We start from the raw sequence: 72,089 nt of genomic DNA on the forward strand, positions 1-72,089 counted from the left end.
GCACAAAGTGGTAAGCAAAAGCTCTTGTGTACCGCCCATCAAGGGTAATGTACTCCATGAGCACTTTCAAAACATCACTCCAGATAGTCTTTATCTTTTTTGTGTTGTAGCTTGTGGTCTTGTTTCTCACCAAGTCTTTCTTCTCATTCTCCTCTTTCGGAAAAAGTTTGATCGCCTTATTAGAGAATTTTCGGTCTTTATAAAACTTCGCCCCATCAGTTGAAAGAGCAATAACCTCTGCAATAAGGTCTTTATTAACAACAATTTCCCTTCCAAAAAGGGTGATTGTCCCCTTGTAATTTTTGGCAAACCCTCTCGGCACCTTGGCTTCGACACCATGCAATTTTTCAATATAGGCGGTAAAACCACCCTTCTCCAAAATACGCCATATGGTTTTGTTATTTTTCAACTCAGTGTAGTCCATTGGCTCCTCCCGTTTCAAATCCCCACCTATATTGTGATAACCAATGTGCACATGAAGAGGGAATATTTTGTATTTGACAGAAGCTTTGTAATTCTTCGAACAAGAAATGGCCCCAAACTGAAGGTGAACACAAAATAACCCCAATTGCACCCAGAAAACATGTGAGGAGAAGCCTCTAGAATGGAAATTAATGGGAGGAGCCCATGTCGTGTTCCTTGCACAATAAGCTCAACATACACTCATGGCAAAATTAATCATGCCAAGTTAAGTTCTATGTTGGTTAGGCTATCCAACCTTAATAATCCCCTCACTTCATCATCCAATTGGTCCCCTTTTCGCCATATTCTTTTATCATAAACTTGAACTCCAAAATTGACAAAATAATCTACAACTTTATTGCTTTCCCTAAATTTGTGGGAAATGTGACAATTTTCAAAAGAATCAATAATTTTATGGGATGTTCCGTTTTTGGGAGTCATTGCTATAGTTTTGAATTATGTGGGAGGGTCATACCTATGTGAGTTTGGGAGGTTAGCGCAGGCGTTTGAGGGGTATTTCACCATAGCGAAGGGTGTCTAGACCACTTGTGATCATTTGCAATTGTTAGGATGTGATTTCGGTTGATTAGGAGTTAGTGAATTCAACCCTGCCTTTACCGCTCCTCTTTGGGGTCTGATTTAGGTCTAAGTTTCATATTCAATTCATTTTTTTGCACTTCTCTCAGTTGATGAGTGAGTGTAAGGTGTTGGGAGGTTGTTCGGGGTGGCTATTTGGAAGGGGTTTGACGTCTAGAAAGTGGTTGATCAATCTGAGGCGTGATCAAAATTTGCTTGACAAACCTGATTACTTCTTTCCTTGTGGGTTTTAGGTAGTTGGTGATAGTTGGATGGTTGTGGAGTGGCTAAGAATTTTGGAGGTAACACGTATCTAAGGGAGAAAGAGTTTAGAGGTCGCTTTAAAATGTTGTCAAACCTGCTAACAAGAACAAAAAAACAGTAATTACTACTTCATGCAAGCTACAATTTATCCACTGTTATTCAAGGTATATTTTAATATTCATGTAATACTGTTCTTATGAATGATTGCCAATCACTGATATCTAGCAACAGCAGTTTGTGCACTATGAAATATATATCAACCATTCAATTACTAGTAAATATCATTGCAATGTTATTTTGTTAATGATCATTTAGAAAAAAAAATTATAAATTCATATTAGGGGTTGTCATTACATATTTTATGTCTTCAAATCTTGTTTACGAACAAGTTTTGCTTGATGTTTATAACTGCAATAAGATTTGGTTGTACCTACAACTTCAATATGAAATCTTGACAGTTTTCATGAACACTATAAGAGTTTGCTATACAAGGAAAATTTTATGCCTTCAAACCTTGTGTACCTAGGAACAAGTTTTGTTTGATGTTTATAACTGCAATAAGACTTGGTTGTACCTACACCTTCAATATGAAATCTTCGTGGTTTTCCACTATAAGAGTTTGCTATACAAGGAAAAGTTTGTGCCTTCAAACCTTGCGTACCTACAAACAAGTTTCACTTGATGTTTATAACTGCACTAAGACTTGGTTGTACCTACACCTTCAATATGAAATCTTGGTGGTTTTCATGAACACTATAAGAGTTTGCTATACAAGGATCTTCATTTTAGACAATTGGTTGATTCAATGATTCGATGATTTTTATAAAATGTTTGATTTTCGTATATGCTATGATGGTGATGATGACTTGTAAGTTGAATAAAGTGTTAAAATGGTGATCCACTTACCAAGTGTAAGAACCATGGTTTGGGAACTCGTTAACAAAAAGGCAATGCAAATTGGAATAAATAATGTACAATGGTGTGAACAAGACTAATTTGTCATGTCTCCTCCTTGATCGTTATTTATATATATCAATTATTATTATTAATTAATATAATAAAGTACCATTTGTTCCGGAGTAAATATGAGCATCATACACCAACATGTTGGGTATATGAAGCCCAATGGTCACATGACCATTCGACTTCTCCAGACTGTTCAATTCATACCTGAATATGAATGTATAAATATATGTGTGCAGTCTATGTACTGGATGTATTGGGATATCAGTTAATATAAGATTTTCCTGCTTGAAAGTGGACATAGGCAATTGCCAAACCACTGCAAATCGCGTCTCTTGTTATATGCTTTTATTATGTTTTTGTTTTCATTTTCTTTGCTCGTTTTAATCTTTATAATTGGTATCAGAGCCATGGTTGGCTTGAGCAAAGATGGAAAGTGGATAGATAGAGGATTGAAAATTCTCGAGAAGATGCAGAAGTTCGAAGTTAGAGAAACCGGTTGCTGGTATTGTGGCAAGCGAGGCCACGTCAAAAGAAATTGTTGGTCTTTCAAGAAGGCTGAAAGGCAACTAAAAGATGAAGACATCAATTCAGACATCGAGGAATTTCTTGCAAATTTAGACTCGATGGAGAGTCAAATTGTGCAAGTGAAGGCTAAAGCAAAGCGCCATGTACATTGGTGGATGGCTGGAAAGATGGTGAAAAAGAGGTCGTTGTTGAAGAGAAGGAGCTCTAGAGATTGCAAGAGGAAGAGTGTGTGCCATCGGAGACCCAAGTTGAATCTGTTGTTGACTCCCAAGATGAGGAGGGTGCAGATTGGAGTAAGGTAGCAAGGAAAAGGAGCATGGGATTATTTGTGGCTTCAGAGAGCTCTGCAGATGACATGACCTTGGCAAAAATGGAAAGGCACTCCCATGACGATGAGGATGACTCTCATGACAATGACAATGACAACGACAATAGACTTGGACATTCTTCTTTCAGTGAGGCCCAACGGGATATGTTTGCAGCGAAGCATGGTTTGACAAAGGAGGATTTAGGGTGCCTATCAGACGTGGTAGACAAGAACGGCTTGTGTATCGGCCAAGGAAAGGGTCAGGAAGACCAATTTGTTGCCCGACTTGGAGACATTGAGGCACTGAAACTTTGTCACTGTGAGGTGATGCCCGTAGATAAGCCAAAGCAAGCAGAACTTATTGTAGACGCCACTAATGACAAGGGGTTGATTGAAGTGATTCCTTGGTTGAAGGAGGAACAAGAGGGGAATCGAATCGACAACGTCGTGGAGTCTGTGCTAGACGAGGTGAGGTCCTTCCAGATTATCAACAAAGAAGGAATACAAAATGGAGAAAGCATTGCCTCGATTGCTCTTTCAAAAGTTGAAGGGAAAGGAAAATCCTTCGGAACCCACCACAATCTCACTTTGCTTGAGGTCCGACGATGCCATCTTAGACCAAATTTTGAATAACAGCGTGACTATTCAAGGAAGCCTTGATGAGGAAGCTCTTCTCTACAAGCGCGCAATCGAGATGAGCTTCTTGCGTGACTGTGACAGGTGTGATGGCAAGACAGTTCGAGCACTGCTCTCCATGCAACGGTAACCAGACTCTCGATATCACCAGCTTAGACCTAATGTCAGTTAATGTGTGGAAGGAGCAAGAAGAGGAGATGGTAGTCAAAATGGCTTTGGATGGGCCTATTGATGATTACGTCAATGCAACAGTAGGAGGATATGCACAGAATGGGTATGTGAGAGCTAACGAGGCGATGTTGTAGATGTGCGTAGTTCTTCAAGCCACAGTGGCATCCATCCTATACTCTCTGCAGCCATGTGGCAGCCCGTCTGATCATGGACCCCCTATGATAGGTGATATTCTAGCAGTGATGTGCCAGATGATTGCAAAGGAAGATCAGAAGACCATGTTTATGGTGATTAGACCAACGGAGAGCGAGGGTAGCACGTCAAGGGTTATTGTTCGTGGTGTCCGTCTGGTGGAAGAGCAGACCATTGCAGACTTTATTTACGGCCTGGAACAAGAGAACCTTTCCATGCTGCCAAAAGTGTGCGAGATTAGGAAGACGACAACCCTATCCTGGCACAAAGACCACCTGAGAAGCATGCAAAGCTGTCAGGACCCTGTAATGGAAAATTTAGGTGAAAGAATACCGTCTGAGATGGTTGATTTGGAGAATGTAATGCTTATGCGCATTGAGGGGAGAACGTGGATGATTGCAGGGTATGATCAGAATAGGTTTAGTTATAAGGTTTTAGAATTGTTCGAGGTCACAGAGAAGAGCATAGGGGCAAGTGACCATAAGGGTTCTTCTGTGGATGAAGGATTGGTTTTTGAACCTCCAAAAAGTGGATTTGTGCCCGAGTCTTTAGTAGGGAGGAGATGATATATTTGACTCCAATTTAACCTGGAGAAGGCTTGTTCGCAGTGTTCGTGAACAGTCTTTGGCGAAGTTAAAATCTTCTATGGGCCTGGTTTTGTAAGGATCAAAACGGAGAGCAAGGGATGCTACAGTGCATGGATGTCCCTGTTGATCTTCACGAGGGAGATTGTTGGGTATATGAAGCCCAACGGTCACATGACCATTCGACTTCTGCAGACTGTTCGATTCATACCTGAATATGAATGTATAAATATATGTGTGCAGTCTATGTACTGGATGTATTCAGATATCAGTTAATATAAGGCATCCCTGCTTGAAAGTGGACGTAGGCAATCCCTGCTTGAAAGTGGACGTAGGCAATTGCCGAACCACTGTAAATCGTGTCTCTTGTTATATGCTTTTATTCTGTTTTTGTTTTTGTTATATGCTTTTATTCTGTTTTTGTTTTCATTTTCTTTGCTCGTTTTATAAGTGTTGATCACTACGAAAGAATCGTGAGCAAGACTTAAAGCTAAAACAAAGAGTGATACAGAGCGATTAAGTAAAGACTACCGTATGGCTAGCAATTCATCTCAAAGTATTAATAATGCTGATAGTAAGCATGGGAGACAGCGACCAATACAAGCAATTAATCGCTAAATAATCCATTTATAATAATCATATTGAAGAGATGTGATCTATTATGGAGAGACATGGAAGACATGACTTAAGATATCCAAGAGGTACAACCGTTGAATCACAAGATATATAAAACCAGATCGAATCCCATTCTCAAGGGGGGGGAAATAGGAAGAAAGGGAATGCCACGATAGGAAAGAAGAAACGCAAGAGGAAGTTCGATTGCCTTGGGAAGGCATTCACACAGGCATGAGAGATAACTCCCTACCCGTAAGGGAGACAGCAGGTATGAACCATTACACTGTAGGTTCACAGTATAAAAATAATAACTTTAGTTAAATTCATAGTATTACTATGTGTTCACAGCATGACAATGATAACTTTAATCACTGTATGTTTACAGCATTAAAATAATAACTCTAATCAGATTTACAAAATCACAGCAAATTAATATAAATATAACATGGTAAGATATGGGACTGAGATATGGGACTGAGCATACTCTAAACATTGGGAACAATTAATCAGAATATAGATAAAAATTAATTCTAATTCATTGAAATTTTATTCATTATAAATTTCTGCACTCTCAATTTTATTTGAATAAACGGAATCGACATCAGATTCTTGGTTCTTGGTGTTTCCAGATCAGAATTATTATTAAGTCACAGGCAGTAACATTTTGGTTCTTGGTGGTTCCAGACCAAGCTTTAGTTGACATTAGTGTCCCTCTATTGTAATCACTATGCACTAATATTGTGATTCAAGGCCAGAATATAAGAGGGTCCCATTAGGGGGCATTACAGAGGTTATAAATCAGATTGAATTATCAATTTAATATCAGAAAGAAGATTATGTTATCATCATTTGGATTCATGTTAAGATAGTTTTGTCCCCTAATCAATTTAATTTAAGTCATGATTAATTTAAGTCATAAGTGTGTTGAGGTAGAGTAATTATGGTTAAATGAGGCCTAAACTTAGTGGGGGACATTACATAATTATGAATATTACAATGCTAAAAGTGAGTAATTTTAAATGAAGGATAATTTTGGCCCTATATTGATTATTTAAATGACCTATAACTGATGTTTTTTATATTTGTCCGAGGTGCACAATTTGGAAATTTTGTGCAAAAGTTGACACATAAACAGCTAATTGGAAGTGGGTTGGCTTCGGCTTAGGTTAGAATTTGGAGTTTGAAATGTTGAGCCAATCCTACAACTAGGCAAATGACCTGGGGTCAAAACCACAGTCGTAGTTTGACCGTTGCGGAAAAAACTACAAATTTAGAATTTCAAATTTCGTAACTGTCTAACCAGAAGTTATGTTTCTGATAGAAAAATTAAGTCTCGGGTTAATGAGTGCCATATCAGTCAAAAGTTTGTGGTAAGGCTAAGTATTTAGAACACCCGTGCAGAGTGGTATAAAACACTGGGTAAAAGTACAAAGGCATGCACTTTTCACCCTTGCAATATTGTATGTAAGCCCGTCACCCGTACAATGTTTTATGTAAGCCCCTATATATTGTACTCAAATTATATATTGCACAAAATTACATATAGTTGCGAAATCTAATGATACAACATTTAGATTAATAAAGAACAGGAAATGGTTCAAAATAGTTGGTCATGTATGCTAAATACACAATTGGAACTGGCAAGACTACCTATGAACTCATCAGATCCCAATAATATGGTCTATAGTAAATCATTAACAAGGGTTAGATGCCTATGGATTGCATCTTAATGAGTTGCGTAGCCAACATTTATTAATCTTGCTTCTAAAATCCACAAAAAGTCCACCTTGCTCTGGCCTATTCATCTTCTGTCTCGTGAATTCTTTTTAATGATTTGCTAATGAAGATTTAAATGCATTTTTCATATCACTCAAACATTGTCATTGGACCTTAACCATTATGTCTATACCAGCCACATGCATCATGACAAGAAAACTACCAAATTTTTCAAACCAAAATAAGATAAAACTATAAACAATTTGTGTGCCTCTGAACTGTTTCACATTTAGTTCACGTGTATATGCATGTAACAGGCACATCTATTGGACTCTTCAAATGTTTTGCTTCAGAAGGTTACTCATGAGGATTGATATCACCTCCATATGTAAGGGAGGGCTTCTAAAGTCCCAGTTAATGTGTACAAAAATTAGTAAAAATTGAAAATAAATTATGTGCTTGAAAAATACAATTCATGGCGTTCTCAGCCTCTTAAGCTCAGATTCAGGTAGGTCTAATTCAGCCTCATTCGGAGAAAAGATGTTTTAGCCGATCTCATTTGTAGCATCCAGTGTGCTCTATGGATTAGATGTTCATCAACCCTCTTTAACTAGTCTCAGAATTTACACCTCAAAAAAATACCGATATTGAAGTCTGAATTATAAATAGATTTGCATGATTTTACATTTTTCAAATCTCATTAGAATGAATTTTCAAACTTCCCTTCTACATCACGACGCTAGATTTTACACCTGGAAAGTACCGATATTGAGAGTTTGAGTTGTAAAAAAGATATCGCACAATTTTACAAATTTTCAAATAGCAGTAAACAAGAATTTGGAGCTTCCCTTCTCAATTATATTTCACACTAAAATCCCAAATAAACTTGAGATGCCACACCTTGTCACATGCAAGTGAAAAAGGTCTTCACCAAAAAAAACAGAAACTTGCAGCTTATGTAATCTGATTCGAATAACATAAATGACAAATTGAAAGGCAATATAGATGTAAATGTTGTAATTACCATGAACCATATTATTAATTATGATATTATTGATTTTCTTCGATCAACACTCGATGAAAGCATGTTAATGTTTTGGAGAATGTCTTATGAACATTGAACAGATGAACAAGACTACCATGCTCTGCACCATACAAGCAATAAATTTTCTGCCTCAAAACACCTCACTTAAACATGTAAATACATAAATTAATCCACATCCCTCCCTTGAATGAGAGTGAATGGGAAACCTTTTCCAACAAACCTGACTATAAGATGGGCAAATAATCCACCCATTTACAAGTATTGGAGTGACTTAAATGACCATCTATATACAAAATATCCATTACACCTCTATTTTGATTGAGGTGAAGTTTCTGTATCCATGGTAATAGATGAAATTTGATGGTCTACTGCCTTCAGTCAAATAGATAAGATAAATGTCGAATTTGACCTCTATATCTAGCATGGCAATGGCAACATATCCCACCAAATAAGCAACTTGGACCTCTCACTTCTATACACTTTTTCAGGCTGGATTCAACAAAAGAATCAAACTTCCTTGCAAATCCTTCAAGCTGCTATGATATACCACCAAAACTTGCCCATACAATAATTACACAATTGACAAGACCAAAGACATAAATCAGGACCACAGAAGCTCAGATCTGGAGCATCTTCTGCTACAAAATATGGCCACTATGGTAGTAGACAAAAAATGGTTTGAACGTACAGCCTGCAACATGTTTTACTTAAGAGGCACTCTTCTTGTATACATTTGTATACGAAAAGATAAGAAATGACAGATTTTGGCATTCCTGCCTTATTTTATATATAACTTAATTGACGGTAAAGGTATCAATATTTGTCTTCCCCTGTATTGGAAGTAGTCTCTTCAACATTTGCGGGTGTCAATACATCATCACAGCTGTTCCCACTTTTTGTTGGACTTGCAGGGTGGCCTGCATTGGTAGAGCTCTCATTTGGACTAACTTTGAGGTTAGCAGTCAATGGGAATGGCTCCTGAACATAAACCATACAAACAATCTTCAGCTTCTTCAGCTTTCCTGTTAAGGTTTATGCTCAAAGAAATAGTTGGATGTCAAGCAATTCAATTTGATCAGATGACCAAAGATTACCTGATCCCCAGCCTCTGGTCCCTCAGAGTGAAAAAGAATGGGACGGCATCGCTTATCCTCATTCATCAGGCTGGAATTTTGAAAATGTGTTACAAGAGCAGCTTTTCCTTGTATCCGAGCATATGCTAGAGAAGCAACCTTTTCACTATTGAACTTTTCCCACTTCTTTCCATTGAATGCCTGCTAGCAATGAAATAATGTTGTTGAAAGCTCTTCCACAAGTGCATTAGCACCACCCCACATTGATGGATGCATTCATAGGATTTAAAAAATAAACTAACTTAAATTCAAATGAATAATCTAGAGGGAAAAAGCTGATATTTGAACAGACCAACTGGACTAAAATTAACTCTCAAAAGTTAGGCCCATGTAATGTTGCAAGTAGCAGATGCAATCAAATTCAAACCAATGTTCTGAGATGGATAGACACTATTAAATGTAACCAAAATTTGTAAAACTAGAAAATCCAGAAACATAATGCATACCGTTGAATAGCTATGACCACTGTAGGGATGGAACTAGATTTTGATTTAGGATTTAAAAGACTAAAGTGCACATTTGTAAAAAATCTGAAACTCCAAAGAATGAAGAAATATTGTTCTGATGTCATCTAATAATCAGCCAATTTGAAAATTGATGGGATAAAACAAACCTCATAGAAAGGAACGATATTAGCTGGAGAAATCATATTTATAAATGCATAACCAACATTGCATTTATTCTGCACAGAGACGTAAAATGTTAGCTATGGAGTATCATTATATCAACATAAAACCAGGTCATCCTTAAGCTTCTGACTAAATATTGAGAGAGATAAAGTAAAACTTACACACAACTTCAATTGCTTAAATGTTTTTACCTTAAAATCAATTGGCAAGTAGAGAAAATCATATGTCCCACGATGGTTTTCATCAATAGCTGCTAAAAGCATCTTAGAAGTATACCTTGCAATCAAGAGTGAAATATGTCAGTTGAAGAGCACAATAAATCTCTGTAGACAGAATTTGAAAATTGCTTTGTGGAGGTCCTACTTCAAGTATATCATTCTAATCAGTAATACTCATCACATGGAATATCAAAGGAGTCCAAGGTCCCCCTAACCAGTACAAATAAACCATGAAAGAATTTTGTACAGCACAAAATGTTTTTTATTCTCAATTGAATACTAGTCCAGTACAAATTGCCCAGAGAAACCAAAATTAATAATATTCCAAGATGTTCAATGGGTAGAGTTTTGAAACACAACTTACTTATTTGGGATGTTTTTTATCATGAGTGTTGTGCGGTTATCTTCACGTCGCATGATTTTATCCAAGTCAAGTTGATATTGCTTCTTATTATCTATTTGACTTGTACTGTTATCTGCACGCCTATTTCTTCCTCGGTCATTCAGCCCATCTCCAGCAGCATTTATTGGTCCTAGAAACCCACCTCTGAAAAACATGTGACCCATATGATGCTGGGGGGACAGCATCCCCAAACTTGGGGACCCATTTTCTGTCATGGTGTTTGTAATTCCAATTCCAGCATTTGCAGCACTGTGCCCACCCATACTTAACATAGGACTCCCATTTGCACCACTGATACCCATGCCTCCAAGTGATCTGGGATTCATAAAGGATGCATCAGGTGAATCTGTGAAATAACCAAGGTGTGAAGGATCCCCTGAGGGAGCGGATCCAACATGATGATGGTGTGATGATACGACAGAATTTATATAGGATCCCTGCCTCCCGCTATAGGAATAAACTTGTTGCTGAGGAAGAGAACCTGCATTAAATGAATGCCCTATAGATGGTGTGGACCATGGTGAATTTTGCATCTGATGAGAATAAGGGGTTGGACTACCCCATAAAAATTGTGTGCCTGACAAAGTACTGATTCCCCCAGAACTTGAAGTTGGGTGACCAAATGATCCAGCGTTGGAAATACCTATTCCTGCAGATGGTCTCAAAGAAGAAAGGTTATATTGTGTAGAAGTTGTAAGCCTCCACGATTTGCATAATAACACAAGATTTAGACCAAAATTATTTAAACTTAAAACAAATGAATATGACAAATGTATTAATTTATTAAACTTTAAATCTAGATAATTATGCTAAACAAGTCCCTTCAGCCTTTTTATATTAACTTATTTAGGAAAGGAAATATGATTACTCATTACATTGCATCACTCCCTTCTTAAATGGAGGCCATGAAAATGGTTGCAGAACTCATTTATGATACAGGATATATGGTCAGTGTAATGCAGAGTATCTTCTAGGCTCGTGAACACAAGAAATTATTACCTTCAAGAGGCCCAAAAGAAGTGGAGTTTCCCAGTACTGTTCCAGTTCCAGAGGAATTATAGTGAATGACCTGCATCATAGAACCATTTTTCTCTGGAAAAGAATGTGGGTGGTGGAATTGGCTTCCCTTTCCCAGATTGTTTACTGATGAGATTGGATCTATCTGATTAGATCTTCTCAGCTCATTGCCAATAGCTCCAACTTTGGCTGAAGGGGACACCAAAGGTGGCAAGATTGCAGCCAATCCTGGCAGGGGTTTGTTTATCGCAGAATTCATTCCAATACCTGGTGAGTGATTTATGTTGTGGAAAGAGCCAGTGTCACTGGGACTGCTGAAATGTGCCCAGCTGCCTGTTTGTATAAAAGTAACAATTTATAGTCACAAGTTACAACAGATTAGCAGTTTATATTTTAATGAAAATACTGAGTTTAGCTATTTGGTCATTTATATTGTCAGCCATCTATAAATGATCATATCAAATATGCGTACAGAAAAACAGATGGCATGCAAAATATACCAAATAATGATTAAACTTCAAACCAGTTATGAGAAACAGATTTAAGCAAAAGATCCACCTGGACATGGATTCTTTTAATTTCTTAAAACTAGAATTTACAAAAAATAATGTTTTCAATCTAGTCCAGTTGCCCTGAAAACTACATCTTGAGATCCCCAATCTCACGTCAAGCTACTTTGCAATTCGAAAAAAAATTAAATCTCTATGCATTAGGCTAAAGAATATCATAACATTTGTTCACACATAACTTATGTACTTACTAATGGTATGAACACTAAAAAGAAGAGAGTCGTTTCCAATATTTTCCCAGTAAACAACCCATCTAAATAGAAACTAACCTGGAGGTGAACTGGTCAATGGAGAACCAACTTGCTGCCGGAAATTTCGAGTTTCGTCTTGTTCCAGTTCTTGGCTTAGTTGTTGCATCAAGCTGGAAAATTCACAGATTTACAAGCATACTTAAAACACGTGAAGCATGGACCAAGGATAAAGCAAAATCAAAGTGCATTACCACCGTGTTTTTTACTCTGATAGTACATACAATACATACAAATAAAAGAAGCGTGAACTGATGCAAATATATGCTAACATCAACATCCCATTAAAATATGAACCAGAATCTACCAATGCATTATTAACCCTTGTCTTCTAAACTTGCATTGTCAAGATAAAAAAGTTTGTTCATTCCTTCAATTTTATATTTTTCCTTAGACTTGGTAGTTGTGCAACCATGCTAATCATCTACATCTAAACTATCTTCTATTTCAATTTCTTCTTGTATAGTAACCATGGGCTTTTTTGAGTCCTCTTTATCCTAATATTATTCTTTGGATGTGGTTTTTAAGGTAATTCATCTAGTTTGAAATGACTATACTAATTCTTTGTGTTCTTTTCTTTTCGCACCACAATGTTTTTAACCTTCCAATTACCTTTTAAAAAAAAAAAACTCTTTTTGGAAGACTCTCCTTCACTTCTCTTCCTTTCCTCCTCTACATAATACGCTTCAACACACACTTAATCCAAGTCCTTTGGATTGGTAGTAACTAGCCTCCTTTGAATGTGAGTGCTGAGCCCTCTAAAGATATTTTGTGTGCATGTCCTCCTCATCCAAGTCCATGTCGTTCAACATGGCTTACCTTATAAACTCTGTAGTATAATCATATGTAATTTTGCCACTTGTTTGTCTGTAATAGATTCATGCAATCCTTTGATATATTTTGTGCCCAATGGAATATACATTCCTATGAATTAAATGAAAATATGTAAGTTCGTCCTAATTACTTACAAAAAGCTGCTTCTTTTTTTTCATATTAACTATGTAATATTTAACCATACGAGAGCGTGTCCTATTTTGAGGCATGCATAAAAAATTCTTTGTGCCCCATTAACTTTAAGTCTTTATATATAGTAAAATCTACTTTAATTTTTTAATCCACAAATCCAACATTTCTACATTAATTTCTCCATCAAAGCTTTTTATATATTATTATATAGTAAAATATACTTTAATTGTTTAATCCACAAATCCAACATTTCTACATTTATTTATCCATCAAAGGTTTTATTTTGTAGTCTGCTTCAAAAGAAGTCTCCTTCCCCTTTTAACTCCAAAAGCTTCTTTCAAGAAATGCTCCTTTGTCATACCTCCTGCTTCCCCTATGCCATTTTTTTTAGTAAAAACAAATACCAAATTACCAACAAAAGATTGTTCTTGTGCCATGTCCATTTCTTGCCTTGGAATGTGCTCTTGTCATTGGCCCAACCATTGTTGATTTTTCATTACTCCTTCCATGCAGCTTCCAATGGGATCACTTGTACGTTTAATTCCTCCATGTAGACTTTTTGTGCTCTTGTCACTATCATTCAAGCACACACTTCCTCAATCCACAAAGATCAAACTCCCCCAATACCAAAATGATCCATAAACTCTCAACTTAGTAGAATGGAAGAACCACATAATTATTTCTATTGTTCTACTTGATCCGATAAATGACAATATTTTAAAGATGCATTAATGTTGTACAAAAATTAGAAATAAACATTCTGGAAATTAAATGAGTCAACACAAATAACTCAACAATTTAACCTATAAACCCAACGAAGGGAAGGACCAGCTTTGGCTGTGGCAAATAGTTTGCCTACCTTAGATGGAATTAATGAAAGAACAAGTAAAGCAATTGCATACAACAATGGTTGTTCCCTACTACTCTGTATAGCCTCAACAAACTGAGAACAACTGAGTTCTCCAATTTCTCACAATTACAATGCTCAAATCTATCCTGCTATATCAAAATGCATACTCTCCACCTTTGTATATAGATGTTGGAGATGCTGGAGCATTCCCTTGTGCCCAAGGAGAATCCCCTGGAAGCTGTACTTGGAAAGGATGTTTCATTTCATTTCTAAGTTTTCAACAGACAGGTCATTTTGGAAGTGCAGATTCGACTTATGTGCAAGACTGCCTCTGTGGACACACAGATTCAACCTTGAGGAAAAGAAACAACCCTATTTGCTTCGCAACCTCAGTTTTCTAGCAACCTGCTTCTTTTCCCATCTAATTCTCAAATCCACCGTATTGTCCAAGCTTTATTTTCCTGATCCTCATAGATTATAAACTGATATTAAACAACCATATTAACATTAGAAAATTACAGGTTCCTCCTTTATGAATTGCCTAGAATTGTACAATATTTTCTAATCTTTAGATTCTTAGAAGGAAGCAAACTGCTAGGTTTCAATCCAAAAGATAAAGCAAAAGAAGCTGGCTAGGCTTCTTTTCAGCCAAATCTTAGATACCATTCTGAAACAATTAGGCCTTTAGCTTGGATTTAAGTAAGAAGTACTCTACGTATTATTTTAATTTATGGCCTGCTAAGCTTTTAGTGTGAGAGTTGATACATCTCATTTTCAAGAAACATCCTCAAAATAGGAATCACACGGATTGAGTTGGAATAAATGCATGGACTAGAAATAAATTACTTTTTGGCTGGAACTGAACAAATATTTTATCAGTCACCATATAAGCTTGTTGTGAATGCATTGTTACTTGAATTCTTTTACTATCTGATTCTCAAATCTGCCTTACAATTCAAGTTTTATCTTCCTGATCCTTGTGGCTCATAAGCTGACATTAAACAGCCATATTAACATCAGAATATTACTGGTTCCTTCTTTATGAATTGCCTAGAAATGTACAATATATTTCTAATCTTTCGAAGGAAGCAAACTGATAGGATTTAATCAAAGAGATAAACAGGGAAATAAGCTGCCTTAGGTATCTTTCAGTCAAAACTTAGATATCATTCTGAAACAACTAGGCCTTTAGTTTGGATTGAAGTATGTACTAGACATATTGTTTTAATTATGAAGCATGAGAGTTGATACATCTCATCTTCAAGAAACCCTTCTCAAAATAGGGATCACATGGATATAAATGCATAGATTGGAAATAAATTACCTTTTGAATGGAGCTGAAAAAGTATCTTATCAGTCACTTGTTTTCTTTCTATATATACTGATGTTTTATACATTCCAATATCAACTGCAAAATTTGCTGATACCTGAGTTAAATCTTCAAAATGACTTCAACCGTCTAGGGACGAAGTGACATGGGGAAATTAGATGATAACCATTCTGGAAACAAAACCAGCATGGAACTTGCATGCAATCATTCTCAAGCTAGGCCAAAATCATATGCAGAATTAAACACATTTGGAAGTCACAGCAACCATGATAGTATAAGACCCTATTACAGAAGGATGATACAGTTCCAATACTTTGACATATACTGCCACGTGCATTACTGAGGTTGATAATCGTATTTGTATAATGAGTTTGTGAGGACAAATTCTAGTTCAAATAGAGGGAATGATAAAAGGAAGAAGACTCACCAATTGCTCATAAATAATAATAAAATGAATTAAATCATTAACAAGACTTTTGGCTCTTTTGTAATTTGAAAACACAGCACGGGACCCCTCAAATCGACATATGTTACATGGTCTGTATTATCAACACTCTGTTTTTCGTCAAGTGGTATTTTGACTGATACATCTCCCAAAGTAAATGCAAAAGCATTCATTCCATGATCAGCATGCAAAATTTTATGTTCTCTATTAAATTTTTATCAATCTGACAGTGGATCTCTAAAATTTCTGCCAGTCATCTTCAAATTAAAAAATTGAAAAATAGTAAGAGATTTAGGCAAGGGCAGCGCAAAAAAGGAAAAAAGGTTTAAAAACCCCAAGCATTCTACATATTCAAAAAGAGGTCTATTAATATAAACAGTAGCATTGAATATTAAAGTGGTCCTTAAGCTGAACTGATTAGAATGCTAGACTAATATTAACAGAATGGTCAGTATCATCAAGTGGCCATGCTCTAGCGGTAAGGCAGGAGAGACTGCCATGATGATGACCCAGCTTCAAACCTTGCTGGGATTGCCCCTGGATTGATTATGTGGGTAGGTGGCTAAGCAAGCGACCGCCAGATAAAACTGGGTGCAATTTCCAAAGGCTGTGTAATGAATATGATGACCCCTAGGCATGGCTTCTTAACCAGAAGGTTTCCTATGATTCACCGTGTGCTACTATGATAGAATGTCTATATTTTCTGAGAAAAAGAAATCTGAATAGCATGTGTGAAGAATCCCTTGCTTAGCTTATGCTATTCAGCTGAGCATACTAGATGTGTCCATGTCTTGGTGTGTTTCCCTCAATAGTTTGTTTATCAACATAAAATATTCTTGATTTTGACAAATGGAACCTATAAAATGCACCTCCATTGCATTACCAGAATCCATTTAAAAAATTAATGTTTTGGTCTTAACACAAATATGGCTTCCCAAATTAACAAGAATGGCTTCCCAAATTAGCAAGAAAAGAGTTGCAACAATGCTTGGCCTAAATTTTTACTTCTGACCGGTCCAATACAGCTTGTCTTATTTGTTGTACATCCTCAACTACAATTATCAAATGACTATCTCAAAATAGAAAAATGCAGTGTTCCAATTCTTAGTATTATACCTCCGTCTTGCTCCTCCAGGACGACTAGGTTCAAGCTTAATGCGCTTCCCAGCAATATCACTCCTGTTTAAATTCCTAAGGGCTGCCTCAGCTGCTCTTACATCATAGAACTCAATAAATTTGTGATGTCGCTTGTGGGGGGTCTCCCTTATCTGTTTGTTACATGAGGATTAGCAATGATATCATTTCCATGATGAGGATCACAAATGTACACTTGAAATGTTTATCAAAATCAGTAGTTCACCTCTTTGACTTCTCCATAAGCACCAAATATTTGACGGAGCTCATCATTTGATACTGATGCATCCAGGTTAAACACAACAAGAGTTCCTTGATTCACATCCTTATCTGAGGGATTGTCCTGGCAATACAGCAGGGAAAGAATATTAAAAAAAAAATAGTATCATAGCACATTTGGTATATTAAGATCATAATCACTAGAAAGCTTAAACTGAAGCCTTAGCAGACAATAAACAAAACCATCCTTTAGAATTGAGATGGCCACACCCAACAAGCAGAAAGTAGTTGAGCAACAATTAAATATCTTATACATATATTTTGTATAACCTTAGTTCTTGATTCACAGGATGCTCTAAGGAATACTAGTCAGGTTTGATGCATTCATAAGTTAAAGGTTATCTACCAAGGTCAAGTGCCACACAAATCTACCTATTTACACTCTTCAGTTAATTGAAATTTTGCAAAATTGGAGTTGATCTCTCCATCATTTGTATCGTGATGACAAGTTTTTGGATTGTTAGTGCTTAAGGAGAATAACTGTGTCTTATACATGAGCTTAACAAACATCATATGCTCTGGGATAGAAATAAAGGTCAAGAACCAAGAGTCTTCCTTGCCAACTTTGGAATGAAGCCTGTCTAATATGTAGGGATAATTATCTTTGCAATAATTAAGATAGAAAATAACCATCGAAAAGGATAAATAGAAGACATATCAAGAGAAAATGTGAACTGCATTATTTTTTACCAATCCCAGTCTCACACCTTGTATACAATTTCACGTCTCCTTCAACACTCCAAAGAAAAGTACAGTTAAGCTAATGAGCTAAGAAGGCCACTACTGTTTTATAAGATATCTTATTTACAAAACACAGAAAATTAACCCGATTTCTAAATTCTGCACTTAAATGCCTGTGTACTTCTGTGATACTTGCCAATGAAATTAGGCATAATACATTCCTTACCCTGCCTTTTGCAACCTAATGTTGTTCCGAAACAAAAGTGGAAAGTCATTTTAATGGATTACAAGGTTGCCTCCATCTGTAAGGAAAGGTAAACATGTTTGTGGTAGCAGAGAGACTCACCAACCATACACATGTAAGGCTTCTTACTACTAATTTTAGTACCCTAGAAGTGACAATTGAGATTTTAGAAAAATTCTGAATAGCTTAAGGTTACTTCATTGGATCATTCATAATCACGATCATAAATCCTAAGCTGCTTCTCATGAGTTTTCCAAGTTGGCAGTAAACTTTTACATGGTGCACATAGTCAAATGAGCTAGCAAGGCTCGTAATAACTGCATGAAAGGTTATTTGTGATTTCCCTTGAAAGACAAACACAAGGTGGCTTTACTTTGCAGAGTATTGGAGAAATCCCACTAATCATTTAGCCATCTAAATGACCCCCTTTATAGACTTGCATGTCTATTATAGATGGAATAACCCCAATAATGTGTGTTCGTAGTGACACAAGGGAAGATCATCCAAATTCCTATTACTACTCAAAGAGTTCAGCATAAGTAATAGGGACTATTCCAGTTTTCTGGTGTATGCCCCTAATGATCGAGATTAGGTTCTACTAATCTATTTTTTATGATTTAACAATAAACTTTACAACAAATCTAATTGCAATGCTCAAAATAGAAAGCTACACCATCATAAGTAAATCTAGTAACTAGGGATAAGATTTCTTGCTTGAAATTAATGCCAAAGAAAATCTATCCTAGCATAAATAAAATAATATTTCTCCTTGTTATCATGGAGCCCTCATAGCTACTCTACCAACAAACAAGTGCAACAAGACCCTCCCTTGGTACAAGCAAGAAAATCCTTAACTTAAAGGCACATGACCAAAATAAGGATGCACAGTCCAATAGATGAAAAAATATTCAACAATTTCTCTAGATGCTCAGCTAGAAGATTCTGCCCAAAGGAAGGGAAAGATGGAGAAGGATCACTGTCACCAAAAGCCTTCGGAGCCAAAAGAATGATGAATCATTAAATAGTGATTTTTTAATCCAATCTGGGACATTTGGATGCAAATAATTAATGTTGTCAAATGAAAGAGGAATAGGTCATATATAAAATAATATTTCTCCTTGTTATCATGGAGCCCTCATAGCTACTCTGCCAAGAAACAAGTGCAACAAGAACTCCACTTGGTCCAAGCAAGCAAATCCTTAACTTAAAGGTGGATGACAAAAAGAAGGATGTACAATCCAATAGATGAAAAAATATTCAACAATTTCTCTAGATGCTCAGCAAGAAGATCCTACCCAAAAGAAGGGAAATCGAGCTAAAAATGGAAAAGGATCACTTTCACCAAAAGTCCTGGGGGCCACAAGAATGATGAATCATTAAATAGTGATTTTTGAATCCAATCTGGGACGTCGGGATACAAATAATAAGTGTTGTCAAATGAAAGGGGAATGGGTCATATATAGGCCACAAGGAAACAAGCTAGCTGTTTATGACTGTTTAGAAGGCCAAAAGATCATTTTATGACATAATGTAGCCAGGTCACAAGTTTTCAGAAAAGTAGCAGCCTAAGTGGTAAAGATGCTCCTTAAATTTGGGATATTGGTTATGTTTTCTCTGCTCTAAATTTATCAATGGATTACCTTAAATTTTAATATAACATGTCATCACAGACTTGGTATAAAATGCGTTGGACCTTATTGTACAAGCCAAAAAAAGTACTGTTGTTTATGTACTAGATACCCTGATAAAGGAAGATCCATGATCCGTTCCATATTTCTGACCTTAAAGAAATATGTGGAACCAAACAATAAGCACAAAAGTGCTAGAATCTGAAGTTATACTTAGTACAAAATTCAAGCCCTGCAACATTGCATTCCCTGACAGCTAATCAATTAAAAGGGTCTCCCAATTAGAGATGCTGCATAAGTATCAGACGCTTTTCTGCGTCATCACCCTACCCTTCTCGAGCTTCAGAAATGCTTTTTGAGAGTGCACAAGCATTTTCTTTCATGACAGAAGAATATATGTTTAAGTAATGCTATTTAATAGGGCCCTGACCTTGATAGACAATCTATTTTGACAAAGCTTCTAAGCTCTACTCTAAGACGTCCCTTACAACTAGCACATAAAAAGTGCTAAGAAAAAAAACATGTTATTGTTTCAAATATTAATTATACAAGAAGCTACCTAAGAGTTTGATGAATTTTTGAGATCATTGAGGAAGTATGACACTTTGATTGCCAATGGAAATATAGGTGAAAGAATCAATATTACATTTGTAGAAACAGTTCATGATAAGAAGAATGCAATTGCACAAGCATCATAACATGAGAACAAGAGCCATTAGTCCACTGTTCATTTCTGGGAAAAGCTTTTCACAATTCTGTAAGAACTGATATTTTTTTTTTTGTCATGATTATTTTTTGACACATACTTCTAGTCAATCACTTCTAGTTCACTCATGGAATGTTTCAGGCATTTTTGTCCTGAGTTTTTTTAATTAATTCCCAAGAAATTGCAATCTTGATTCCAAGTAATGCTACTATGGTGTAAACCTTATTGAATTATCTTTAACATTTAGGAATTGACAATTGACAACTCTATATTCAATTCTGTGCACTTTTTGCAAAAGGTATTTGGTTGGGGTCTCATTGGATGAGTATATAAAGAGTGACTCAGAATCAAGAACCAATTTTGTTATTGATAGTCCCATTGAGGCATAGTTGTACTTAGTACTGTATATTTTGTGTGTTTGTGTGTGTGTGCGTGTGTGTGAGTGAGATTTATGCTTTTGTTGCCTTAGAGCCTTTTGTCATGATGAAAACAATGAAAAAAATGATTTCTGCTATACTAGAATCAATGAATATATTTTTATACATAAACATGCGTATTTGTCTGTGTCTGTGTCTATGTCTGTGTGTGTGTCTAGACTTGAATTTTGGGATCACCTGGAGACACAACCTGCCATCCCCATCCCAGACAATGCCATGGAATATGGTCCATACAGGGAGGCACGTGTGCGTGTGTGTGTGTGTGATTTATGATTTTCTTTACAGCCTTTTCTCATGATGAAAACAATGAAAATAAAAAATTCTCCTACACTTGAATCATTGAATACATATACATACATACATATGTATGTGTGTGTGTGTGTATGTCTAAACTTGAATTTTGGGATCAAATGTATAACTTAACTTGCAAAAATTTGAGTTTCCATATATATACTGCCATCCCAAAGAGATGCCCCCCCCCCAACTGCCCTCCTCGAGACACATCCTGCCATCCCCATCCCAGAAATGCCATGGAACATGGTCCATACAGGGACATTGGCTGACCAGTTGATTTCAACTTGTGATAGAACTTAAAAGATCCATGTTACTTTTATATCAAACTCTGTACTAACTTTTCTACAATAGAATTTGATATTTCTTTTGTATTTTTGTGCAGCAGAGTTAGACATAATATATTATGCAATATTTCTTCTAAAGAAATTTGGTAGATAGGTTGTCTGCAGACATTTTCAATCAAAATTGATATTATCATTATCATAAGTATACCTTCGGGATGGAGAAATGAATATCAAGTTTTCTTCTTCTCAGTGGTTTACTTTGAAGGGCACGCATTGCACTTCGAGCAGCACGAATATCATAGTAAGATATCATTACAAAACCACGATGTTTGCAAGCCGTGTACAATGTTCTGATAGCACCATATTGCTGTTCAAACAAAGACACTAATTAGAGTTGAAATTGTTTTCTTTCAAAATATAAGTGTGAAGGAAAAGAAGAAAAGCAGTAGAGAACAAAAAAACCTATAATAAAATTAAAAAAATTAAGAAATAGTTCTGAAATCCTAAAAGAAGATTTCTTAGGGGAAATGCAACAAAAAATAAATTTAACCTTATGCGGAATATGTTAGGACTTATCCAAATACAGAACAAACAGGATTAAAATGAATAGAAAGCAAAGTCCCCAAAGAGTGAAACTTCTTCATGAAACTCATAAATATCTGTATGCTTTCTCCAACTCCACAGGCATTGCCTCCCTGGAATAGAAATTGAATAGAAAGAACGGGATAATAAACTGTAATATATTCTAATAAAAATAGCAAAATATTCTCCAATCATTCTTGCTTCAATTCTTCTGCAATACACAACAAATTCAGCTATTTATTATTGAAACTTTAATGCAAGCCAAGCTTCTAAGAGTCTGCAAGAATTAGTCCCAGCTTATCTAGTGAAATTTGCATATAGATATAATCAACTAGCTCCATGCATGCCTTAGCACTCCATACATAATCTCAAAATTTGCATGATCTGTAAATATATCTGTGCCACCACATGCAACAAAATGTGTCACGCGTGAGTCTGCAACAGAGAGAGTAGGGAAGCCCGAAGAGGATATTGATTGAGAGGTTTATCAAACACTGGATTAGCATCAAACCAATGGACTACAAGTTCAAAAGACATTGACCATTAAGAATCAACAACTCGGTCATTAATGCACTTGACGATTGGGTCAATGCAGACATTTATGCATCATCAAATGAAAAGTGAAAGACAGTTAAACACAAGAATTGGTAATTTGAGGCTATAATTCAAAAAAAAAGCTTGCAAAGATGGATTTACTTTCAGGATGAACAAAAAATATATATCTAAGAATGGAAGGAAGGGCAAAGACATTTCCCAGATGCTCAGTTCTCTATCCTGCTTTTTGACTTACTTCATTATTGTTATAAATGAAAGGGCAAACAAATAAACAATATCATGCTTTAAATTTCCCAGCTATGAATATATAAATGGAATTCCATTGACATTTAGTAATGCAGCACATGAAATATTTTTTATTCTCGAGCTTATTCACACCAAGAAAAGATGCCTTCAACAATCCTAATTGCAAATTTGCAGAGAGGACGTTTAGGCTCTATTTTTGCATTTTTTAGAAATGTTGCAATTTGTTAGTGAACCTTACATAAAGAAATTTGTAATATTAATTATGTTACCATTGCACGAGTGTTAAAAATATTGACGTTGAAGAACAATTATGCCCTCTCTCCTCTATATAAAAATAATAGAGTTTAGTAATACAGGTCCACAGTCTGGGAGCTGTGTGATGTGATTGGCATGACGTGTTTTACTAACATGACATCTTGGGATTTTCTTAAATAGTTGAGGAATGGATGGAATGGAACATCCTTCTACATCATTCTTCCTTATATGAAATTAACTTGATCAAATATTGCTTTTATAAAGGAATAACAATTCTGAAGTTGCTTAAAACAACCAATCTTCTTTACGTTCTGTATGATGTATGGTGCAAATGTTTCCTTCGATCACTAAAGGCATTGCAATGTAAAACTCGCAGATTTTGGGCATACAGTGTAATGCATATGTGTATATATTGCATTTAACTCAAGCTTGAGAAATCTCAACTTGATAGATTTTACACTTACTATCCTCATCCCTTTTATATCACTTCCAATGAGCTTTGGATTTTTATTGAGGATGATTCCAAATCTACAAATGTAATGTGATAGCTCAAGCTTGGGAAATCTCAACTTGATAGATTCTACACTTTATATCCTCATCCTTTTTATATCACTTCCAATGAGCTTTGGATTTTTAATGAGGATGATTCCAAATCTACAAATGTAATGCGATAGGAAATGGCAGCTTTAAATCCTTGTTTAGGGTATTGGATTATATAGGTAGAGCTACTAAACCATTGTTGGAATGGACAGTTTCCTTATAACAGTTACACAAGTGGAAGCAGTCATGAAGATCCTAGCAATTTCCAACTGCACACCATCTTTAAAGCTTCAACACATAACCCTTCATTCTTGAGTTATATTCTCTGCATGTGTATTGAATTATGAAGTTCATAACAGCATTTTGGGGCAATCTAATTTTCCTTAGATCTTGGCATGGATGCATACACATAGAAGTAGATTTAGAATTAACCCTAACAGAATCAAGAGTGAAACTTGGAGTGACAAGAACTTGTGTCGCAAATTAATGATTTAAATCCTTTGGGTTTACCATAGAGCTTGATCTTAGAAAATCTAGAGCTTAGTGAAAACAGCCTGGCACATGTCCATACAAATTTCCATGGAGTTTGATCAGAACAAAAGACGCATTTTCTAGTAATGCTTTGCAGATCCATGTGTTCATCTTGCACCTTTTCCTTTCAGATTCAAATTTTTTGGTTGAATACACAAGAAATTTCAAATTTGCAGTAAAACTCAAACTGAGCAAAAAGTATTAGGTCCACAGTTCTAAACAGCTAGATGGAGCTGCTTAAGGCAAGAAAGACATTTTCTTTTCTTACTTTCCAGCTCTATGAGTGGATTTTGCACCTCTTCCTTCACAATTCACAATTTTCTTAAGGCAGATTTTTTAGACCAAGAATCAATTCACAGTTAGTTCACAGAACTTAAAAATTTTAATTATTCAAATATGTTACATATTCAGCATGTTTAGAGCAGTGAAATGGCATTTTAGCGTACAGCCTGCTGTAGCTAAATCATTATTTATATGCAATTTACTTCACTGCTAATTCACACCTTTTAAATTTGAAAATTTTAACCTTCACAATTATTTCTATATTGCTCATGTTGAGACCTTTCCCAAAATATTGAAGATATGAGTGAATTTGATACTGTAAATTAAGGTTTGACTGAGAAGTAATTACCAGTTACTAGTCTCAAGGTAACCTATGTTTTGCAGGGCATGACATTTGCATGTGATGTCTATTTGGGCAAACGAAGTCATTTTGTAGGTTTTTGGGTCCCTAGGTTTAGTGATAGTGTGTCTAGACCCCTAGGCCAACCAATTTTTAGTTCGATGAAGACAGTCCCACTCAGTGTCAATGAACACTCCAATATACTACATGTCAATGCATATATACTTTTGGAGTGTTTTCTGAGTGTGAATGTGGTATCTATGATACAAATATGTTGATTTCTAAAAAAAATTAAAATTCACATTATACCTTCAACCTTGTATATAATGAGTGTGATTCTAGATAGTGGCACATGGGGGTGCTACAATTACTTTCTAATCCCATAGAACAATTTGTTTAAATCTCGTGTTAATCTCAGATGCTCATGTTTTATTCCTTTCAGCCAGTGTCCGTCATGCCAATTTCCATTCAATGCTTTTGTTCCTGCTATTAGATTCTCATTGCACTTTGAATATGATAAGATAACATAAAAAACCATCTCTTCAGGCTAACTTCATGAGTTTTTTAACTTCAAAGTGTTCCAATATCAAAACTCCCATAGAAAGATTCCTTTGGTCAAAAAACACTCTTAGTCAGCTTAACGTATCTTTTGTCAATGTGTTTAGACATTGCACAAGCATAGACTTGTCTATATATCAGCATTATGAAAACAAACATCAGCAGCCTCCTCTAGTATTTGCATTAGTTCATTTTAATTTATTCATAAAATGAGTTAAGATACCAAGTACATTTTTCAATTTACCAATTTTATTCCTTGCCAGATACACACCATCAGTATGCTAGCCAAATGTGCATCTGTTTTATTTTACTGGGGTAATAAACATAGTAGTTTTCCCATATTTCTTTACAATTCATTGAATAACTGGTTTTTTAATAATGAACACATTATGAAAAAGCTTCTCAAGATAATGATCTTTGTTCCCACAAAGATCCAGATGGAACTCCATATTACTCAAACGAAATCATTCTAGGAATCCTCATTGATATTTACGAGAGCACAAGACCTAATTCATGAAACATATTTATTTACCTTTTTAATTAATACAAACAGTCAACCACTTACCACACCAGCTTCAGGATTTCATTAAAAGATTAAATGAGTCAACATACAAAACAGAAGTCGTCTATACAAATTGTTGTGTGATCACTTTTCCATCATGCATGGCTCAACGTGAGAGTTACAAATCAATTCTGTTTTGAAGACTACAAAGAATTTCAAAATAGAAGACGAATTCATCATTACTATTCATTTCATAAAGCAGTTTATTTGTTGCTGAATAAAAAAAATAAAGAATTCATTTTGCAAAGGAAAGATTGTCAGCAACATTCTTGGAAAGGAAAGAAAGATATATTTAATGAAAATCCATGAAAAATGAAATAAGAGGCACATGCACATAAGTACCTCAAATAACTGACGGAGTTCAGAGTCCTCAACATTGCTATTAATATTCCGCACAAATAATGTTCGAGAAGGATGTTCACCATAAGGATGCTCTCCGGCAACAGTTCCAATGCCATTTGAAATTCCAAATGAAACAGCTCCATTTCCTACAATGTTATCTATGGTATTTGAATTGTTTATGCTCCCGTTCAAACTTTCTTGAGAGTCAAAATCCAATTCCATACCGCCTCCACTACTAAATAGATCATATTCCTCTAATTCTTCAAACTGGCTGGGGAATCCTCTCATATCCAAACCATCTATAATTCCTGCCAAAAGCTCTTCTTCATCATCAGGAAGATTTCCTATGGCCTCAGACTCCATGTCCTGAGGAGACTCCAGAGCTCTTTCTCTTTGATTTAAGTGAGAGGCTGTTGTATTAACAGATTGGCCATTGTTATCTTCATCTATAAGGTTCACTGCAAACATCAGAGAACATGAAGTGTTAAAAACTCAAATGATATAGCTTCTTAATTGCTAAGATGCAAATAAACTTTGCAGAATGGGATGGAACCATAGACCTTACATTTTTCATGGAACATTACAGGCAATGAACTTGAAAAGAAACTTGCATCAGTTGACCCACAAAAGCCATCCAGCTTGGATTGATAACCCTTGTTAGCTCCATCCTTTGGCGAGGGAATTGCCACAGATGTGTTCTGTCCACGAGCTATAATCACCACATGATTAAGATTTTGTCAGTCATAAAACTATGTATAAATTGTGGAGACAAAAGAATGGTCAAATTTTACCATCGAAAGGGCTTGACTGGTCCAAAGAATGCTCCATTACATCACGCTTATCATATCACCAGTAAGAAAACTAAAACAAGGGTCCGCAAGCATGCCAACTGTGACAAATAAATTTTAATGAAGTATTAGATAATGGTTTTTTCTTTACAAAGAAGCATTCATTTCATTGCCAATTTATCAATCCAAATACACTGTGAGAGAGATATACAGCAATAAACAACCATCTACAAACATGGTACGTTAACAAATTATGCTGCCTAGATTCTGTGCTTACAGTATATAACAAGATCTCTACTGACTAAAATTCTCCAGTAGAACACAGAATACACTGGTAGTTAGAGATATCATGCTGACACAAAGACAATACTGAATCCACTGAAGCAAAGTTTCGATTTATCTACCACAACAATGAATTCAAAACACTTATTTTCATGGACAACATTTTGAAAAGCAAACACTTAATTTTTAGTCTCAATTCTGAAGAGGATAAATACATTTTTTTTTTTATTTATTTATTAAATACTATCACTTCTAGACTCTCTTCTTGTATCTTCTGGACGTTATCATCTCAAACTATTCCATCTCCCAATAAAACTCATAAAAGACATTGATTCCTTATGCCAATGATCCTATGGAGATGAGCACGGGAGGAGTTGGGTTAAAATTTTCTCAGCGGTTAATTTCCAGCTTTACAGCTTGTTCTTCAGAATCTGATGGTACCATTACCAGAAGCTTAATGTTAAGAAATGTTGATAGATATAGACCACTGCTAGGCTGCAATCAACAAATCATATCTTAACATGCAGAGGGTTGCACATTTAGTTGTAAACGAAATTTCCTTCATTAAAAGTAGTACCTCCAATTTTTGTGGAAGAGTTTCTCATATTTTTCTATTTTCCAGAACAGCTGCATTCCATAGGATCGCATGAGCCATACAATTTAGAGCAGTAGCCCCTCCATAAGACCCTAAACCTAGTTGACCCAACAGTCGAGCACACCAAGAAAAATATTTATTTTAGGATATCAATCGGCTACTAGCTGGCCTGCCTAAAAAATATAAGGAATTCAGGATTCAACATTGAAACAAAGGCCAAACATCAAAAACTAAGCAAATTATTTCAGGAAACAGGATAGACTATCAGAATTTCAATGCAACCTCCCTTGTCTATCCACAAGAGATCTTTTAGATAAATAAACTTACAATGTGACCAAGTCATACAACTCTTTAAATTTCTTCAATATGTTTTCAATAGAATTGTTATTATTCCAAAGACTGACTGATAAAGTGTTATACGAGTTCAAGGCCAATGAGTTCACACTCTTGTTTGGATTATAAGTCCCGACTCCCTAATAAGGGTGGCATAGATAAGAAGCGCTGTGGATACTTTCACAGCAAAACCTGATGTCATACAACATCCCAGATATTCTCTCTCAATAGAAAAGCTTCTCAAAAGAAGTGAGTTCAATCCACGAGTCAGCCAGACGGAAGGGAGCTTCCACCATTTGGAAAACTTATTTAGGCATCAGTTCTGATATCATGCTTTCATTCAACATGAAATTTAAGGCAAATATGCAAAGCTGCTATTAACTACTAATGGTAAGATGCATAGTTGACTCTGAAGAATGAGGAATTTGTCAAGACACCCAAAATTCTGGCACATACACGATAATTTTGCATCATGTTACTTCCAGTGGGATAATGTATTCAACGTTGCAATCAGGGACTGCAACTAGACCATCCATATTATGTATACATAAAATTCATGATATTACCCCATTAACTGACAACACAAGTTTGTATACCTTCAAAAGAATATATGTTGTCTAATTGGAAGATATTGAATTTTTTTAGTCCACTTACTGCCTGTATTTATATGTCGTTAACTGCCACATGGTGGCTTCGTGGATACCATGCAAAAGATAATCAACTGTATGTCACTCAGCATAAGGTATCGTACATTTATACAGAAAATTATTACTGTATGCATAAGGTTGTTGGCTCATCAAGATCCAAAGGCTTCCCCGTGAGCCATAGCTACCCATGTGTGCTATAACATCAGCAAATGTGTGGGTTTGATTTTTTATAACCATTTATATATGCTAATGAAGAAAGCAAAATCTGCACAATCAATTCAATATTGCACTTGTCGTGGGATTTTAAATTTAAGATGCTAAAACACAAATTCATCCAAATTAGCGGCATTTGCATCTATACATTCCAGCTTGGGAATTTTTCTTTTTTTAAATTCTCTGAATTACCATGTATTTTCTTGAGTTTGGCAGTTGCAAAAATTAAAAATTTTGAAAAAAAATATTAAAAGCTCCAAATGTCTTTACAAATTTCACAAGCCAAAGCTAACCATGAACCAGTGGTCAGGAGTCCAGAATGGTTATAAAGCACAATCAGAGCATTGTCCAGATACAAACCCCAGCCAATGCCGTAACCCCACCCATAATTTGTCCCACGCAACCTAAACGATAGCGCATAACCTAACCCAAGATTTAGCAAGCCAAAAACAGCAGCTAACGGCAGAAATTGAGAAGACCGAAAAATAATAATATATGTCAAAGATCTAAAATTAATTTCTTTAATTTTTTAGCATGGATTAACTTTTTAGCATAAATTATTTTTTAACATTAATATCAAAAACTTATCCAACATCAAAACCCCGGCCACCAGGCAGAATTCCAAATGAAGCTCAAAATTAGCTGCAATTATACCAAATTTCAATCAGATCAATTCAATAACAAAAAGAAAAAAGACTGCAGAAATTCACTATAGACAATTCTAAAAAAAATTTAAATATAAACTTATAATATCTCGTTTTCGTAACTTCGCGCGACTAAAAAGAAGCAAACAAACAGGTTAAGAAGGAGACGATAAGTAAACATTCAAAATTCGACCTCCCAAAAATTACACAATACGAGAACAAAGAGAAGCAATGCAAGAACAAATTGTATTTTTGCAATTCCCCAGCCTGTGAAAACCAAGGCGCACTGGAGACAATTGCAATTTCTTCTAACGAGTGCAAACGCATAATTATAGCAGGCCAATTGTTGCTTTCATGAATGCTAATAAGAGCAGCTGAGCAGAAGCTCGAATTCTCCAAAAGTAGTACTACAAACACAAACTTTTATAACACCTTAATTGAGCCTGACTCGGTCAGAATTTCTTACTCTCAGCCACTAATTTAGAAGCGACAATCCTCCCGCAGGTCACGGGTTCGAATCCCCGACATGCAAGTCCCTCCCCGATTTGGATCTGCAATTAAACGATCCCGATCTCTGTCAATTGCCACACAATTCTGCCATGATTAGAGTTGTCCCGCACTAGTAATGTCAGCACTCCACCACTGCAGCAGCAAAAGAAAACATCATGCGGATTGAAATGACATTTCAAGTCCGTTGACACAAAAGCCCCGAGGCACCCGTGTTAAAGCGCAGATGTCAAAAATGTTATTACTATATTTTACTATTTTCCTTTACAAAACGAAACTTCGAACACCTAACCAGCTGAATGAATGATTGATGGAGTGTAAAAGAGAGCGAGGGAGCCCCTCTCTGGTACTTTTTCTTTTGTGGGTCATTTAATGTAGTGGGACCTACTTTCCCTGTCCTCTTGCCAAACCCAGAACGACACGTATAAAGCTGGTTTCGTCCTTGTTCAGTCTTGCCATGGCGACACGTCTCCTCTCCGATTTTTCAGAATTTATATCATTTCCATTTTCCTACTCTCCAACATAACGTAAGCATCATTACATGCGTATTCTAAGCCTCACTTTTGTCTTTGGGATTTCCTATTATGGCTTGCCTCTGCCTCCTGCTTCTCCTTGGATGGAAGCAAAAGTAAATAGCATACACCTATTGCTTGAATTCCAAGGCATAGGGAGGAGGATAGTAATACTTTTTGGTTTCTCACAACTTCCCACCATTACAAGCATCACTTCCAAATGTTTTAACTTTTGAGTGCACGCCTGAATTTCTCACAATAACTTGCCCATGCCAAAAACATGGCTGAGTGTTCCAAACAAATAGATTGTCTTTTGGATAATTAAATAAGTACACACTTTGTTTTTTTGTTTTTTTTTTTTGTTAAATTAGTTGGGCTGATTATTATTATTATTATTATAAGTATTTTAAAATTGTGTACAAGAAATTAGAGTTGTTTAGTTTAGCAATTGATAGGATTGTGTAGAATTGATTCACCATCATTCTAAAATTCATGATCACTATCTCAAAATTAGAATAGGTGCAAAAAACCTTGATGTTGATCACACGTATCATAAGTTTAATCTTGATTATTGTTGTCTTGAATTTTATCTACCATCGAAATTCAAGTGTTTCTTTTTGCTCCGAGCTCAATGCTAGAAATTCATACTTCTATTTGTAAATAGGCCCATACTTTATCATTAAAAGTTTTGATACTTAGTCATTTTTGTAGGCATGTCAGGTTTTATTCATGGCTACAAATTGTGTGTGAAATTTGGAATTTGTATCTGAAACACAAACACTCAATAAATCATTGCATGCATGGTTAGTTGATCAAAATCAATAAATGTAAAAACCATAACAAATTGACCTATTGCCTCCTAAAAGATGCGAGTATAGATTTGCTCTCAGATTTATCTAAGCAATACCAGTGACTAGACTACACCAAGACGGAGGATTTAATCTATATGAATGTAAACGAAATGAATGCAAGATTAAGCAAATTAAGCTAGATAAATCTAAAATGATATGAGAAGCATGATTGTATGCATGATTAATCTAAAATGTCAATTATACTAGATGATTGAGATAAAAATGCCTATAGTAATGATGCTAAAATCTAGGATGCAAGGGGTCTTTATTGCTCCAAAATGAAGGGTATTTATAGGAATTCCAAGGCCAAAGCGGAGGTGGCAGGAATCGACGGTCTGGATTCGATCTGAAGATATCAAGGGCTAGAATTGGAGAAGTTGGAGAAGAGGTTGGAGGAAGAGACACTTGTCATCTCTGTGGTGACAAGTGTCAAGGAACCTTGCTCATGAGAGGGCAAGTGTCCAAGGGAGGAGACATGTGGCAAAAGTGTCATGTGTCTCAAGGGGAGAATATCCAACCCATAAAAGGTTAGGATAAAAGAGGTTAGGATGTGCAAGATAGGATAGGGTTAGTTAAACCCAGGATTAGATAGAATGGGTTAGGTTAGGGGATGGTTAGGTTAGGTGGTTAGAAGTTAGGAGTCATGTGCTCATTTGAATTTAATTAAATTCAAATATTAGGAAAAGATAATTAATTTCAACAAATCATGATTTGATTTGTTTTAACTAATTATGGGATTAGAAGAATGAAACTGATGGGAGGAAATTAATTAATTTAGAATTAATTAATCAAAAGGGAATTTTTGAATGAACTATATAAGGATTTATTTATAAGTAGATGAATGAGGAAAATAATCAAATTATTTGTGAATTCAAGTAATTGAGAAAGGTTATTAATTAAATAACTGTGTATTTAATTAATTATCTTTAGACCATTTTTAGGTGTATACATTTTGCCCCTCTTTGAAGCGATGTGTGACGACGCATTACTTCAAAGAAAATTTGATTTGATGATGTTGATGATATGATTCGATGCGGATTTGATTTCGATATGATGCCCTAGATGTTGATTGATAGATTTCTATATGAGGATGCCCCCTCAGGAGATCAATTGAGAGAATTGACAATTGAATTGCTTGGATTTGTGTGAAATTGATTTCCCAATAAAATTTATTTGATTCCTACAACTTTGGTTGATGAAAATGTTTGTTCTCTTATTACTTTGATGCTTTGGTTGATTTGATGATTGATAGAGTTTGTTTGACCTCATGATCGATGAGAGTCAATGATATAAACTCGAAGATTTGATGATCTAATAAGATGAGTTTGATTGACTTCATGATTAATGAGCATCAATGATGTAAACTCAAGATTGAATATACTAGATGCGTGACCTCATGATGAATGATCATCACTGATGGGTGCTCAAAGAGATTGATGGAAATCTCCAATGAGTGGATAAGATAACAGATCAATTGATCAAAGTGATTGATTGGATAAAGAACTGCCATTTTGTTTTTGATTAAGTAAAAACAGGTTTTAAGGGACCCGAAACCCGATTACATTCGAAAGATAAACAAGAAGGAAACAAAACAAGACAGCTACAAAAGACCAGCACAAAAACCAGCAGCAAAGAAAAAGACAACAAGAGGCCAGCAAGAAATTGGCCCCAAGCCCAGCATTACAAGTTAATTAAAAACTTTTAATGGATTCTTCAGCATTCTGAACCAAGAGCATCATCGCCTTGGCCGCTTCCCTCAGGTCGTTGCTTTCCTGTCCCAGCTGGCTCTCTTTCATTTTGGTGTCCTTCCCAGTAGTGGTCTGCCTTGTTCTGCGTCTGGGATTCTGGTGGGCGGGGCTGGAGGTTGGAACATCTTCTATTATTACCAGGTTCTTATCCTGATTTTTCCTTTCCAAGTGATCCACCAAAGCGTTCATGTTCTGGGATGAAACTTTAAGGACCTGGATGCTATGGTTCATGAAGCTTTTCAGAGCCTTCTCAATGTGGGCAACCTAGGTGTTGATGTTGTCTTTGTCCTCCTCCACCTGTTCCTTCAGACTTCTGATAACATCCTCCAGGTGTTTCAGGTCCCCTTTGATCAAATATTTCTCTAGCCAATCCTCCATCTCAATTTCCTCCTCAGCTTCACTGTTTTCTGTATCATCATTCTGTTTCCCAGAGTTTGAATCCTTAATCAGCTTATTAATCTTATTTTTCAGCTCCCTTTGCTTACCTTGCATACTAGTGATGTTGTCGACAACCCATTTCTAGAAATTGAAGGACTCCAGAGTGCAATTACGGGCGGTGTTCAAAATGTTGTTCGTAGAATCCTTGCCTTTTTCAAAGCCCACAGAGTTAGGGTTGTCATCCTCCTTAGAATTCAGAGCAACATTCTCACTTTCCGAGCCATTAGGGTTAGAGTGAGGGTTTTTCAGAGTTACCCCCTTCCTCCCCTTCACCAATGTCCTCATCCTTATCATGCTCCATTTCAGTATCAAAATCCTTACCCTTTTAAGAACTGCCATTTTGTTGATATCACGTTGCAGGAAGATTTAGATGTGTTGATGTTGGTCATCGTCCTAGTTGACATTGATACGAGAGATTGATCATTGATCTGATTTTGTATACACCATTGATGAGACATTGATGATTCCTGTGATATATTTTTGTAATGTATCTCTGATATTTTTGTGATATCATTGTACATTGGACCTTGATTATTTCTAATGATATGATATGCAGTCGATTTTATTTTCTTTATATGATTTATGAGACTATGGATGCATTCTACTTGTTATATGATTATGGACCCTAGATGATGGATGTATGCTTCTTATATGATGATGCAAGATGATGCTATATGTACTATGTGATTCATGTGCAATGGAATGTTTCCTATTTGAATGATGCTTTTATGGTTTTATCTATGCATATATTGATATGAGATGGATGCAATGCAATGCAATAATGATGCCACTTTACATGATTGATATTTATGCCATGAATGATTGATTTTAAATGAATGATTGAATCATCTATATGAATGATGTCTTATTATGCAATGCTTACATGTGATGAAATGAACTAACTTATCATGCAAGATGAATTGATTATTTTTGTTAGTGTCCAATGTACTCAATCACTTAATAAGAGAGATAAGACTTGTTGGAGTGTTTGGCCTTGGAAAAGATGAGCTTTTGTGATCCCATGCAAAATGAAATGTAATCTACTTTAAATATGCAAATGCAAAGCAATGTTGTGATCAAATCAGTCACTTGGTCATTGTTTTTTATCATCATTGAGCCTTTAAAATGTGGAAAGTGAGTGCAAACATCGACAGTATAATTGAACCATGATTACCTGAGCACTACTTTCCTGGTTTTTGATATTTCAAGTTAGCACAAGCATCGAGGTATAATTGAACCAAGATGACCTGAGTGTTGCTTGCGTAAAACAGATAGTATTAACCATTTCTATATGCAAATCCAAAATGTCTTCGATGATACTCTGATGATCATGTCCTGAGACAAATTTGCACATATTAATGATTAATTTACAGACAATAGATAAGAAAATATCACGTTCCTTCCTTGTTCCTCTAGTCAAAGACATCTTGGAGTCACTCAGAAATCATGATAGCGAAAATCAAAATATAAAAGTTGAACCATTGTTGATAAAGTGTTAAAACCGTTAGTCAAAAGATATCATCCATTGATATGTATTTGTTAGGCTCAAACCGATAGTTGATAATTGATGGTAGATAATTTGATCTTGTGTTCAATGTTGGATGTGTCTGAGTTTTCACTTGATGAGTGTTGTCTAACTATTGTTCTACCTGTTTGATTAGGCTCAATGAAGTTTTGCCCCTAGCTAGGTTCAGGATTTTGCCCCCAGTCTAGAAACAAACTTTATTATGGTATATACAATGATCCAAATCATGGTGAGAAATCACCTGTGATGCATGCGTATGTACAAAGGATTTATTATGGATATGAACAACGCTAATGAAGATGAATGCAAGCGGAAGGATGCATGAACTAATAGATGGAAGAGCTAGCTGACAGATAGCGCTTGTTGCCAGGTTTTCACCACCTGCGTTTATTGCAGTTTTTCTCATATTTGAGTTTTTTTATTTTTCATTGTTTTCGTTGTTTTTGTATTTTCTGTTTTTTCACCGTTTTGGGATTTTTCTTCTTTTTCACTATTTTTGGATTTTTTGCTTTTTCACTATTTATGGATTTTTCTGCTTTTTCATTGTTTTGGATTTTCTGCTTTTAGACATAAAACTTTTTTTGATGCATGTTATTGATGGGTTCCTCGAGTTGATCCTTGGCTGATGTTGATAGCTAGTAGGCTTCTGACCCAAATGTTGTTGTGACCACAAACGGATCCAACCAGTTTGATTCAAACTTTCCTTTATTTTCTCGATCTGACTGGTTGTGTGGATTTTCCTTTAGCACTAGTTCTCCAACTTGAAATGCTCTTGGTTTGACCTTGTTATTATAACTTCAGCACATTCTTTGTTGATACACCTTCAAATGATCAAAGACATTTTATCGTCATTTATGGATCAATTCTAACTTTTGCAATCTAGATACTTGTTGTTCTTCATCTGGGATAAGGCCTTTTAATGATACTCATAGAGAAGGTATCTCTACTTCTATTGGTGGTATTGCTTTGGACCCATAGACAAGAGAGAAAGGTGTGGCTCTTGTAGGAGTGTGGATACTGGTACGGTAGGCTCATAGAGCAGGGTTCAATTGAATATGCCAATCTCCGCTAGCATCATTCACTATCTTTTTGAGGATTTTCAAAATTGTTTTGTTTGATGCTTCTGCTTGTCCATTCCCTTGTGGATAGTAGGGTGTGGAAAATCTATGTTGGATCTAAAATTTCTTACAAAGCTCTTGTACATCCTGGTTCTTGAACGATCGCCCATTATCAGTGATAATGGTCATGGGTATGCCATAGCGACATATGATGTAGTTCAAGATAAATGCAGCAATTTGTTTTCCTATGATATTTATGAGAGAGAGGTACTGCCTCAATCCATTTTGTAAAATATTATGTAGCTACAAGGATTAATTTGTGACCATTGGATGAAGGAGGATTTATCTTTCCTACTAGATCAAGACCCCATTGGCAGAAAGGCCAAGATGTTGCCAAAGCATGAAGCTCTTGTGTTGGTGCATGAATTAAATTGCCTTGGATCTGACATTGTTTGCATGTTTTAGCTATCTGAAAAGAATCTCATTCCATAGTTGGTCAATAATAGCCCAAGCGTATGAGTTTTTTCGAAAGAGTAAGACCACTTGAATGAGTGCCACAAATGTTGTTATGGACTTCGTTTAAGGCATTCTCATATTCTTCTTTCTCAAGACATCTTAAGAGAGTATTGTCCAGACCTCGTTTAAAAAGGGTATCTATGACAAGAGTATAATGAGAAGATTGGCGGATGAAATTTTGTTTTTGGTTCTTTGACAAGTCAGGAAGGAGGGTGTTATCTTTTAGGTATGTATAAATTTGGCCATAGTGGGAGGAATCATGCCCAACAAGGTGACAGATAATTTGGGAATCAAGACAATTATGGGCAGGTAAAACAACTCTTCCACCGAGAATTCGTAACGCTCTTGATTTTCTTGTGTCTAAAGTAGAGAAGCAAGTGTTGCCATGGCATTTGTTGCTTTGTTCTCATTTATTGGAATCTTCTCAAAAGTGATTTCTACAAAATACTTTTTGAAATCATCTACCATCTTTTTATAAGGCATTAGTTTAGATCATCCTTTGTCTGATAACCAGATGAGCTGAGAGTCTCCAAAAATCTGCAGTTGTGTGATGTTCCATTCTATGGCCATCTTGATTCCTATGACCAAAGCTTCATATTTTGTTGTATTGTTGGTGCATGGAAAACTCAATTTATAAGCCTTTGGAATTGTGTGACCTTGCGATGTGATGAATAAAATGCCTTCTCTTGATCCATGATGTGTATATGAACCATCGAAGTACAGCTGCCATGTTTGTTTGGTGACTGTGAGGATATCAACATCTGGAAATTCAATGTTTAAGGGATGATCATCTTGAAGTGGTGTTTCTGCTAGCTGATCTACAATGACTTGTCCCTTGATATCTTTTATGTCCACATATTCAATATCAAATTCCAGATATTTCTATTTTTCTTGTTTTGATAGAGAGGTTGTTGGATGTAGAATCTTTGGTTGATCTGGTGTTCCAATGTTGACTGCTTCTGTTGGTTCAATCATTATAGATGATCTCTCTTGATAATATTCAAGTAAGGTGTCATATCTCCCATCTTTCGATGCCTGAAGGAGGTTTTCTCCGTTAGATGTGTCCTTTCTTTTTACTTTTCTTTGTTTAATGTTGCTAATAAATGGTTTTCAGCATTAGACCTGATATGTTTTTCTTTATTTTTACTTTTGCGACTAGGAGATTTGGCACCCACTTGACTGGAAGATGCGTTGGTGAAATCCCTGGTGGAAGTTGTTGTGGGTTCAATTGCATTGAGTTATAAGGCAATAGCATGGTCATTAGGAAAGGTATAAATTTCAGTATGTCCTTCATTATCCCAGTCAATAAGTTTGGGATGTATAAAAGGTAAGGGATCCTCAGTTTGAGATGTGTCAAAGGTATTAAGGGTCATGATAGAAACGTCAAAGTCTTCAATACGTATTTCAATGTCTAGGACAATACTCTTGTCAGAATGACCTCTTGCAAGTAGTTCCTAATCGTCCTCGATTAAATCCAAGTTGACCGAATGTGATTCTAATTCAAGTGACCTAGTTCCTAACATTGGTCCTGCATACGCATGAACTACATCGACACCCACATCTTCTTCATAGCATGTTTCTTCAGTTGATTGTTCATAATGATAGGAATCCCATTCCCATTCATTCGAATTTGTCTCATGGGCAGCTTGCAATCTGCAGATTTATTCATATAGCTTTTGGTTTGTTTCTTTTGTTTTTCTTGCTATCTCTTTTCTTCTCTCATATTCAGCTTCCTCTGGGCTGATTTTTAGTTATGTTAGTCTTGCTATTAGTTCTCCTTGTTTTTTACCAACTTCTTGTATGTTTTGATTAGAAGTTGACTCTGCTTGGGAAGTGCCATTATTTTGTCTTTCTTGCTTATTAGAAGCTTTCTATTTTTGTGATCTTATGTTTGCTTGTTCTTGTTGTTTGGCAGATGCTTCCTCTCTTTTGATTTCAAATTGTTCTTGTATTTTGTCATGTTCATCTTTTTGTTGCCTAGAAGATGTGTCTTCTTGTGGAGTAACTTGTCCATACCCTAAGCCTGATTTGTCTTTAGCCTATTGAGTATGAGGTTGTATGGGTTCTAAGATACCTTCTTTTCTTTTTCCTACAGGACCAATTCCAATGTATCCCATTTTCTGAAGGATGTTAAATCATTTTCCATATTTCTTTGTGGGTATTCTGACATTATTTATTTTTTGTTGAGCTTCTTCGTCCTTATATAGCCATTGTAGCACATCTTTGTCCTTTGTTTCTTCAGATAATGTCCCAGCGCTAACAAATGCTCCCTAAAATATTGGAAGAGGTTTTACAACTAGTTGTTGTTTTGAGTTTGATGGTTTACCATAAGATTTAGGAGAAAGGGGTAACTATGACAATTAATATTCTTCATTCCCTTGATCCTTTAGTTGTATCTGTTTTTCAAAAATTGACAAGATTGAGGAAAATTATTTTTCCTTGGATTGTATGCTTGAAGAGGATGCCTCTCTATTATGTGGAACCATGACCTCTTGTGAGCGTTTCAAATTGCTACAATATTGGAATGGGTTCGAGTCTGCTGAAATTGTGATTTCATGTCCGTTGTACGGAAACTTCAGGCACTAGTGATGGGTATGTGCACCAAGTTGTGGTGCCAAAAGGGGGTCTTAAGATGCCACTTTTTTTTTTCTGAAATTAGCAAAGTCTGAACTTCAACGACAAATTAAAGATAGTTACACTCCAAATTTGAAGATGCAACAAGAATAAGAGTCAGAGTGCTTCTAGTCTACTTTCTAAACTACTAATTTTTTTTTAAAATGGTGGAGATTAAGGGCTTCAAAAGGGGGGCCACAAAAAGTGGTCTTGTTTTTATGCAAAAAACATAACATAGCATCTGTTGTGCCCCCCCTAAAATGTTAACTTTTTTTTTGAATTTTTAAAATTGCTTCAGTAAGAAATTAGCTAACACCTTGTAGTTTATGCCATATTTTTCAGCTAATTTTTTAATGAGTATATGATTTTTTACTAATTTTCAAAGTGGACACATCCTGAAAAACAAAAATTTGAGCGTGCTCCCCCCTAAAATCATTGAAAACTAATCAAAAATCAAAACTTTTTTTTTTAATTGTGTAGAATGGAGTCTAGTTTGTAAAAATGTAAGTTTTTTCAAAATCTGATGAATGTGTAAAAATCTATACCCAAAATAGTGCATGTTGGTTTTTGACAAAAAACAGACACACTGACAAAAGAAATTATAGATGAAAGACTTAACAAAATCAAAATTTGAAATAAATTACATTGTTGGATAGCTAAGAGGGAGCTCAAGTTTACCATGGTAATTTTTTTAACTTCATTGAAACACGTGCAAACCTGATGGAGAGTACGACCAAAAATATGTCAAAATTTTCAATGTTCTGATAAAAACACATCTCTAGCCTAAAATGGTCGTCCAAACCTTTGGGTTGGATTCCCAAGGCAAATCCAACCCATAGGTTTGGTGTTTCCCAAAGCGAGCCATTTGGCACGTGCCAAATATGGCGCTCGCCCTATTTGGCGTGCACCAAATGTGATGAATGGATTTTTCCATTTGGCGCGCGTCAAATAGGGAGAGCGCCCAAATGTGTACATAGAAACCCCCATCTCACCTCTCCCTTCTTTATCTCCCTTCCCTTGTAGTTCCATCTCACTCTATGAACTAGATCTCATATTCTCTCTCTCCCCTTACCTCTTCTCAGGCTCTTCTTTGTCCCTCCCCTCTCTAGCTCTCACAATTCCCTTATTCTCCTATCCCTCAAGCTATCCCCCTCTTCATCCTTACACCCATCTAATTCCCTCTCTCACCTCTTTCCCTCAGTTTCTACCTCACTCCCTCCTCTCTCTAGGTCCTAAGGGGTCATAGGACACCATATGACCCCTTAGGACACAATATGACCCCTAACGACACCTAAGGGGTCATATGGTGTCCTAAGGGGTCATAGGACACCATATGACCTCTTAGGTTACCATAGGATCCATAACGATACCATATTATGTCCTAAGTGGTCATAGAACACCATATGACCCCTTAGGACACCATACAACCCATAACAACACCATATGGTGTCTTAATGGGTCATAGGACACCATATGACCCCTTAGGTGTCGTTAGGGGTTATATTGTGTCCTAAGGGGTTATATGGTGTCCTATGACCCCTTAGGACACCATATGACCCCTTAGTACACCATATGGTGTCAGTATGGTTCGTATGGTGTCCTATGACCCCTTAGGACACCATATGAACCCCTAGTACACCATATGGGGTTAGTATGGTCTTATGGTGTGTGATGATCCCTTAGGACACCATACAACCCATAATGACAACATAAGGTGTCCTAAGGGGTCAGATGGTGTCTTAAGGGGTCATAACACACCATATGACCCGTTATGACACAATATGATCCCTAACGACACCTAAGGGGTCATATGGTGTCCTATGACCCCATAGGACACCATACAACCCATAACGACACCATATTGTGTCCTAAGGGGTCATATGGTGTCCTAAGCAGTCATAGGACACCATATGACCCATAACGACACCATACAACCCATAACGACACCATATTATGTCCTAAGGGGTCATAGGACACTAGATGACCCCTTAGGACACCATGTGACCCCTTAGAACACCATATAGTGTCATTATGGGTCATATGGTGTCCTAAGGGGTCATATGGTATCCTAACGGGTCATATAGTATCCTATGACCCCTTAGGATACCACATAACCCCTTACATGTTGTTAGGGTTCACATTGTGTCCTAAGGGGTCATATGGTATTGTATGACCCCTTAGGATACTATATGACCCCTTAGGACACCATATGGTGTCATTATGGGTCGTATGGTGTCCTAAGCAGTCATTAGGTGTCTTATGATCCCATAGGACACCATATGACCCATAATGACAACATAAGGTGTCCTAAGGGGTCATATTGTGTCTTAAGGGGTCATAACACACCATATGACCCATTAAGACACAATATGATCCCTAATGACACCTAAGGGGTCATATGGTGTCCTATGACCCCATAGGACACCATATGACCGCTTAGGACACCATACGACCCATAACAACACCATATTATGTCCTGAGGGGTCATATGGTGTCCTAAGGGGTCATAGGACACCATATGACCCCTTACGACACCATGTGAGCCCTTATAACACCATATAGTGTCGTTATGGTCATATGGTGTCTTAAGGGGTCATATGGTGTCCTAACGGGTCATATAGTGTCCTATGACCCCTTAGGATACCATATAACCCCTTACATGTTGTTAGGGTTCACATTGTGTCCTAAGGGGTCATATGGTGTCCTATGACCCCTTAGGACACTATATGACCCCTTAGGACACCATATGGTGTCATTATGGGTCGTATGGTGTTCTAAGGGGTCATATGGTGTCTTAAGGGGTCATAGCACACCATATGACCCGTTAAGACATAATATGATCCCTAACGACACCTAAGGGGTCATATGGTGTCCTATGACCCCAGAGGACAACATATGACCCCTTAGGACACCATACGACCAATAACAACACCATATTGTGTCCTAAGGGGTCATATAGTGTCCTCAGGGGTCATAGGACACCATATGACCCCTTACGACACCATGTGACCCCTTAGAACACCATATAGTGTCGTTATGGGTCATATGGTGTCCTAAGGGGTCATATGGTGTCCTAATGGCTCATATAGTGTCCTATGACCCCTTAGGATACCATATAACCCCTTACGTGTCGTTAGGGTTCACATTGTGTCTTAAGGGGTCATATGGTGTCTTAAGGGGTCATAACACACCATATGACCCGTTAAGACACAATATGATCCCTAATGACACCTAAGGGGTCATATGGTGTCCTATGGCCCCATAGGATACCATATGACCCCTTAGGACACCATACGACCCATAACGTCATCATATTGTGTCCTAAGGGGTCATATGGTGTCCTAAGGGGTCCTAGGACACCAGATGACCCCTTAGGACACCATGTGACCCCTTAGAACACCATATAGTGTCATTATGGGTCATATGGTGTCCTAAGGGGTCATAGGATACGATATGACCTCTTACGACACCATACGACCCATAACGATACCATATTGTGTCCTAATGGGTCATATGGTGTCCTAAGGGGTCCTAGGACACCAGATGACCCCTTAGGACACCATGTGACCCCTTAGAACACCATATAGTGTCATTATGGGTCATATGGTGTCCTAAGGGGTCATATGGTGTCCTAACAGGTCATATGGTGTCCTATGACCCCTTAGGATACCATATAACCCCTTACGTGTCGTTAGGGTTCACATTGTGTCCTAACAGGTCATATGGTGTCCTATGACCCCTTAGGACACTATATGACCCCTTAGGACACCATATGGTGTCATTATGGGTCATATGGTGTCCTAAGGGGTCACATGGTGTCTTGAGGGGTTATAACACACCATATGACCCATTAAGACATAATATGATCCCTAACGACACCTAAGGGGTCATATGGTGTTCTATGGCCCCATAGGACACCATATGACCCCTTAGGACACCATATGACCCATAACGACACCATATTGTGTCCTAAGGGGTCACATGGTGTCCTAAGGAGTCATAGGACACCATATGACCCCTTAGGACATCATACGACCCATAACGACACCATATTGTGTCCTAAGGGGTCATAGGATACCATATGACCTCTTACAACACCATGTGACCCCTTAGAACACTATATAGTATTGTTATGGGTCATATGGTGTCCTAAGGGGTCATATTGTGTCCTAATGGGTCATATAGTGTCCTATGACCCATTAGGACACCATATAACCCCTTACATGTCGTTAGGGTTCACATTGTGTCCTAAGGGGTCATATGGTGTCCTATGACCCCTTAGGATACTATATGACCCCTTAGGACACCATATGGTCTCATTATGGGTCGTATGGTGTCCTAAGGGGTCATATGGTGTCTTAAGGGGTCATAACACACCATATGACCAATTAAGACATAATTTGATCCCTAACGACACCTAAGGGGTCATATGGTTCCCTATGGCCCCATAGGACACCATATGACTCCTTAGGACATCATACGACCCATAACGACACCATATTGTGTCCTAAGGGGTCATATGGTGTCCTAAGGGGTCATATGGTGTCCTAAGGGGTCACAAGATACCATATGACCCCTTAGAACACCATATAGTGTCGTTATGGGTCATATGGTGTCCTAAGGGGTCATATGGTGTCCTATGACCCCTTAGGATACCATATAACCCCTTACATGTTGTTAGGGTTCACATTGTGTCCTAAGGGGTCATATGGTGTCCTATGACACCTTAGGACACCATATGACCCCTTAGGACACCATATGGTGTCATTATGGGTCATATGGTGTCCTAAGGGGTCATATGGTGTCTTAAGGGGTCATAACACACCATATGACTCGTTAAGACACAATATGATCCCTAACGACACCTAAGGGTTCATATGGTGTTCTATGGCCCCATAGGACACCATATGACCCCTTAGGACACCATATGACCCATAACGACATCATATTGTGTCCTAAGGGGTCATATGGTGTGCTAAGGGGTCATAGGACACCATATGTCCCCTTAGGACACCATACGACCCATAATGACACCATATTGTGTCCTAAGGGGTCATATGGTGTCCGAAGGGGTCATATGGTGTCGTAATGGGTCATATGGTGTCCTATGACCCCTTAGGATACCATATAACCCTTTACATGTCGTTAGGGTTCACATTGTGTTGTAAGGGGTCATATGATGTATTCTAACCCCTTAGGACACTATATGACCCCTAAGGACACCATATGGTGGCATTATGGGTTGTATGGTGTCTTAAGGGGTCATAGAACACCATATGACCTGTTAAGACACAATATGATCCCTAACAACGCCTAAGGGGTCATATGGTGTCCTATGGCCCCATAGGACACCATATGACCCCTTAGGACATCATACGACCCATAACAACACTTTATTGTGTCCTAAGGGGTCATATGGTATCCTAAGGGGCCATAGGACACCATATAACCCCTTAGGACACCATACGACCCATAACGACACCATATTGTGTCCTAAGGGGTCATATGGTGTCCTAAGGGCTCATAGGATACCATATGACCCCTTACGACATCATACGACCCATAACGACACCATATTGTTTCCTAAGGGGTCATATGGTGTCCTAAGGGGTCATATGGTGTCTTAACGGGTCATATAGTGTCCTATGACCCCTTAGGATACCATATAACCCCTTACGTGTCATTAGGGTTCACATTGTGTCCTAAGGGGTCATATGGTGTCCTATGACCCCTGAGGACACTATATGACCCCTTAGGACACCATATGGTGTCATTATGGGTCGTATGGTGTCCTAAGGGGTCATATGGTGTCTTAAGGGGTCATAACACACCATATGACCCGTTAAGACCCAATATGATCCCTAACGATATCTAAGGGGTCATATGGTGTCCAATGGCCCCATAGGACACCATATGACCCCTTAGGACACCATACAACCCATAACGACACCATATTGTGTCCTAAGGGATCATATGGTGTCCTAAGGGGTCATAGGACACCATATGACCCCTTAGGACACCATACGACCCATAACGACACCATATTGTGTCCTAAGGGGTCATATGGTGTGCTAAGGGGTCATAGGATACCATATGACCCCTTATGACACCATACGGCACCATATTGTTTCCTAAGGGGTCATATGGTGTCCTAACGGGTCATATGGTGTCCTAATGGGTCATATAGTGTCCTATGACCCCTTAGGATACCATATAACCCCTTACATGTCGTTAGGGTTCACATTGTGTCCTAAGGGGTCATATGGTGTCATTATGGGTCGTATAGTGTCCTAAGGGGTCATATGGTGTCTTAAGGGGTCATAACACACCACATGACCCATTAAGACACAATATGATCCCTAACGACACCTAAGGGGTCATATGGTGTCCTATGGCCCCATAGGACACCATATGACCCCTTAGGACACCATACGACCTATAATGACACCATATTGTGTCCTAAGGGGTCATATGGTGTCCTAAGGGGTCATAGGACACCATATGACCCCTTAGGACACCATACGACCCATAACGACACCATATTGTGTCCTAAGGGGTCATATGGTGTCTTAAGAAGTCATAGGATACCATAGGACCCCTTACGACACCATACGACCCATAACAACACCATATGGTGTCCTAAGGGGTCATAGGACACCATATGACCCCTTAGGACACAATGTGAACCCTAACGACATGTAAGGGGTTATATGGTATCCTAAGGGGTCATAGGACACTATATGACCCATTTCGACACCATATGACTCGTTAGGACACCATATGACCCCTTAGGACACAATAGGGTGTCGTTATGGGTCGTATGGTGTCCTAATATGACCCCTTAGGACACCATACGACCCATAACAACACCCTATTGTGTCCTAAGGGGTCATATGGTGTCCTAACATGTCATATAGTGTCCTATGATCCCTTAGGATACCATACGACCCCTTACGACACCATGTGACCCCTTAGAACACCATATAGTGTCGTTATGGGTCATGGGACACCATATGACCCCTTAGGACACCATGTGACCCCTTAGAACACCATATAGTGTCATTATGGGTCTTTTGGTGTCCTAAGGGGTCATATGGTCTCCTAACGGGTCATATAGTGTCCTATGACCCCTTAGGATACCATATAACCCCTTACATGTCGTTAGGGTTCACATTGTGTCCTAAGGGGTCATAGGACACCATATGACCCCTTAGGACACCATACGACCCATAACGACCTCATATGGTTTAGCATATTGGTTTATAGGGTCTATGGTTATTGTATAGGGTCGAGGATTTAGCATATTTGGTCATACGATCTAGGGTATTTGTTATAGGTTTGAAATGGTTTAATTTTTATGGTTGTGGCTATCAAACTATAGGGTATAGAGTATAGATTATAGGGTATAGAGTATAAATTTATCAAAGGTTAAAAAATTTCAATGGAAGTCATTTGGCTAGTGCCAAATATGGCTAGCGCCATATTTGGTGCTAGCCAAATAAGTTGCACTAAAAAAATGGTTATATGGGACCCTTGACTCGTGATCCAAGCCCACATTCTCTCATAAGGCACGCACACTATAGGGCATGTGCCTTATAAGGTGTGCGCCTTATGAGCATTTTTCATTTTTTTTAAAGTGTGGCACCTTTTTGGTACCACAACTTCGTGCATATACCCTGATGAGTTGAGGGAATAGCTTGTATGTCATGAATCCATAGTCTTCCCAAAAGTATGTTGTATGATAAATCCAGGTCTAGAACTTGACATATTGTATCTTTCTGCAAGGGTCCTACTTTGATTGGTAATACCACAATTCCTTTGGAGGAACATTCTTCTTCATCATAGGCTTTGATTGTGATCTTTTTACGGGGATCAACTGCCTCTTCAGAATAACCTAAAGCACGAACAAGACTTAATGAGAAAATATTCAAGCCAACTCCATCTATTAGGACATGTTTAACGCTCATTTTATGAATAAGGACTTCAATATGTAAGGGCATGTTATGAGGATGTTGTAGAGACATGTCATCTTCTTCTGTGAATGATAAGCATCGAGGCGTTGTGAGGTGTCCCACCATAGTTTGGAATTGATCTACACCAAGATCTTTGGATATTGTCGTATCTGCTAGCGCTCTTTCTAAAATTTCATGTGCAGGTGAAAGTTTTAAAAGTTCTAAAATTGATATTTGCACAGGAGTTTTTTGTAGTTGCTCTACTATACTATATTGTTTTGAAGTGGATGATGTGTCAGTTGTAGGACCCGACAAAGTAACTTTGGCTTTTCTTCTTATGATAACATGAGCGGGTTTTTGTTGTTGTTTCTCTTTGACCACAATCACATTAACCACGTTATCATAAGTATGAGCATAGTTCACTTGTGCTTTACCCTTGCCATTTTGTGTTGCTGATGATTTACCCGTCTCATAGTTAGGAAGCAAAGTTTTGAAAGTTGTGAGTGATTCATTTTTCTTATGCCCATTCACAATTATTACACCATTGTCAATAAAATCTTGGATGACATGTTTTAACCGTTGACAATCATATTTTTGGTGTCCTTTGTTTCGATGAAAATCACAATAATGGTTGTCATTCCACCAAGTAGGTTTTACCTTGGGTTCAAAGTTTCTTGCTTCTGGAAAGGTAATCAACTTGTTTGCAAGAAGTGTCTTTAATGTTGACCCAAGTGGTTCACCAATGTTGGTAAATTTCTTGCGAATGAAATTATTAAATGATGATTTTGGTTTATTGTTATCTTGTTGAATCGTTGATGTGTGATTTGATAAATTGAACACTGGTTGCTTTGGTTTCACATTATTATTATCCACTATCCCATCATTGATGATGTTTTGATTTGTGTTCCAAAACTTGGGCTTATCATTGTTGTTATTATTATTATTATTGTTGTTGTTGGGAGGAGGATTAACTCCTTTGTATATCTTCAACTCTCCTTTCTTTACCATAGCTTCCTCAATCCTAATTCCATTATCAATCATCTTTTGGAAACTTGGATGACATTGCATTTTTAGGTTATAACTCATTTGTTCGTTTAGATTGTCAATGAATATGTCCATCTTTTGATATTCTAGCACCGTACGAGGATATCGTGTAGCTAATTGTCTCCACCTTTTTAGAAACGTCGTGAAAGGTTCTCCACTCTTTTTCTTGGCGTGACACAAGTCTAGCATTGTGATCTCATGTTGTATGTTGTCCGCATATTGTGAAACAAACTTGTCCACCAATTCTGCAAATGATCTAATTTCAGGTGGAAGTTTTGAGAACCATTCCATAGCTTGTCCACTTAAGCTCTTTGAAAATAACCTCATTAAGTATGTGTCCTCATGTGCTAATTCCATGCTCATCGTGCAAAATTCTTGCATATGATTTTGGAGATCAGTTCTTCCATTATATTTCTTATAACTAGGAGTTTCACAATTTGGAGGAAAAGGTATCATGTTGAGACTTCTGTCAAATGGATAAGGACAAATTTATTGAAGCGAATATCTCTTAGTAGTTCCTCTTTGTATATCTTGAATTTATGTTTGAAGAGTTTGTATCTCTTGCGTGAGAGCTAAGAGAGGATCATCAACACGATTTCTCCTCATATCATCATGAGTTCTTGTGTGATCATGATCTCTTTTTGTATCATCATGATTCCTTCTTGTGTCATCATTAGTTCATCATGTTTCTTCATGAGTTCTTGTGTCATCGCGATTCCTTCTTGTATCATCCTTTGTTCTTTGTGTGTCTTCATGAGTTCTTGTATCATCAAGAATTATTGTGTCATCCTTTTTGTGACTGAAAATTTCTTCATTTTGTTCATTGTCATTCTAAGTGTCACTTGATCTTCCCCTTTTTCTTAAATTGTTTACGTCAAAACCTTGAGGAAGTTTAGCACCAGATTTTGCTAACATTAGGAAGTATTTTCCTTTTTCACCCTCCAATATTTTCTCCATGAATTTATCAAATTTAGGATCTTGTTTGATTTCTCTGATGTGTTGATCAGTTATCTCTTCTTGTTGTATTTCATTTCCTTGTACCATTTCCTCATGATCTTCTACCATTTCAAGTGTTTCTATTTATGTTTCTTTGATCTTTCATCTCTAAGCCCTGGTTAAAACAAGCACGTACAATTCATGTGGTCGAGAGCTATAAGTGATACAAATATCAAGATCAAATCGAAGCTAGATGTTTGTTTGAGGTGATGATTGGATGAATAGATTGAGATCAAGTTTGGTTTCAAGAACAATCTATCATGTATAAGATGTGATCTAAGAGGATTAGATTGATGGATGATTGATTGAACCAGCTAGGATATAATCGACAAAATCATGTAACATAACGACAAGGGAATACTATCAAGATGCTATACTTAGGATGAAAATTATCAGGTATATGCTATCATGTGATGTATCAAGACTAACCAGGAAAGTATGACAAAGGTTTGTAAAACATATCAGAATCATGCAAACAAAGTTTTCTAGACTCAGGAAGACAGATTTTTGTACGATAAAATGTCTAAGACCATGCGACAAACTAGGTTACTCGTACGACAAACTAGGTTACTCGTACGAGATGTTATAAGTGTTCAAAACTTGTTCAAAATAGACAGTAAAATTTGCAAACCCGTACGACAATATACGAAGGCTCATACGACAATCTAAAGCTAACCAGAAGACAAACTAGGTTACTTGTACGAGATGTTATAAGTGTTTAAAAGTTGTTCAAAGCAAACAGTGAAAGTTGCAGGCTCGTATGACAATACACAGAGGCTCATACGATAATTCTCAGATAGAAGTATGACAAATTGGGCAATTGAGGTCTTGACTCGTACGGAATAGGATCAGATAAGAAAAGAGTTTTGATAGGAAACAAGGTTTTGACCACTGAGTTTGATGCTTAAGTTGATTATTCAGGTTCTCCAGTTTTAGTTTCAGGTTGTTCAGTGATAGTTTCATATAGTTCAATGATAAAGACACAATAGACACACATGATGTAAAGTGAAATCAAGCACAACATGCTAATCCTAAGGAAGTTGGCTGAGAGAGAAAACCTTTGCTTGCAGATAGGTACACACCCAATAGCTAATTAGAATATGACTGTTGAGTCTCACGCAATGGATTCTCAACGGCGTATTAGCCGACTCTAAATGCTAATGGGGGCATGATATGGAAAGTATCTTGGGAGAGTTACTATCTCTCTTGCACAAAGATTATCCCCCTTTCGGAGGTGAACCAGGTAGCTTCTATCCTAGAGTTCTTAGTAAGGGTTTTCATTTGAAGTTACCCCTTGAATTTGTGCAAGCACGATTGAGGCCTATAGCCCGACAAGGTACCAAGCAAGATGTAGTCACGCAAGCATGATTGAGAGCGTGAGGCCCTACAAAATGCCCGATATGGGAAATCTCAAAGAGAAAACTCAAATAACTCCATCCTCCGAGACTTTAATCTCAAAGAGGCCTATCTATTATAGTGAGTCAGAATGTTTGGGTCTAGGTGTACTCATTTGGGTTGTTCTCACAGAGTGATTACTTTTTCCCATTGTGACAGGCCTACTAAAGGAACACAAATCTCAAACTAGAAAAGCTTCAAGGGTCTGGATTTCTGATTGTCTGTGCTGACAAGAGCATACTCTCCTACCTTTTAGACTTTTCTCAAACACAAAAAATAGATTTTTTAATTTACCACATCGCAATTTAGGTGCCTAGAAAACAATTAAAATACACAAAGTTTGCTTGAATCTCCTTAGGCAATCTGCAAAAATAACGAATTAGTAATAATATTGTTTTTGAGTGATACAGGCGTGTTCTTGGACAAACGTTCTGCAAAAACTTATCAGGATGTGAAAATGACTTAGATAGACAGAAAACAGATCAGGTTAGCATTAGTATCAGAAAAATCAAATTAGAAAAACCCCCAAAAGTACTATGTTTTTTTCATGCAAGAAAGCAAAAAATCGTACGAACTTTCTCACCTGACCATACAAGAATTCTCACCTACCCATACGACAAAAGATATAATATCGTACTATAATGAATAAAATGTTGTACGATATTTTGTAGAGAATGTACGGACATAATCCGAAATATGAGAATTTAATGATCCGCGAGGCTAAAAATTTGAGTATCCTGCCCCATGGTGGGCGCCAATTAATGTGTGTGTGAAATTTGGAATATGTATACGAAACACAAACACTCAATAAATCATTGCATGCATGGTTAGTTGATCAAAATCAATAAATGTAAAAACTATAACAAATCAACCTATTGCCTCCTAAAAGATGTGAGTATAGATTTGCTCTCAAATTTATCTAAGCAATACCAAGATGAAGGATTTAATCTATATGAATGCAAACTAAATGAATGCAAGATTAAGCAAATTAAGCTAGATGATCTAAAATGATATGAGAAGCATGATTGTATGCATGATTAATCTAAAATTCCAATTATACTAGATGATTGAGATAAAAATGCCTATTGTAATGATGGTAAAATCTAGGATGCAAGGGATCTTTATTGCTCCAAAATGAGGGCTATTTATAGGAATTCCAAGACCAAAGCTGAGGTGGCAGGAATCGACGGTCTGGATTCGATCTGAAGATATCAAGGGCTAAAATTGGGGAAGTGGGAGAAGAGGTTAGAGGAAGGGACACTTGTCATCTCTGTGGTGACAAGTGTCAAGGAACCTTGCTCATGAGAGGGAAAGTGTCCAAGGGAGGAGACGTGGAAAAAGTGCCACGTGTCTCAAGGGGAGAATATCCAACCCATAAGAGGTTAGGATGTGCAAGATAGGATAGGGTTAGTTAAACCCCAGATTAGATAGAATGGGTTAGGTTAGGGGGTGGTTAGGTTAGGTGGTTAGAACTTAGGAGCCATGTGCTCATTTGAATTTAGAAATTCAAATATTAGGAAAAGATAATTAATTTCAACAAATCATGATTTGATTTGTTTAACTAATTATGGGTATAGAAGAATGAAATTGATGGGGAAAAATTAATTAATTTAGAATTAATTATTCAAAAGGGAATTGTTGAATGAACTATATAAATAAATCCTTAGATTTATTTATAAGTAGATGAATGGGGAAACTAATCAAATTATTTGTGAATTCAATTAATTGAGAAGGGTTATTAATTAAATAACAGCGTATTTAATTAATTATCTTCAGACCATTTTTAGTTGTATACACAAATTGTTGTCAGACTTCAACAAGTTGTCTCAAACTTAAGTTAGCCTTCGCATCTTGTTTTGAAACACTTAAGAATGGTTTTAAATCTTTGTCTGTTGTTTCAAAAGTTTTGTCAAACTACAACATGTCTCTTTGTACTTAGTTTTAAGTTTTGATAGATGCTCACTTCAAACTTTGTTTCAAAGTCTTTAATTCATCCGGTCCTAAAGGCTTTGTTAGGGCTGGACACTTCATCTTGAACTCACCTTTCAGTCTTAGTCATGTCCAAACCTCCCTAAGTCTTAAGTCCTTTCTACATTGTTTTAAAGTTCTAAAATAGGTGTTGAACTCTAAATTTGTTTTAAAACCAAGTCGGAGCCTAACTATTCACCTTTCTAAGAATATTTTCAAAGGTAGAGATTGTTTGGGTTCCCATAACCAAACTTTTTCCAAAGCACCTTCTTCAAAAATAAAGAGTTGATATGAAGTTCCAATTCAGTGTTTGATTCCGAAGAAGTTGTTAAAACCTTATCAGACTTGATCATATCATTTCAAACCAAAGTAAAAAGGTTAAGTAAAGGAAGAAATAAAGCAGTTGTTATAGCAAGCCAAACTAGGAGCTAAAGTGGAGGCAAGACTTGGTTCTAAAACACTTATTGGAGACTAACAAGTTTCCCAAACCAATCCAGAGTCAAAATGCTGACACTATATTCAAACTACAACTCATTAATTATAGAGGGTTGAAGTACGCGAGCACTTAATGTGGTTAAAGATAAGACTATTTATCCTAGAAATCATCATTTTGAACGCATTATTCAAGAGATTAAAGGGGCTCCTGAAGTCTCGAGGTGGGACTATATAAAATTGATGCATAGCTTGGTTAAAGAAAAGTGCTTGTCACCATTGTCATGCCAAAGGTAAGTATTTTGAGTGGCCATTGAAGAACTCGTCTATTTACAGTGCTAGGGTTTCAATTTTATCAACAAAAGGAGTCAAATTAGAGGGAAACTTTACCAAAATTTTCCTAGGATTTTTAAGGTATAAATTCAAAATGAAATACAAATATCTAAGACATGAGCATTTAAAAGAATTAGAAAGTGCATTATTGGAGGTTAGTGACACCAAGTTACGATATATGACTTGAATGAATTCTGGGATAGGGTAAAAAACCCTAGAAGGCACCCAATCACACAAAGACTAGTGGAAAGTGAGTTGTTAGAAGCGGCAACATTTCTAATGGTGGTGCAATGCGCATATTTGTCCAAGGAGTGCATTAATAGATACAACCAAAACACCAAGGAGATTAAAACAAATGTCAATAGGGTTCTCCTAACCCTAGACTGGGCTACAATCCACAATTGCTTTTGACTCCCAATTAGGGAAGTTAATTAGATTGGAACTTCACTCTATCACAGACCTATTTTAATTAAAATAAGGGTTTTTATAGAAATGTCATCATCAAGCAAAGGTTTGATGTGCCAAGAAAAGGGCAATCCTAATTACCAAAGACAATTCATAAATTGTTAACTAAAAGGAGAAATAGCAGATATAATAATTTTATTGCATAGGCTACGAGGGGATGTTGATGCCTTCAATTTGGATGAGTGGATGTATTTCTTTGTACAAGATATATGTGTTGGTGAAGAATACTTAGTCTGGGCAAGTCTAATTAGTGATAGATTGCATACAATGATCACTTTCTTCCCTCTCAACATGTTTTTTTAATATGTCATCTTACTTTTTTTATGCCCTAGAGTGCATAAGATATTGAGCTAATTTAAACAATGTGGAGCAGTTTGATGACAACATTAATATTTATGATTTTTATTTAGACTTTCAATTGTAGAAAAGTTACTCTAACTTCATAAGAATGGACGATACATTCACAATGAAGCTTGTAAAATAATTGCAAGAGGATCTAGGCCAAAGAATCTCACAGAAGCAATCAAATTGGTCACTCAATATGGAAGTTATGTCATACAATTTTAGAGGTTTACCTACATTAAAGTAGGTGGCTATGATGGTTTTCTTCAAAAACTACCTAAATATGTAGAGGACAAATTCATCCCAATTGAAGTATGTAGACAAGTTTGTGAGGTTAACAAAAGATGTACTGAAAGGAGAAATATTAGTATTCAATATCCTATTGGATTGGGTTATTATGTTTGAAAAAATTAGTTAGATGCATTGAATATTGAAAGAGATCTAGTCAGATACACCACTTTGACCTATGATCATCTTCAGTTGTATTTTGATAGCAAAAATTTCGTCTGAAATAACTTACATCTAGGTCTCGCATACAATCATGTACCCCACCTAGAGGACTATTGGGCATACTGTGCAAACCACTATAAAAGTTCAGAAGCGCAATTGGATAAGATTGAGCCTAAAACAAATAATCGAGTACCAATTGAGATAGGATGTGGAAGGCATTGAAGATGATGAGTCTAAATTAGTAGACTCCATCTACACAACTGACGTTCAAATGCAAACATTAATTCCTATTGACTAGAGTTTGCTTGAACAAAGAGACTTAAAAACAAGGACAATTGTAGTCCTAAAGAGGACACAAATTTGACTAGAAAAGAAGAAATCTGAGACTTCAAATGTTGCTCCTAAAATTAACAAAAGGTCGAAGGACAAAGTAACCCAAGTAATGTGAGTGCCTCTTCTTTTGTTCCCTCTGTTCAAACCAAATCAACAACCACTCCAGGTGGAAATGGAGGTGATGATGAACCACTAGAAAAGCAAAACTCTTTTGAGAAGACTTGCGAAGAAGGCTCATTACCAGATGCAGTAACCAAAGAGAAAGATAAAGAAGGAGAAGACAATGCTAAGGGGAAAGAAAATAGTAAGGGACCAAGAACAAATAGATGTAGCAACAGACTCTAATCCCAATGAAAGTCCCAAAGGCAGCGAGTCAAACCCATCCTTTCCTTTTAATTTGCAAAATGTAGAAAAGCCCCACTAGTGAAAAGAGCTTTATTATATACTCCTGACTCTATGAAAAGTGTTATGCAAACATTGTCCTCCATGTCAAGGCTAGATACCTCTTTATCTAAGAAGAGGAAAATTGAGTTCTCTAAGAAGCCACCTAAGGATATTGTAAAGCAATTTCTTTAATCTACTTCCTCTCCCAGATCTAAGAGACTTAATATTACTTCAAGGATAGTGGAGGACGAGACCTCAAATCATTTGTTTTTGGAAATTGCTCATCCTAACACACAAAAAAACCCAATTCAAACCACAACAATTGATTTCCATATGACATGAATTGACATGGGACCCCCTATTGTGCCCTGCATGACACACCCCAACTTTTCGCTTCTCGGGCTGGGGGCCCCCCTCTGCTTCACTTTGTTTTCGTTATTTTTCCAGTTGTTTCCTTCACCTTTTATGTTCTTTGTGTTGTCTCTTCGAAGTTTCAGGTTCCTTGAGCCTCAGAGTTTGCTTTTGTTTCCTTTTCCTATGCTTCGAAACCCTGGGTTCCCGAGATCCCAAAATGTTCTTTTTTTGCCTTCTTTCTTCTTTGGTCCGGCTCTGAGATTTCAGGTTCCCAAAACCCCAAAGTGTCCCATTGTTTGTCTTTAACATTCTAGGAATCTAAAGCTCCGGAGTCCTCTCCAACTTTTTTTCCAAACTCTGGAACTCCAGAACCCTGGAGTCTTGAAGTCTCCCGTTGTTGGTTTGTCTAGGCCCCGGGATTCCGAAATCCTAGAATCTCAGTTTATACTTATTTTGTTTGTTGCTTCTTCAGAGTCCTAGAACTCTGGAGTTTTGAGGTCTTTTGACCTCGAAACCTTGGGATCCTGGAACCCCGAAGTGTGCCTCAGTTCCAGCATCGTCAAGGAAGTATAAATAGTCATTCTAGGGGGTTTTCATGCTCATTGTGTGCTCAATCTTTCTAGACCTCCTACTCTCTAGCGATTTGGTGTCTCCCATGATGCATTTTGTCTCCTCTCCTTCCTTTGTCCAGGTGAGTCCTCCTCTTCTCAGCGTCACGTTTGTGTTTTTTTCTCTGTGGTTTCTTTTCTTTTAGTTTTGTGTGTTCTGGTGTTTCGTAGCTTAAGGTTTTTTGTGTTTTAAATAAGTAAAATCTTGTTTTCGACAGTTAGGGTTTTTCCCTTGATCTTCAAGCATTTTGGGATCTCGGGTTTCTGAGATCCCAGTTTATTGGCCTGACCCTCACTTTGGAACCTTGGGTTCCCGGGATCCTGAAGTCTCTTGTTGTTTTTCCTTCTCTTCTCTCTGGAACCCCAAAATCCTGAGATTTCATAGGGTGTTCCTAGCCCCATGTTTGCCCAACTTTGAAACCTTGGGTTCTCGAGGTCCCAAAGTATGTTCCAGACTTCCTTTTCATCCACTTTAGAATCCCGAGTTTTCGGGATCCTGAAGTACCTTGTGGCCTATTTTTCCCAAGACTTCGAAACCCCAAAATCTCGGGATTTTGAGATCATCCTATAAGCCTTTTACCCTCCACTTTGGGATCTCCGAATCTCGAAGCACTGAGTTTTATTGCCACTCACCTCGAAGCCCCATGAATCTGAAACTCCAAGGTGAGTTCTTTGTTGGATTTCCAAACTTTGGGACCTCGGAACCTTGAGATCCTGAAGCCTATCTGCTATCTATTAAAGGGTTTATTCTAAACCATGAAACCCGAGATTCTTGAGTTCACTGCTATGAAACAGATTTCTAAGAGTATTAACTAAGCACTCTTTTGTGCAGTGTGATGAAGTCGTATGGAAACATCAGCCACCCCAAGGAAGAAGATCAAAAGTAAGATCAAGCTCAAGAAAAACCCAATCACAATGAAGTACCAGTACCAAGGGTAGACATTGGTCTCCAAATTTGAAAATGATCTACAGTGGATCAACGATATAGAAATTGGGCATGTGGAGCTAGAGGCCATCAAGAAGGAAGTATTAGGACAAAACTTGAATGCTCTATACAAAAGAATATGGAAGTCTGGGCTTGCAGAAGCCATGATTTTTTTCTCAAGCAGTGGGATATGTATGTCGTCGAATACTTTTCCCCAACCATCGAGTTTGATGTCATGATCATGGATAGGTATATGCACTTAGTTCTCCATTCCTACCAAGCTACACAAATAATAGATGAGTTGGTTGATGAGATGAAGGGGCCAAGGAAATGCTAAGAGTTTCAAAGTTTCGGATTGAGTATATGCCTCATCCACCATCTATATCAATAGATTGTTACATAGGGAACTACCACAGTTACACGACAAACAAACAACAAACAATAAATTGACTTCTAGTGCGCTCCTTTTACCATACAGAGGCAAGGAGCAACCTCGATGATAACTATAATTTTGAGGGAAGGCTTGGACTACACTTTCCATATACAAGTACAACTACCGGGTAGGTGTACCTACGTGGGGACCACAAGCATAGTCACATCTAAAGAAGACTCATTGTTTGAATGCATGTAGTGTTAGTTGAGTGGATTTCAAAAGCAATGACTTACTACAACTTCAACCATTATGTAACTGGGTTGTAGGAATAGTTTATTCCTAGAGTATAAGAGGCAAGACATTATAAATGTAATGAATCGGGCCATTTCCAGGGTCCGAAAATTGAATATTGGAGGCCATGGTTAGTAATTCTGGATTTAGACTTTTCCAGATTAGGAATAGTTTAGGAGCTAGAAAATTTCAGGAAATTGGCTGAAGACCATTCTAGATTCTCTTCCATTGCGTTTTCATGTTAATGTAGCTGAGAATAATTTGATTGAAGGCAGAAATTAGAAGTTCAATGTGACAAATATGCTAAACAAGTGCCTCATTCGAAGGCAAGTTCATGAACTTTAATGCAATTTCTTGTTTCTTTCAGTTGTTTTCATTCATGTGATGAATGTTCAATACTCTTTTGTTTGATTTAACTTTCTAAAACAGGAGAGAATAGTGTTTGTTTATCATTGATTTGCATATTTTAATGGCGGTTAATGTTGATGCAAATGTGGTTTAGTAATTTTAACCTCTGGATTTGGCTTTATTAGTGTGTCGAATTGCTGATTTGCATGCTAACATATAAATGTTCCAAATGTCATCTAGGTTTAGTTGATATTGTTAGATGAAATGAATGTTGAATTTTCATCATCTCCTTGCATTCCCTTTCTCTTTTTCTATTCTTTCTCCTTGGTTAGTTTAGATTTAGTTTTATTTTTCTAATTTTTTGCAAATAAATCAGAAATTTTTAGAACCAATAGGCCCCTTAATAGGTATAGCTACGTCAATCCACCAAGTTACCCAACACCGTCGTGACCCGACTATAGAGACCTTGGAGTTATCAATATTTCAAGATTGGAGAGGTGGTGTATGAATTTGTGTTCTACCTGCCTGTTGGTGAGTGTGTCAAAACACCCGTCAATACGCCCGGGTAGGGATGCAGACCTACACAACTTTTAGGTAATAACTACTACATTTATGGAAATGACCGAAGTTTGATAAAGAAGAGCTAAAAATGATTATACATACTTTCAGATTGTCAGAGATCATTTTTGGGTCCATCCTCACAATCATCCAATTCCTTAGGATTTCTACTCAACCTAAAGTTAGATGCTAATAAAGAATTAATAGCTAAGGTATCAGCTAATATCCATTTTGGCAAAGTCACTCAAGAATGGATTAAGAATTTCAAAGCTAAATGAGGATATTTTATTGATAGTATGTGAAAGGCATACAATGAGCTTATTCCGACAATAAATTGTGTCAACTTAGAAGTATAAAATATTAAACAAGAGAAATTTGTCTTCTTACAAACAATAGAAGAGCTTAAAGAGGTTGTGGCCCTAAGTGCAAATATTGTCATCACTAAGAAAATCATTCCAAATGCCTAGGATAATCTATGTGTCATCTAGATAGAAAGTCTTAAGTGAAAATGCACTTTCCTGCAACAAAAAATCAAAGAGAAAAGAAAACTATTGAAATATGTCGACAAGATGTTAGGATAGATCGTACAAAATTTTATAAACATTGGTTGTTAGATTAAGAAATGAAATAACTCCAGGGATGCAACTATAGATGAACTAAAAGTAAAATTTGAGAGCAACATTGACACCCTATCTTATCCTAAAGTTTTCAATGAGTAAAATAAAAATAGATTGGCTAAAATAGACTCATGTATAATTTGGTGTGCAAATCATTGAAAACCTTTCTCTACCAAAAATGAAGTCGCCCGATCTGGCTGAACCTTATGGGGTTTAAGAACATGAAATGTTTTTGTTCTAAGGGAACTAGAGATCCCAAGTGTTTTGAAGGCGCTAAAAGATTACAAGGCTAGGACAATGCAACAATAAAAGACTTAGCAAGGTGACTCCAACATGGACTAGTCAAAGACACCACCTCAACCATGATATCACTCTCTTGTTTTATTTGTGTTAATGTTATGTTCTCTTAATGTTTAAAAATATATATTTTTTTAAATGATTCTTTAAAAGAATCGATTTCAAGAAACTTTTGACGTTTACATTTTATGGACATTATAAATATGTGTTTAGAGGACTTGGGAAAGGTCTGAATTTTGATCCCTGTTATACTTTGGTATAAGAGTGAGAAACAATTAAGAAGAAGATCAATAAAATTTTGTTGTTCGCCTATTAAAGAATTTATTGTCTATGTGCATTAAATGTGAAATTTGATTTAATTTTCTTAATGAATATATGAATTTAAATCAAGTGATGGATGTGATTAATTCTTTGTGGGGTCCATTTAAATCAAGTTTCATTTTCTTTGTGAAAGTTAAGTGAAACCAATTTTGGGCTGAATACCTGCTTACATTAGTATTGCATATTGAGGTGCTCATATCAATTGTGATTTAGTTAGAACGAATGGTCTTTGAACTTGTAGATTTAATCTATTATTTGGAATTTTTTCTTTCAATTTTGGTTATTTGTGCTTGTCACATAGTGATGTGCAAGCATTTGTTGCCTTTACTACTTTCTAGTAAAAAGTATACCTAAATTTAATTTTCCTTTAAAGTGTGATTATATAAATTTTATAAAGGAGTTATACCTTTGTTAAAATTTAGAGGGAAACTAATTTATTGTTTACCCAATTATTGATTAATGATTTGGTCTCACTCTCAGGCAAAAACTAGCCTCATTACATGCATATTCTAAGCCTCACTTTTGTCTTTGGGATTTCCTATTATGGCTTGGCTCTGCCTCCATTCAAATTTGCTTCTCCTTGGATGAAAGAAAAAGTAAAGAGAAAAGACCAATTGCTTGAGTTCCAAGGCATAGGGAGGAGGGTTGTAATACTTTCTAGTTTCCCACATCTGCCCACCAGTATAAGCATGACTTCCAGATGTTTAAACTTTTGAGTGCACACTTGAATTTCTCACAATAACTTGCCCATGCCAAAAACATGGCTAAGTATTCCAAACAAATAGACTGCCTTTGATAATTAAATAAGTACACAATTAGTTTTTTTAGTTAAATTAGTTTCATTGATTATTATAATAAATAATAAATATTTAAAAAAAATTATATAGAAGGAATTAGGCTACTTAGTTTTACAATGGATAATAAGATAATATCATTGATGTCGTGTAGAATTGATTCACCACCTTTTTAAAAATTTGTGTTCTTTATATGCTGATTATCTCAGAATTAGAGTAGGTGCAAAAAACCTTGATGTTGAATCTCAAGCATTATAGGTTTAATCAAGTGACTACTAATGCCATCTACAATGGATTTCAACTCTGACATATTTGCAAACATTTTTGTTCTTACATTTAATGTTTGTAAAGCTTATAAGAACTACAATGTCTAAATACACCTTTGGTAAATTTTTTGAATTACTAGGGTCAAGTTCTCCTAGGTCAAACCCTTGGATGAGTAAGGTGTATGGCTTGCAGGGAAGATTTGAAGACAACATTCACCTACATGCAAATAAGGTTTGTTGTCCCTTTAGAAAATTAAAATGTGCTATAACAATATTTTTTTCTTGATTCCAACATTTTAATTAATGGTGTAATGAACATTATCAATGATAACTTGGTGATAGCAAGAAGTTGAGAGAGATTCCATTACCAATAAACGTCACATGAAAAATATTGAAGAGAAACAAAAATTTAGTGGCAACTATCAAATGAATGAAGAGGCCAATAATGCAATTTGAGGAGAAAGTATGTTTAAAACAAGGAATAGTTGGATCATGGTAAGTAAATCTAGAATCAATTAAGAATCAAAGGCAACCCTACAACAAGGCTCCTGGATTGAATAAGAGATGTAATCTAGAGGGAACAAATAACATTGAAAGATGCACGACAAGCACTAGTTAGAATCCTAAATGGCTTGACAAAGGGAAGGGAAGTAACTAGAACGAGGAAGACAATGCCATGGAAAATCTAAGTGGTGGGATCCTAAAGATTCCCTAAGCTTTTGGTGAGAAAATAAATTATAAAACCAAAAATAAAATTTAACAAATGATAAAATGGTGAGGGAAAATATTAATAATGATATGATTCAACCAAACGAGGATCAACAAATAGTTAAAATGAGACCTCGTGACAACCTAAAGGACAAAAATAAGCAACCTTAAGATGAAAATTGAAGCCAAAAGTAAAGTCTTGACAAAAAGATATGAATCAAGAAAAAAAATTGTAAAAGGATATGAAAACTAATGAGATATCTATGAAGTGCACTCATTTCCCTCTTCTTCTCAACTTATTTTAATGGACTTGCTTGTGTAAAACACTCACGGATATGAAATTTTACCTTGTTATATTTAGAATAAGAACCTATTAGTAGTTGTAAACATGAATTGGTTGATTAATTATGGGCTTGTTCATATTTTCTATATTAGAGTTATAAATTAAAAATACTTCTCTATGAAATGATTTTAGAAAGAGCATAATAATGTATGATAAATTTGCATTATATTTGATTAAATGCTATTTTTTTAATGTGATTTTGTAGTAATATGATGAATTGAACTTGTTATTTAATTTTTACCTAATTATGATAAGATAGTTAATTTATGAAATATCAATCCCCTTGTTCATGGGGTCTCTCATGCTAATTTGGCTACTACTCTATGAGAAGACACCAAAGGATTCCACCAATAAATGATTGGATCAAGATTAACTTTGATGAGGCTTTGAAAGGAAACCTAAGGAGATGCAATACAATGTCGAACCTTCTATATCTAAACATGTGCAATTTATGAACCCAAAGGTTAAATAATTGCTAAATCTATTAGGTGTGATGTTTTTTAAACTTTTCAGTCAAATATGTCATTTGACCAATCATATGCGACCTAAAAAAGAAATTGTGTTGAGATTGGTCCTTCACATGTGGCGCACAAAATTAATTGCTTTGCTAAAAATTCCATTTGTATTGCTTGACATCATTTGCAACCCTCTAACCTACAATTTTGGTGACATGTTCCTATGCTACTGAGAAATCAGATGTGGACCACCCAAGAAATTGCATCACCACATGTTAATTGTAGTGATTTGGTTGTCATGTGTAGAATCATATAAATTGAAAGATTTATACAATCATTTACAATGAACTACTTATGTGACACAAATAATTTCCTAACTTTACAACCTAATAAATGAACAAAAATAACAAAATTAAAAGATGATATCTAGACACATATTGCAAAGGATGCCCCAAGAGCCCAACCATATGTACAAACCTTCTTTGCATGATGATCTACAACCAAAATCTTAGTCATCATCCTCACAGCTCTACACACTATTCCACCGAGAGCTCTCTAAATTTTCTAAACAAGGTGAGTGCAAATGAGGAGAATGGGCACCTACCCACCTATTTATAGGCCTAGGTTGACCTAGCCCTTCCACCTCATGCATTCTAACGAGTTCTAGCATTGACCTTGTTTTACCTATTTTATCTCACATTTCACATGAAATTTCATATCCTTTTAAGACAATTTCTTGAACTTTAGTAAGATTATCTAAATTTAATGGATGATATATGTCATGATAAATGCATGTGTTTTTACAGACATTTATGGGATGATATGATTTTATGATGTTAGAAATGATAGTAGTGTGAATGAATTCTTTTTGATAAACTAACTTGCAGTAAAAGGTTCAACTACTAGCCCACAACCAAAGGTGACTACCTATAGAATGTCACTTCGTATAGCTCACAAGGTAGTGATCATGAAGGTATCAAATGTGATATAGTTGTCAAGGATGGGAAGTGGTTTATTATTACTTTTTGTTGATGTTATCAATAGAGAATAAATATATTTGTAGGAAAAGGATAAGCTTGTGGAACAATAAGAATATGGTTCACAATGAAATTTTCCATGTTGTTGCATGTTTCCTATTTTGATTGCTCTTGAATGTAATGTGAGTTCAATTGAAACTGTGACACCATTGACTCTTGTTAGTTAGGTTTTTATTATTGGTTAGGAAAATAATCAATCATCTTTCATTTTCATGAAAGATTGACAATTGTTAAAGAAGTTGTTTAGAGTCCTAAAGTAATCCACTCTCAAGTTTCATGTATAAATTCTAGATTCTGCTAGAGTTGGGGGTTATCGAGGATATATTAATTATTCAGTTGTTAGATTTTGTCATAGTTTTCTTGTCAATCGGTGAGATCGTTACCAACTTATGTATCTATTTTGAATTTGAATAAAGAATGGAATGTTGATGATATTTTGAGCTAAAACAAAGAATTGATAGCAGAGGTTACAACAATCAAAGGGCCACTTGAGGTATTGTAACTCTATTTGTAGCGTAGACTCTTAGTATTATTTATAGTTAAATGCTTAGTTAATTTGATAGTTTAACTATTACGTTCATTTCCTTTGACTTAAAATGAAATGATCAACTAATGGCATTATTAGAATAAGTTGTGTATCTTAAGTTTCAACATAGTCATAGTACATAATCACCTACACCCGTTGTTGTGTAAATTGATTAGTGACTTGCAACAACTGTTGTGTGGTTAGACTTACTTTCAACATTGCTATGTTTCTAATTCAATTTGATGCTTCCAGTTAATTTTCTATATGCAATTGATATAATAAATTAAAGAGCCTATAGATGCACATATAGTGCCACATCATCCTAGAAGACATGTCCCTAATAGATTATTAAATGAACCCCTATGAGATAATAGGTTTCTTGATAAGGGATTCATTGGTCCATTGAATCATATGCATGACTTTTCAATGTCAATCTATTACACTTAGTAGGAGTCAATCACATTCTAAGCCTACCGTACCTAGTTGTTGCTCACCACTTCCCCCTTTTTAGCCCTTTTCACCCCATTTTTATCCTTCTAGCTAGCAAACCAAGCCTTGACATCCTGTCATGAAATTGACCTCATTTTTTTTTTTTTTTATCAATTCTTCAAGGGAGCATCACACCTCCATCCCTCAGTCCTCTGGGGCATGTTGAGGCATGACCTTGATGAATTTTCACTTTTTCTTCAAAACAACATTGTAAAAAACATTGTCTTAGAGTGGGGCAAAATGTAGACATTGAAAAATGACCTATACATCTATACATCATTTCACATCATTCATTCTTCTTAAATTAAATAAGTTAACTTCATTTCTTCATCCAAATTCAAATTTGAATTCTCCTCCATTTCACTTTAATTAAATATTTTTAAATTATTTAATTATTCTATTAACTATTCATTTACACTAAAATTGTCCTCACTAATTACCCCTCTAAATGAATTAAATAATTTAATTATTTGATTAAGCTAGCACTATTCTTCTAAATCGATTTCGAATTCACCTCCATTTCATTTATAACTAAATAATTTTTAATTATTTAACTATCCTATTTTTTTCTAAAATTAATTAAGTAATTTTTATTATTAATTGATTCATTCTTGCACAATAGTTAAATAATCTTTATTATTTAACTATTTAATTATTTTTCTTCTTGTCTCTCATAATTAAATAATTATTTTAATTAGTTAATTAGTTAACTAAGTCTTCTACAATTAAATGAATTTTTTAATTTATTTAATTGTCCACTTTTCAAAATTAAATTAATCTAAAATAAATAAACTCTTTATTTTATTTATTTATCTTTCTCATGACATTTTTTTAATTATTTAATGCTAATTAAGTCTTCACTTTCACCTCTTCAACTCCCACACACTTTGAGTTCAACTAATTAATCAATTCTATCTATCTCAATTATCCAATCAATTAACCTTGTAATTATCTCAATAAACACTTATTCTCATAAAAAATTCCTCCCACCTCTTAATCTCCACCCTTCGTTCATCTACTCACCTCTTAATCTCAATCGTCGATTCTCTTAGGGATTTCAAAAAAAGAGGCTTTTCTGTCTCATTTATGCATCCACGGTTTGAGTCTACATATTATGTCATATTTATTTTTGAGCCTTTAATATCATTGTGTCATAGCTTCATTATCAATCAACCATACTCAGTTTCTTTATGTTGTTTTATGCTAGTTCTAATACTGAGAGCAAATACATCAAATTTTAGCAAGATCGTGAAGGATAGGAGAACAATGGAGTCAAGCTTATCAATTGTGTGAGGTAAAATTTAGTTTATTTTATTCATTTACATGTATTTGGTTTAGAGCTCCATTGGTGTTGTTGAATGATTTCATAAATTCTAGGCTTGTGGTTGGGCTAATTAGTGTTTACAATAGGTTCAAAATTCAACATGCACATTTTGGCATGCCCAGTGGAACACTAGTCCCATTTTCTAATAATTTGCTCGAGTTTGGAGTGTTTTTAGAAGTTATGGGTTGGATTTGTGTGTTTGATTTCTATTTTTTCACTTTCACTCAGTTTTGTTGTGCATTTGCACACTACTTTGATGCTTTTGATCATTATAGCTATGCATTTGCAACCTAGATCTATGCATTTGACTTCTATATTAGGGTTTTGTTTTCTACATTTCAAGTTTTTTGTGGATTTGCTAACTATTTTTGCTATTTTTCTTTAGTCTGTTTTCATTAGAGTTATTTTTTTTTGCCAAATTTCAGGTTTATGTGTATTTTCTCTATGATTTTGTGTATTTGCTTTAAGATTATGTACATCTACTTCAAGATCCTTTGCATCTGCTTCAAGTTACTGCACATTTTCATCATCTTTTTTTACATCTATGAAGTATACCCACACTTCTATTTTTTTTTTTGGTGTTTATACTTTTCACTTTCTTTCTTTTTGATGCAGGAGCATCCTTGGTTCATAGCAATCTTGCATCAACCAAAAAACATTATCTTTTTGTTTCTCTTTCTGTTTGTAGTTTCAACTTTTCTTTCTGTGTGTCCCGGTTTTGGCTCACTGGATCCTGTGGAGTTGGATTCTACTTGAAGACTTGATAATGTTTTTTTTTTTCTAGACCACATCGCATTTGGACCATTTTCCGACAAGATATAGCTATTGGTTTCCTTGACAGTTTCCTGTTACCGGTTGATAGTTCTTGTTACCGATTACCTAGACCTATTTTGGTGATCTATCGGAACCTCTTTCGAAGCTTGTGAAGCCTTGGGCATTCATTTCGATGTTCCTTGGCGTGTGGCTAACCTTTTCCCGTGGTCTACATTTCATCCTTTGGATTTTTCGGAGGAATCTCTTAGTGGAGGCCGACCTTGTTATTTTACATGTTAGGTCTTGTTCTTTAGGTTTTGATCCCTTTTGGGCCGACTGGATCCTTTGGATCGATATATATATATATATATAATTTTAATTGTGCATTAGAATGTAATCGATCGAAGAATCAAGTAAGGAGACTGTGCGTAGAAGATAGATCCTAAGATTCAAGGTCTCGGTTGTGACCTATTCTTTATGTTCTACCAGGCCTATGAGTTGGTTATGCTGTAACTCGGTTGTTACCGGTTGGTTGTAATCAATTTTCATGAAATAAAACAATCTGTTCTACATTGCCTCCATCATATCTTTATGTTTCCGTTGTTTTTACTCTTGCTGACCGGTTTGGGTTGATCTCTTTGAGGTCCCTCCTCACCGGTGATTGCTTCACTTTTGTTTCAAAATTTTAAAAAATCATTTTTTTTTAAATCTACAAAAATAATCTATTTTTTAGATTTGTGTTTTGTATTCAACTAACCTTGGAAACTAACCAAGTGATGTATCTTTTCTAATGTACATCCAAATCTTGGAGTTTAAAACTAATAACATATTTGGGATGTAGCCTTGTGTCTTTGATTTCTAGATTAGCTCACATTTGGATTCCTTGAGGTTAATGAAATTTATTTGTTGTGTCTGATGTGCTTGCAAGTTTTATATTTATCCTAGAAGTTGTGTGTACATATCCTCTCCACCAGCCTTCTCGTGGGACCTTGGGTGCAAGAGAAACACACACACTTTCCTCTTTTTCATTTTTTCAAAAGGAGGCCTACTTGGGTATTTCATCATCATAGGGTTTGAGCTCAAGAACATGTTTTCAATAGGCTATATAAAGGGGTGAGAATGAAATTTGTAGCCCAACCCAATCATTATCATGTTTGGTGCATCCTTGGGGCCCCAAATGATTTAGGACACAAGGTGAAGATATTCTCACTTGACTATTTGGGTCTCACGCTTGTAGACAGATTGGTGTTCTTAGGAGTTTATCCACTACAAACCATTTATGATATTTTAGAGGCCAACCTTTCAACATTACTAGATTGGTGAGAGGGATTTAGATCACACCTTGAAGATACTCAACATGTACTCTAAGTGAGATAGGAATCTTGGGGCTTTGGCATATTCATTTCCTCCCTAAGAGAGAGAGAAGGGAAACCTTTTGTAGGCCTAGATCTCTATATATTTTCTTCTTGGTTAAATTTTATCAATTGGGCCTAGTCCAGTAACCATCCCACCTAACTATTAGGTTGTGCTTGTCTTATGAGTGTCTTTATATGTTATTTGAAACTAGTTTATCCAATTCAACCTTTGGGCCCCATTTTAGGGCCTCTTTTTTCATTACCTCTTTAGAGTTTTAAGAATAAAAAAAATAACCAAACAAGTATTTTCTATTGTTTGATATGTCTTCTTGCCACATTTATCACACAAACAACTCAATTTTTTTATAAAAACATTCAAATTTTAGGTAAAAATAGCAATTTGTAGCCAATCTACACATTTGTGCTATATACTTGGGCATTTGAGCTTTCTTCCTATTATTTTTATCCTTGATTTTACACATTTTATCCTTTAGTATGCACATTTGATCTATAGTTCCAAGCATTTGATCCTTTTGCCTACATATTTGATCTGCAGTCTTGCACATTCGATCTATCATACAATCATAAAACTACCTTGCATAAAACCATCAATTAAGAATATCTAATTGATCATTGTCCTATTGGAAACTCAAAACTATTGTCATTTGTTGTGTCATTTAAAAAAATTTCCAAACTTATCCATAGACTTGAACACCTTGACATTTAATTTTTAGACCAGAAATATCTGGTTTATTGAGGTTGTCTTTTTACATTCTATTGTGTTTGTCCAATTGTTTGAGGTAGCTGCTCCATGTTTTGGTACACTTGTTAAGTTTTGGCACATTTGTCTCTACTATATAATTTTTTTCCTAATTTTGTGCATTTGTCACCTATTTGTGTGCATTTACCACCTATTCCTGCATATTTACTTCTTATTATTGCACATTTACAAATTTCTATCATAGTTTTGGCCTATGTTTACTTGTGCATATATTCTTTGTTCTTGTGCATTTGATTTGTATACCTACGTTTTTTAGACCTATTTCTACACAATTAATTTGTTTCTTTGTGCTTTTGATACATGTTCCTACACATTTGTTGGTAGAGATTTTCAATAGATCTTGGACTTTTATAAACCTTGTGAATTTGGGCTACCCATGCATTATATTTTTGACAACAACTTGTTCGCCCATACCTACTTCATTACCAACCATCCACATGGTCATTTTCCTTCACCAAACACAAAAGTTGTATTTGGTCCTCTTGGTCTTATCTTTGCCTCATGACATCACTAGGTGGTATTCATTACTTAGGACCTATCATCCCTAAGTAGGAGATCATTTTAGTCCTCTTGAGTAGGGATAGTTTACTTTGGGGTTCATCATTCCCTTGTTAGTAACTTAATATATTGAATATCAACTTGTGCCTATGTATCACAGTCTAGGCTTAGCTTTGTTGTCACTTTGTCCTACCTCAAGACCATAGAGAAAATTTCAAATTTTGTCACCAAGCATTCATCCAATCTTCCATATCATTTTTTCAATCTAGAGTTTCCATCCTGTCCTAATCACTTTCTTCTATGTCGCTAGGTTGAGAACATCTTGTTGCACGGTCCAAACTAGAACCCCGAAACAAAGAGAAATGGAACAAAATCAGTACCTTAATTAGCTCTTTGGATAGATATCTCTTAGGAATAATTTATCCCCAGATGAAGATGAATGAACACAAGATGACATTAGGGAAGTCCTCGAGGACCAAAATTTCAATAAACTCCTTGCAGTAGTGTTGAACTTAGATCCAAATTGTTATTTTTTGACACTTGTCCAATAAGCTGCTAAGCTACCCTCCAATTTTGATTTTGAAAATGTTAGGGGATACCAATAATATAATTTATGCTAGTGCTAGTGGACAAGGATTTGGACGCATTCACATATTTAATTCACAATTGCCCCTTTTGAAAACTTCTACCTTGGTATAAATTAATGTTACACCAAACCAACAACAACAACCCATTATCCAACAAGTCAATCAAAGATATCAACCACATACTCAAGGAAAATATTAAGAAAACACTTTAAACATAGGAGGTCAAACCTATAATGATTTTTAAAACAATGATTACAACACATGCCCTCAATATCAATAAATTCTTTATTGTCAAAACAATTATCAAATTTCCAACCAACAAAACTACATCACCTTTCAACAACCAAACACAAGAATGAATCAAGGGAATTCATTACCACTAGATATTTTGATAGAATGAAATCAACCCCTCTAACAACAAATTGTTGACATGTAATTTGGGGTCTCCAACAAAAGATACACACTTGAGGACATTTGTCATTATCCATTTGATAGGATCATACTAATGCCACCTTTTCCCCCAACTTTGAAGTACCCAAATTTGACAAATACAAGGGGAAGGGTGATCCTAATGACCACATTAAAGAGTTCTACATGACTTGTCTAGAGGTAATTCATAATGAGACTTATCTTATGTGCCTCTTCCTATATAGTCTAGGGACACAAGCCATGAAATGGTTCTCACAACTACCCTTGGGAATTAATACTTTCAATGAGCTAGTAGAAAAAAATATAACAATTGTTCTATGCAAAACCAAACAAAGTAATGGGTAGTAATTTTCCTATTTCTTGAAAAGATGGAGGAGCATAGCAAGTCAATGTCCTTGTCACATCCCTAAAAAATAATTGGTTAAGATATTGTGCAAAATGTAAACCTTGAGATTGTATTTCAATCCAGGTCCAATTTTTAAATAATTTTGAAAAAGCCATAAAAAAGGGATTAGCCATTGAAATATTTTTCCTCAAAAAAGGGACTATCAAGATTTACAAGGAAAATAAAGACAATATTGACTCTAACAATTATGACAAACCTCGGTTTTGATCTAAAAATAAAAAATATTTTTAATGATGGGGTTGCAGATATAAATGCAATCAGAACCAAACAACCCATGTTGAGTCTCTTAGGACCTAGTTCTTCAAATAAAAAATTCAATGCCCAAAGTTGAAAATAGAAACCTCATAATCACACTTCTTGAGGCTAGAATCGTCATTCAAGAAACTTGTTGCTTCCAATCTTATCACACTTCTTGAGGCTAGAAATTTTGAACAAAAAGTTAATCCAACATGATGGAATGACTTAGAATATTGCGAACACCACCGAAATAAAGCACATAAGACCAATTACTATCATAGATTGAAAAACATTATCCAAGACCTTATCGACTAGGGAGAAATTTCTGTAGAAGATCGTTCATCCAATGAAAAACATGTCGTATTTAAGGATCCTTTTCCCAATCATGAGAAGTGAAAAGCCCCCCATTTAGGAAAAAACTAATGACAAAAACACAAACTATTCCAATATCTCCTACGAGTATACCATCAACCACATTACTGAGGTTGACAATTAAGTCTCAACCATTATTATAAAAAAAAAATTCAGAATGCAACATAACAACCTATTAAGGAAGGGTGACACTCCAAGGTACCATATCTAAGGCCCCTTCCAAATCCAACTAGTACAATATTATTGACAAACATAGAAAAAAACCTTCGCATATGTCTATCCTTGAGCTTTTGTGTATATCACCCTTTGATACGACTATTCTTGAT

The 72,089-nt window shown here is 36.1% G+C and overlaps 1 protein-coding gene across 2 annotated transcripts; it reads right to left on the reverse strand.

Annotated features, from left to right (window-relative positions):
• Positions 1-8,203: 8,203 nt before the first annotated feature.
• LOC131062652 (protein MEI2-like 2) lies at positions 8,204-30,921 on the reverse strand. Of its 2 annotated transcripts, none has more exons than XM_057996359.2 (14): positions 30,316-30,921; positions 27,139-27,236; positions 26,913-27,056; positions 26,348-26,805; positions 21,763-21,921; positions 17,228-17,344; positions 16,984-17,135; positions 12,298-12,389; positions 11,442-11,792; positions 10,404-11,091; positions 10,013-10,097; positions 9,806-9,874; positions 9,154-9,333; positions 8,204-9,037 (listed from the first exon to the last, which is right to left on the reverse strand). In XM_057996359.2, exons 2-14 carry the CDS (start codon positions 27,173-27,175, stop codon positions 8,873-8,875), a joined length of 2,697 nt encoding a protein of 898 aa, XP_057852342.2. In that variant the 5' UTR covers positions 27,176-27,236; positions 30,316-30,921; the 3' UTR covers positions 8,204-8,872. The 2 variants fall into 2 exon arrangements, with proteins under 2 accessions (XP_057852342.2, XP_057852343.2); XM_057996360.2 differs by lacking the exon at positions 30,316-30,921 and adding an exon at positions 27,413-30,204.
• Between the last annotated feature and the right edge of the window lie 41,168 nt (positions 30,922-72,089).

The sequence above is a fragment of the Cryptomeria japonica genome, chromosome 8, assembly GCF_030272615.1.
Source record: "Cryptomeria japonica chromosome 8, Sugi_1.0, whole genome shotgun sequence".
NCBI classification, from domain to species: Eukaryota; Viridiplantae; Streptophyta; class Pinopsida; order Cupressales; family Cupressaceae; genus Cryptomeria; species Cryptomeria japonica.

Coding starts and splice junctions, on each gene's coding strand:
- LOC131062652 (XM_057996359.2), bottom strand. CDS start 27,175: ATGGAGCATTCTTTGGACCAGTCAAGCCCTTTCGATG. Junction 21,922..26,347: donor AACTCCGTCAGTTATTTGAG/GTACTTATGTGC, acceptor TTGTTTGAACAG/CAATATGGTGCTATCAGAAC. Junction 10,098..10,403: donor ATAAAAAACATCCCAAATAA/GTAAGTTGTGTT, acceptor CTTGATTGCAAG/GTATACTTCTAAGATGCTTT.